This window comes from Chenopodium quinoa, unplaced genomic scaffold (assembly GCF_001683475.1).
Source record: "Chenopodium quinoa cultivar QQ74 unplaced genomic scaffold, ASM168347v1, whole genome shotgun sequence".
NCBI classification, from domain to species: Eukaryota; Viridiplantae; Streptophyta; class Magnoliopsida; order Caryophyllales; family Amaranthaceae; genus Chenopodium; species Chenopodium quinoa.
In genome coordinates, this window is record NW_018744790.1 from 1,339,475 (window position 1) to 1,402,687 (window position 63,213).

General features: G+C 37.4%; 1 protein-coding gene and 1 long non-coding RNA gene across 2 annotated transcripts; both read left to right on the top strand.

Moving 5' to 3' along the window:
- The first annotated feature begins 31,165 nt into the window (after positions 1–31,165).
- LOC110703869 lies at positions 31,166–33,255 on the top strand. The gene is made up of 2 exons (XM_021881647.1): positions 31,166–31,356; positions 32,156–33,255. Exons 1-2 carry the CDS (start codon positions 31,221–31,223, stop codon positions 33,253–33,255), a joined length of 1,236 nt encoding a protein of 411 aa, XP_021737339.1. The 5' UTR covers positions 31,166–31,220.
- A 1,707-nt stretch (positions 33,256–34,962) lies between these two features.
- Positions 34,963–35,716, top strand: LOC110703841. Its single transcript, XR_002507784.1, has 2 exons — positions 34,963–35,265; positions 35,362–35,716. It is a non-coding gene; the product is annotated as an uncharacterized LOC110703841 (long non-coding RNA).
- The last annotated feature ends 27,497 nt before the right edge of the window (positions 35,717–63,213 follow it).

Sequence of the window (63,213 nt, forward strand, 5' to 3'; positions counted from 1 at the left end):
GAATAATGATTTATGGATTCTTTCAACTGATGGAGGAATGGTGTATTTATAGGAGATGAGAACTCCTTGAGTGGACTTAGTAGGTCTGGGCCTAGCCCATTTTATAACTTAAAAGTCTTCTAACGTGGTCCGTTTAATTTATTTTATAACCCGAATCTCGACCCTTTTATTTGACTTGGAAGTCACTTGTACTTTTTTTTTTTTTTTTAAAGTACTAGGTTTGGTTTATGGGAATTCTTGAGCCCCAAGGTTAGACTCCTAGTTGCACTGGGTTTGATATCCTATAAGATAATTGTCAACCGAAACCTATAAAAATAAGGAATTCGACCCCTTTATATTTCTTCATCACGGTGGACATACTTTTGATGAACAAGATAACCGATTTCCCCTGCATCCGCTGTTATTTGTTCTTCTTGAACTTGCAGCCGCAACGGTAAACCTCACCTCACTTGAACTTCCTTTGCCGAGTCAATTCATGCTAATATTATTTCATCATTACTCAATTATTGCAACTTTTGAATTTGATTGCAGTCTTTAAGAAATCTTCACTAACATTCTCGTAATTAAATATCAATTGAATCTGGAGTATTGTTGCTGCGAAAGGAATTCGATAATTTGGAGTATTGTTGCAGCAGACCCTCGTGAACAACAATAGGTAATTAATACATAATTTCTCTTTTTTTTTTTTTTTTTTTTTTTTTTTTTTTTTATAATCTTAATCATATTAAGACATTTCCCATCTGATCTCTTTGCTTTGTCAATTTGCAGCCTTTAATTGAAGTCAATTTTGTATTCGTTAAATCCCCAATTTTGATTGCCATAGTGGATATTAGCAGAGTTGATAATTTGTGTGTTACAACACATCAACCGTCAATAATAATAGGTAATTAATACCTAACTTTGCTTTTCTTGTTTTAATTAATCAACTCCCGTCAATACGGATCAACCATGAATGATACACCATTATTTTGCAGCTATATAGGGTAACAATTTGGAGCTTTCTGACTTTGCATTAATTGGATTTTCAAGAAACCAAACACACTCACGTCAGTAAGTTTGCTTGCTTTAGGTTTTTTAATTGCAACTTTATCTGGTATATTGAGTTTATGACGTTGCCGAAGATCCGAGTAGCAATCATTACAATGTGATGCGCCACTTTGTATATTATGATCATCAATCTTGACTTCTTGATATACTAATTATACTCTGCCACTAAATACTAGACGACCTGTTGCAATTTGATCCGATTATCCTAGTGCAGCAGTTTTCATTCAATACTTCATAGTACTCAAATGATTTATGTTTATGTTGTGCTACTTTATTTCATGATTTGTATGGTGTTGCACGTACATATCATACAATTTATTTTTTTTAATTTTAATTTTAATTTTTTTTTTTTGGTATGTGTATATGTATATGTATATGTGTTTGTTCTTTATAGCGTTTGTGCATATGATAGATTTACAAGGTAGCCATACGTTGTCGCCCATGTCGCGATGAGTCAGGACCCTTTGTTATGAACCCATCGGGGATGTCAATTCATGTATGCTAATCGTTATGAACTTGACATCTTAAGACTGGCCGGATAACTTGAAGATTTGAAGTCGCCCTTGTCGCGATGAGTCAGGACCCTTTGTTATGAACTCATCGGAGGCGTCAAGTCATGTATGCCAGTCGTTATGATCTTGACGTCTTTAAGACAGGTCTGATAACTTGAAGATTTGAAGTCGCCCTTGTCGTGATGAGTCAGGACCCTTTGTTATGAACTCATCGGGGGCGTCAAGTCATGTATGCCAGTCGTTATGATCTTGACGTCTTTAAGACATGTCTGATAACTTGAAGATTTGAGTCGCCCATGTCGCGATGGGTCAGGACCTTTTGTTATGAACCCATCGGAGATGTCAAGTCATGTATGTCAATCGTTATGAACTTGACATCTTAAGACTGGCCTACTCGAAATTCCAATACGAGATTGCCTTCATGACATACTCATTATACATGTGCCATGCCAAACACTCTAACGTTTTTTTTTTAGTCTATGATCATGGACAAGGTGCACGTAGTGGAATTCAATGAAGGTTCTCGATCCTATCTTTCTCTTGTCGACCAAGAGGGTGACAACCCCAAGACTGGTACGCGTCTACGAATTCGACAATCGTTGCAGCGGCCTAATGGCATGCAAACAAGTATTTGTAAGCAAAATTTCCACAGTGAAATGTCTGTTGAGATTGCTAATGTCTCCGACACCACAAAGGTTTACAAGCTCCAAGACACCCTTCAGAGTCCCATTATTGAAGGGTCCGTGAGATGGGGATCCGTTGTTCTAAAGATGTATGGTGAATCATGCTTCAATCTAGGCTATAGAGAGTGGACTGAGGACGTTCTCTGTTGCTCGAGGGAAAATCTGAAATCTGCATCAATCTACAATGCTGTCTATGCCTCACTTTACTCCTATGACAAAAATTCGCATCTTTTACGAGCATTTTGTGAGAGTTGGTGCCCTACCACAAACACAATCCATACAATGGCAGGAGAGTGGTCCATTTCACTGTGGGATTTGCACAGACTTGGTGGCTTACCCATTTATGGGAAAATTTATGATGAGACTGTCCCTCATTTTGCAACCCTAACAGCAACAAATGAGGACAACAAACGGTACATTTCGAAGGCTTGTGAGCATTTGTTTGTTTCTTATCATTGCCTTTTCAAAGAATCGGGCTCAAGGAAGGAGGTTCTAGCCAAAGAATGGATTAGATTTTGGTACCAGAAGAAAATTCGCTATGCTGCACCGCCAAAGAGGACAAGATATCTCTCGACTCCTCCATATTCTACACATGACCCTGATGGTACGTTACCAGACATACCTACAGCGTGGAAAAATGAAGAATTATTCATGTTTGAGCGTTTAGGCCTTCCCGACAACAATAGAAGGGGAATAGCTTATACTGCTACTTTCTTGTCTTGTTGGTTATGCGTATTTGTACTTCCACAATGTGATAGTAGATCAATAAGACCCGCGACGTTTGAGATCACAACCTTGATGGCTTGTGGTAAACCATTCAGCTTGGCAGTTCCTGAACTGGGAAGCATTTATCATGGTCTGAACAACATTTCGAGGTCTCCCAAACCTTCTTATTCTGGCTCATTCTTCCCGGCCCATTACTTGTATAGTTGGCTCGCATACTATTTCGGAACTCATCACAATCTGGATTTAGCTCTCCCAGGCCCTTTAATGACTGTATTCTCGGGTTCTCAAAGTTCAAAGCTTTAAGGATAAAGAAGCACGAGATCTGATACATGAAGGGACCACAATGAGGGTTGGGTGTACCGTGCCGAATAAGAACAAGAACATCGCTTTGTTTGATGATGGGAAGCTTGATATTCCACATTTTGGCTACCTCATCTCCCTTCGCTCTAGCTACATTCCTGTACGCTCCGGTGACAAATTTTTCATAGAGCCTTACAATCCTCATCGATTTGGTAGACAATTTGGGTTTTGTCAAGATGTTCCCGGTATGCTTACGCGTGCCATAGATGATCGTCAATCTGTAGGCTATTATGAAGCTCTTCGGCATTGGGACTTGATTTTGTTTTGTGGCTGTCAATCCTGAGTGTTGACTCCTTGTCTTTCCCTGAATTGGCGTGACCTTGTACCTCGGCCTTTTCGGTCTTGGTGGTCTAAAGTGATAGTTAATGACCTTAGAGACAAGGTTGATGTTCTTTGCGCAAGTATTGAAACTGATCCCAATAAGTCTAGGAAGAGCCAGGAACATGTTGGTGACACAAGTGCTCCTCGACCGAAGACCAATGCTGGTGGTAAAAGGAGTCATGAGCCTCTGTCCAGACAAGGCAACTCTAAATCGATGACGGCTAGAGATGTCAGCCAAGGAGGAAGCTCTAGTGACGGAGAATCTGACGTCAACTACAAGCATAAACGTAGGAGTAAGAGGCGATCAGACGTTGTTGATGAAGAGGACATCACTTTAAACGATGCGGACTCCTTTGGCGATCTTCAAGATTTTCCTATTGTTCCTACTAACATACAACTTGTAAGTATACGACACTTGTTTTTTTTGAATTGATTTTTTTTTAGGATGACCAAGACTTCGAGAGTGTCGCCGCTGACTTCTTAGAGGTTGAAGCTATTTTACCTGCACTGAGACCAATAGCTGGCAAGGGGAAAGCAATAAGGATCGCCACGAATAAAGTTCGTGACAATTCTCCCAGTTTACCGAGGAGGGAAATACAGTCTCCTACTCAAAGCCTAAAGTCAGTAGATGGTCCTCATTCTCTTGAGCTTGCCTCCAAGTGCTTTAGAGGTTCGACAGTCAGTGGTGATGACCGTACAGCTTCATCTCAACGTGTTTGCACTCCTACTGTGTCTGCAAACACATTTCGACCAGGCCCCTTCTCTAGTTCTATTTTTGCTGATGCAATAAAACACATAGGTGCTCAATACTTGGCAATGTTGCAAGCGTCACCTTATTCGGAGGTACCCAAAAGGTTTGAAGAAGCGTCTATGGTGTATCGAGGTATACAAAACCTTAAGGGTGACCAGGCTCCGCTGAAGCGTAAAGTTGAGGCTTATGTTTGTTCAGTCAAATCCTACCTTGCTTTGGAGGAGGCTGCATCAAAACGACAAAGATCTGAACAAGTAACAAGAGACATACTTGCTCAATCTGAGTTTCTCAAGCAAGCGGAGTCCAACCTTGCTAATGAGCAGAAAAGGAAAGAGCAATTGAAGGAACAAGATGCCTTAGTCACAAAAAGAGTAGAAGACCTTGAAGCTGAATTGACGAAAGCTTGCGAAGAGAAGAATCGTCTAACAGATGAATTGGTGGCTAGCAAAGGATATATCACATAAATTGAAGAACAAATGAACGTTGCGAAGCAGATTTTGGACAATTTACATGCAACTCCTGTTCTGAGAGTGCTGATGAGATAGTCCAATTGGGGCAACAGAAAGTTCAACTTCAAGAGCTTCAGTCAATGCTCAAACCTTCTGAGTGGATGGATTGAGAATAGACTACCCCCTTTTTTTTATGGTTTAGCAGTTGAACAACACTATTTTTTTTTGACACTTTTTTTCATTTTGCTCTTGACATTTTATTTTATTCATTCTATCATATGGAATTATTTCATTATTATTTCTCCGTACACAGTTTATACTCTTGCGGGCCAGGAGTAGGGATTTTTTTTTTTTTTTTTTTATGTGGCTGCACTTGATTTTTTTTTTCAAGCTGCCTACATACTTGCTAAATAAACAGGTTATCTTGCAAGATCAATCCAACGTAGTTCAAACAATGCTTCATTTTTTTTTTGTTAAGTCGTTTATCCTCTTACTTAGGAGTTTAAACAGCTTTCTCTTCATGAATAGTAGCGCTTTAAAAACTTGCCATTAATTGGACCTACGCGCAATCCCTCAACATCAACAATTTTGTATGCTCCATTAGTGTAGACTTCTCGTACCACATAAGGACCATCCCATTTTGATGTGAACTTATTTCTAGTTTTGCGCGAAGTAATGATAGGCCTTCTCACTTGAAAAGAACCATGTCTCCCACTTGAAAAGAACGAGGTCGAACCTTTTTGTTGAATGCACGTGTTATGCGAGCTTGATAGCATTGCAATTTCTGTTGAGCTTGTAATCTTTTCTCATCAAGTGCTTCAAGCTCAGCCAATCGAAGCTTGTCATTTTCATCACTAGTTAAATCCTCTTGAATGTCAATTCTTAGTGATGGAATTTGAACTTCTAAGGGTAGGAAAACCTCAACATCATACACCAATGAATATGGGGTAGATTGTGTTGCATTCTTGTATGTCGTCCTATATGCTTAAAGTGCTTCCCCTATCTTTTCATGCCAGTCACGCTTAGACTTTGCAACGACCTTGCTTAGCAAATTACAAAGCGTTTTATTAAATGCTTCAGCTAGACCATTTGCAGGAGCATTGTACATGGATGACTTATGTTGCGTGAACTTGAACTTTTGGCAAAGGCTATCCATCAAGTTGTTGACGAATGGTTTTCCATTGTCAGTGACAATTCTTTGAGGAATTCCATACCTATAAATGATATGGGTGCGAATGAAATCGACAACATTTTCTTTTTTCACCTCACGAAGGGGAATAGCTTCAGCCCACTTAGAAAAGTAATCAGTGGTAGCCAGTATATAAGCGTGACCACCAGATGACTTTGGTGTGATCGGACCAACCACGTCAAGACCCCATCCTTCGAATGGCCATGATGTCACAGTTAGATGTAGTGGTTCTGGAGGTTGGTGAATGAAGTTTGCATGAAATTGACATGCTTCACACTTTTTAACAAACTCCATGCAATCTTGAACCATTGAGGGCCAATAATACCCCCCTCTTTTGATACGATCATGAAGCTTAGGACCAGATTGATGAGCTCCACAAATCCCTGAATGAAATTCCTCTATTGTTTTGGCTGCCTCTTCATCTTCTAGACATCTCGACCATAGCTTGTCAAAAGATCGTCTATAAAGAGTCCCTTTGAAGAGAATAAAATGAGAGGCTCGACAGCGGATTTCTATTCGATGTCGTGAATCATTAGGCAGCTTTTGGTGATCCAAATAGTTGATGATTGGTTGACGCCAATCTTCTTTGTCAATTTGGCAGACAGTGATCATGTCAACCTCCTCGACCTCGTCATCTTCAACTTCATATTCTTCAGGTGCAACTACCCAACGATTGCAAATAGGCACAGACATGATTTCCTCTGCCCCCAGTGCCAAAGTGGCTGCGAGACCAGCAAGCGCGTCAGCCATTTTGTTGACACTCCTTGGAACATAGCTTAGCTTGACAATGTCAAACTTGTTGAGCAATCTTGATGCATGTTTGTGATAAGGAATTAAATCCTCTTTCTTGACTTCATATTCGCATAAAAGTTTACTTATGACGAGTTGCGAATCTCCATAAACATCAAGATCTTGAATTCCCATTTCAACCGCCATTTAAAGACCCATAATAAGAGCTTGGTACTCAGCCACGTTGTTTGAGCACAACTGAGTTAGCACAAATGGGTAAGGTAAAACATGCTTTTCTGGAGACACAAAGACTAGCCATGCTCCTGCGCCGTATTGACGAGCAACCCCGTCAAAATAAATTTCCCATGGTGGTAGTATTTCAATGTTAAACACATCTTCTCCAGGCAAATCAACGGACATCTCCCATCCAGGTGGTACTGGATGGTCGGCAAAGAAATCAGCGATGGCTTGTCCTTTGACAGACTTTTGTGGTACGAACATTATATCGTACTGTTTGTTGTGTACAACCCATTTAGCTAGTCTTCCTGACAACACTGGTCTTAAGAGGATGTACTTGATTGGGTCGGCTTTTAAGACGACATGGACTGTATGAGCTTGCATGTAATGCTTCAACTTTTGAATGGCAAAAATTAACGCAAGACAAATTTTTTCAATTGGTGAATAATTCAGCTCAGCACCAACCAACGTTCGAATCAAGTAATAAAGAGCTATATCCTTGCGATCTTCAATTTTTTGAGCACACATTGCCCCCAATGATCTTTCTTGAGCAGTTATGTAAAGGATTAGTGGTTTTCCTTTAACTGGTGCCCCCAAAACCGGCGGAGAGGACAAATACTTCTTTATATTGTCGAACGCTTTTTGACATGACTCATCCCATTTGAATGGAGCATCCTTTTTCATGAGATGACTAAATGGTTGACATCTGCTTGCAAGATTGGAGATGAACCTCCGAATATATGCAAGGCGCCCTTGGAGACCGCGAAGTTCTTTGAGATTTCGTGGTACAAGCATTTCTTGAATTGCCTTAATTTTGGTTTGGTCAATTTCAATTCCCCTATGTTTAACGATAAAACCTAAAATTTTTCCTGAGGTAACACCGAACGCACATTTGAGAGGATTCATTTTCAATTGACATTTGTGTAGTCTTTCAAAGATTTTGCAAAGGTCACCTAGGTGATCCTCCCTCGTTTTAGACTTAACCACTATATCGTCCACGTAGCACTCCACAATTTTGTGCATCTTATCTTCGAAGATCTTTTGCATTGCACGTTGATACGTGGCCCCAACATTTTTTAAACCGAACGGCATAACTTTGTAGCAAAATATCCCTTTTGGGGTGCGAAATGTCGTGGCTTCTTGATCTTCAAACGCCATGTGAATTTGATTGTATCCAGCTGTGCAATCCATGAATGACAATGCTTCATGTCTAGTAGTGGCATAGATCATGATTTCTGTGACTTAAAGTAGGAAGTCATCCTTGGGACATGCTTCATTCAAATCGCGGAAGTCCACACAAACTCGCAGTTGCCCATTTTTCTTCCTCACAGGGACAATGTTTGCTATCCATGTAGGGTATTTGACTTCACGAATGAACCCTGCATCGATGAGTTTGTTTACCTCAGATTCAATTTCCGGGATCAACTCTGGCCTGAATCGCCTTTGTGATTGCTTCTTTAGACTCACACCTTTTTTAGTTGGTAATCGATGGACGACGACTTTCGGGTTAAGACCTGACATTTCTTTGTAACTCCATGCAAAGACATCTTTGTACTCAGAGAGTATGTAATTTGATGTACTCTTGTTCTTCCGCTTGGGTAAGAAGAGCACTAATGTATATAGGGCGTCGGTCTTCAAGAGTGCCAAGGTTTAACTCTTTTAACTCATCTACTGTTGCTTGCTCCCCATCTTCAAGTGTCTTGGGAGCTTCATCAGTTTCTATTTCCTCGTCGGGATTTGGCACCTCTTCAGCCATCACATGGTTCGTGGAAACAATCTCCTTATGTTCCTTTATATCATGGTCTGACGACTCATTTTGGTTAGTGAAAACCACAGTGCGAACTCTTGCCTTTAAAGGTTGTTTCTCAATGATATCTATGTCTTGCTTTCTTTTCATGCGAGAGGGAACAACACTTTTCGACTCATCATTTTTCATGACATTGTCTTCCCTTTTCTTTATGCAACTAAAAGGTGACTGTCTTTGTTCTTTGCTAGAGGCATTTGTCATGCCTACGCGGTTAAAGACAAATAATTTTTGTCTTAAAGGTTGCGAACTTGAAGTTTCTTTCACCCTATGGTCACATTCTCCAAGCCTATCGAACACTGAGACATGTTCCTCATAGTAGATGGTTGAAGTCGATCAAATACAGAAATTCTTGGTGTGGGAACATCTTTCTCACCTTCACTTTCCTTGAGTTTTTCGGCAGTAATGTGTTGTGAGGAAGAAGCGTCTACTTTGCGCCATACACCAATTTTGATTGGTTTGGGGCGCTGAAACCCTAGACCTGCCTTGGATTCTTGATAACTAGAGCCATAGTCAAGCAGTTTCTTCTGAGTATCATTAAGTCCGTTGGGTTTAATGTCTATGACCTTACCCATAGGTGTTGGGTTTTCAAAGTCATATCCTGCCTTTGCCAATAACTTGTATGCATTTTGGCCGAACTTTGCTTTATTAAGCTCTTTTGCCTTAGATGACTCTGTTGATAACTTAGAAATTGGGCTTTGCACGCCTTTACCCAATGGTACAGTTGTTTTACTCTTCAAGTTTTGGAGAGTAGTGTCATCAATTGCCTTTGCTACCTTAGCATCAAGGTTAACCTCTCGACACACAAAAGGTGATTCTCCCTCCTTGCGACGTGATTTTGGGATGTATCGCAAAATAGGAGTTGACAACTTTGGCTTTTCTTTTATGACGAGCTGAGAGACACTCTTTTCGTCCACTTCTACCTTTTTTTTTGAGATTTTCCTCAACAGGAGATGTCTTTTTGTCATTTGAAACCAAAGCAATGCTCTCCTTAACTTCTCTTTTTCCTGTTGAAACGACTTGGGAAGGTAGTATCTCACTTGACGCTTCTTCTTCTTCAAAAAACTTGGCGTCATCAAAGTAAGAATCTGCTTTGCTAAAGGGTTTGACATCCCCATTTATCTTCTTTTTGCCTCCACGATAGTACGTAAGACATTGATGGAGGGTCGATGCTACCACACCATTCTCATGCAACCAAGGGCGTCGTAGCAACATTTTGTATGATGTCTTTGTGTCAATCACATGAAAGAGAGTTGATGACGTTAACTCTCCCATTGTGAGTTCTAGGCGTATTATGCCTATTACACGTTGACTGTCAAGGTTAAATCCTTGGATCACTATGCGACTGCTAGAGAGTTCATCCATCTTGATTCCTAATTCTATCATAGTGGATTTTGGCATGATGTTGACAGCAGATCCACCATCAACTAAAATGCGACTCACTTTTTGTTCACGGATGTACCCTGACACAAACAAGGGTCTATTGTGGGGTTTTGACCCCATCAACAAATCATCATCTATGAACGCCAAGGCTGCGTTACACGACACACATTTTGTGGCATCTTTCGCAGGTTCTCCAGCATTTTTCACCTTATCGGCATACAACTCTGGGTGTTGAAGTGCAAGAGATAACTGTTGACACATTTCTTTAGGCAAATGAAAAATTTGCCTCCATCCCATGCGTGAAGGAAGAGCATCCAAGACAGTAGATATTTTTGGATTTACTATCACCTCGGATTGTTGTACAACTGATTTTGTTGATGTATCATCATCAACTTGTTCCTCCTCACTTTTCACAAAGGAAACCATATTCGCCGTAACCACAGTAAAGTAGTCTTCCAGGAAATATTCCTCCAAAGTTACAGGAGACAACGACTCTTGCTCAAGCAAATCAATAAGGAGGACCTTTTGCTTGCTGGCTTTTTTTGCTTTCTTTTTACCCTTTGAATGCTAGGATTTCCTTTTCTTTTGTTGCTTTCTTTTGCGATGAAAAGGTTGAGGTTTAGGATTATGCACTTGTTTCCTTGGCCTTCTCCTAGTCACCAATGTCCACCCTTCGTCATCATCTTCATCTCGGGAGTTAACATGTGTTTGGTGTTCAGATAAGACTTCGTGTTGAATAGATTGACTCTCAACAAGTATGATCACAGGCTCCAAACTTCCAAATTGCAAAGTTTGAGCCTGAAATGATGGTTCAGTAGCTACCGAGGCATGATTTGATGTCACTGGCTCGTCGATATCTAGCTCGATTGTCCCATCCTTTGCCAATTGCATAATTTTCTCCTTAAGTGTTATACACTTTTCAATAGGATGACTAATCAACCTATGATACGGACAATAATTGGGGTCGGATGTCTTGTTCATCAGCTCAGGGCACTTTGACTCAGTCAACTCGATGGTTTTGTTTTCCAACAATTTGTCTAACATGCCAGACAAGTCAGAGTCTCGGAAAGAGTACTTCTTAGCTTGAAGCTCTTTCAAAGTGGGTTTATCTTTCTTGACAAATCTCGAAGATGAACCCTTACTTTCTTCTTTCTTTTTCCCTGAAATTTTGATGGGTGCAGAAGAAGTAGTCACAGATAATGTCTCCTTAGTTGAACTTTTGGAGGACTTGTCATTTTTATAATACTCCTTTTTTTCTTTCCTGGCTTCTGAAGCAAGCCCCTTTTTCTTCCTGTTGTAGGTGATCGAGAGTTCCATGTCATGAACTCTCGTCGCCAACTCTTGAAAATATCTTGGTTTGATACCCTTTAGGATGTAATGTAGTTCCCAACTCATCCCATTAATGCACATTTCTATGGCAGAAGTTTCAGTGAGTCGATCCTTACATTCCAAACTTAGAGCGCGCCAGCGGTTGATGTAATCAATGACTGGCTCTTCATCCCACTGCGTAGTTTGAGTTAGCTCAGTCATGCTAACAACACGCTCAGTGCTGAAGAATCGCCCCAAAAATTCCATTTCCATTTGATCCCAACTGTCAATAGACTCAGCCTCTAAGTTGTTGTACCAGTCAATAGCGGTTTCCTTAAGAGAACGAACGAATTGTTTAACAAGCAAGTCACCCTTGGTACCACCATTGCTGCACATCTCTATGAAGTGTGCAACATGTTGTTTTGGGTTACCCTTTCCATCAAAGAGTTGAAATTTTGGAGGTTGGTATCTGTAGGGAATATTTCAAGCGTTAACCCCTAGCTTGTACCACACTGTGATCATACACTAAAGTACGGTGGCGTCCAAAGGGAAAGGAGATAGAGCAAAAGAGTCGCCAACAAGTTGTTTTTAGGAACTTGTAAACCGTTCACGAGGTGAAGGTTACACCCCTTAACGATCCAAGAGATTGTCAACTCCAATAGGTCTGGAACCATGACTGGTAGTTCGGGGATGAAGGTACAAATCCAACCTAAAATAGATTGAACCTGCCCTAATAATAGGCCTCTACTTTATTCTGATCGAATTCATGTGCGCTTTCTGACTAACATGCAATCAATAGGTTTACCCTAAACCTGTTTATTTATGTTGGTTGAATATTAATGCACAAATAAATGTATTATTGGCGATCACTTGAATTGTAATCATATTAACCCTAAACAAGATTATTAATTATCTTATGAAGCGTGATTACAAGTAGCAATTCCCTTTAAACATGCAAAAAAGGCGTGATCAAGCAATAACAGTAAATATCAAGCAACATAATAACAATCATAATCATAATAACAATTATAATCATAATTAAAATAATAAAATTAATCATAATTAACATAATCATGTTAAAGCAAAATAATAGCAAAATCCTAGGCATGATACTAACAAGATTAATAACAAACCCTAGCATGTCACTAAACATTAAAAATCAAAGCTTTAGCCCTAACATGATACTAGTATGAATATATATTAGGAAGAACATAGGAAGCATCATACTTTTAATCATACTTAATATTAAAGTTACCCTAGACATGATTTCTACATCATAATATCAATAAATCAATTAAAGCACTTACTTGGATGCCTCATACCTCTTTCTAATAACAAAATACACGCGTTAGTAACTTCAAGGAAAATGATAAACAATTAAATTAAATAATTAAAAGAGAGATTTGGGACAAAACCCTCAGAAATTAAACCTTTCACGTCTAGGGCGAAGGCAACTTCGAACTTGGCTAGGTGTTTCTAAATCTAATGAATGTGGAATTTTGTATTTGAGAGAAGGCTAGTTTAGAAAAATGAGAGAGAGAGAGAGAGAGTAATCAAGAGAATCTTGATGAGAGTTGGTGAATGAAAACGGAGTTTTTAGGAGACTATTTATAGAGAAAATCAGCCAAAAAGATAAAACGTCAAAAACAGAGTTCTGACGCGAAAAAACAAGATTAGCGCCAAACGCTGACCTTAGCGCTAGGCGCTAAGGCTAGCACCAGGCGCCAAGCTTAGCGTCAGGCGCTACAGCTGGCGTTTGGCACTGGCTAAAAAATCGACGCGTTTTTTAAAAATCAGATAGAAATTGCCGTACAGGAGGATAAAATCGTATTTTCCTCAAAAACGTTCTTTTATTCTGATTAAAACTCTAAAAAGTCAACAAAAGTCAATTTATCAATGCTAATTGAATTAGGAATGAAAAGAATCTTCTAGAAGAATCTAGAAGACTAAAACCATTCCTAATTGCATTAGGAATGATAAATCCATATTGGGCCCTCCTCTAGATCATTGGGCCGCATTTAAGGCTCAAACTGGGCCCAGTTTAGTAAATTGGTCATAACTTCCTCAATATTCATCGGAATTGGGCTTATAATATTCGTTCGAAAGCTCTTTTCAAGCCCTATCCAACTACACTATTATTGGACCCATATCATGGACCAACCAAACTGGATTGGTTGTTTTCTTAAAACAGGTTTTCAAAAACAGAAAGAAGAGAAAAGAAATTAAAACTTTTCGCAACACTAAATTTTCCACGCTTTCACTTCATTCGATCATGATTCGACATGAAAGGTACTCATCACTGGGTTTGGTTTTGGGGAGACACAAATGGGTGTCTACAGAAGCCCCCACTTTGACTGAGTTTGGAGAAACGCAAGTTTCGAAAACAAAAGTCAAAGTATCGATAGGGACGGAGAATGATTCAGAACGTTCTGCGATTCTAAATCATTCTTGTAACGCCGATACCAGCAAACTAGCGTTAGTTAAACAAATAAAAGAGTTAAGAAACGCGTATCTTGTATAGTCGAGCACACGTCTCTGAAGGTAATCGATTTGCTGCTGCTTTACTGTTTTGATAACCTCTTGCAAGTCAGAGAATGCCATCCTGCTTGAAGACTGCTACGCTTGCAATTGCCTCCAATTTCCGCCTTGATAATCTTCCGCAGGGAACACTATCGAAGATTGCTTCGCTTGAAACGATCATCTTCCGCTTTATGACCATCCTCCACGTCTTAGGGAACACGATCGAAGACAACTTTGCTTGAAACTACCTTCAGTTGTTTGTGACAACTCTCCACAATCTAGGGAACGCCATCTTGCTGTTTCGATGTTCACTCGTCTCTGAACAAAGAGCTTCTTTTTTTTGGGTATGTTCATGCGCCTCTGAACAAAGAGCTTTCTTTTTTAATATGTCCACGCGTCTCTGAACAATAGAGCTTGAAAGGATTGTCCATGCGTCTCTGAACAAAAGAGCTTGAAAGGATTGTCCACGCGTCTCTGAACAAACGAGCTTGAAAGGATTGTCCACGCGTCTCTGAACAAAAGAGCTTGAATGTTTATTGCGATAATATTTCGAAGAAAACTTTTTAAGACCAACTCTTGTCGATCTTTAAAGCTCGCTTGAACTTTGCTTCTGCTATGCCAGTACGTCGGCGCTTTTGCTGCTTGTGAACCATTATGTCGGTGCCTCTGCTGTTTATGAACCAGTATGCCGGTGTTCTGCTGTTTATGAACCAGTATGTCGGTGTCTCTGCGATGAGCTAATATTTAGGCGCTTTAAGCTAAGTGAGACGATCTTTTGTCAGGTCGATCACCTATTGCGATTGTGATCAAGCTGACTACTTGAGCATGTCGAATTGCTTATAGGGGCTAACTGGCGTACCAAGGAACCCGAAATTGCTGAAAGAGGCCAGGTTGAAATATACTACTCTGAGTGGTTGAGATCTGTTGCCGTTGCAATGCCTATGGCGCCGCGATTTGGCTCTGTCGCTAGACGCTGGGATCTAGCGCCAGGCGCTGAAATCTGTTGTCAGACGCTACATGTTTTCGTCTGGCGCTAGAGTAGGGTCTTCCCTATTCTGCTCTTGGTGTCGCTAGAATGCACTTGTATTTATCTTTGACTATAGGACTTTGCTAATCTCTTTATTGTTTTAGGGTTGACCTAAGGTTTAATGTCGCTTGACTCATTGATTTGACATGACTCAAGGTATAAACTTGACTCGCTGTGATTGACTCGAGGATGACTCGACTCAAAGTGTTTAACACATGTGTTAGACTCAAATCAAGGTTATATGACACGACATGACTCAATGTGTACATGACTTGTGTGTGCATTGTAATGTGATCGTGCGACTCGAAAATGCAAAAAAGCAAAAAATTTCCGTCATTTTTGTGGAGGGTACCGACTTTCTCCTGAAAAAGAACGACGCGAAAAAAGAATCAAAGTTTTCGAATGCATGTGTGAATGAGCTTAATCAAATGTTGTTTGATACTATCTCTCAAGGTGCAAGGATTAATCCATTCTAGGCTATCTCAATGGTTGACCCAATGATGAAAGTATTTGGGTAACTTAGGCACGGAGGCTAAGCACTTCATACTTTGTGATGCAATGATGATTGATGTTGATATGACAAGGCATGCTTCAGCGTTGTATTAAGATTTCATGACAAAAGGTTCCTACGGGAAGTATATTTGGTCATGTATTTGTGATGTGTGTGAAATTGATTCTAAAGTTAGGTTGCAAGGGCTAAGTGTGTGGAAAGATATTATTTGTTAAAAGAGTCAAATGGTGGCGACTCTTAGGCTAGGTAAGCTAATGATGTAGGCATCAAGCCCCCAAGTCTAGCTCTACATGGATAGGGATGAGCATAGGAGATCCCTTGATATGATCATGATGTAAGTGTGTGAATTTGAATATGAATGCATTTTTATTACGGCCGCACCTCGATGTGGGGTTGCCTACGTATCCGTTAGGAATCAGGCCGAACGTAGCTCTAGCTGTACCTCGCACAAGTGTGTGTATACCTCAAAAAGGTCTTTTTAAGGGTTGTAACGTGGTTAGTCTAAAGGTTATAGAAGAAGGGGATAAAGGCTCAAGACCCTCGATAAGCTCCCAAGGTGTGCAACCTTGCTTTTGAATCTTTACATTTTAATGCTTGAGGCTTGCTTCTCTTTTTTAGCTCTCTTTTCTCCTTTTTTTTTGCTTTAGCATTTATTTTTATTTTTATAAGTGTGGGCAATCCCGATCATGCGGTCTATCACTCACTTGGAATTCATGTTTCTCAGGCACGGTACCGAGCACTCGATAAGAGACGCAATCTGAGACGTGTTCATATCAAAGATATTTTCATATCAAAGACATTGGAACACTTGCCCTTTTGTACACTTTTGTTTATTTTCTATTGCTTTTTTTTTTATTTATTTTGATCTTTTGAAATCACTCAAGCTTTTTAAAATTGCATAAGTTGCACACTGTCCCATCCTAAGGTTAGGTAGATGTAGGTTGAAAACTGAAAGGTCTATCGTTAGACGAGGCTCAAAGTGGTTTATGAATAAAGGATTGTATATTTAAAGGGTGAAATGTGATATGGTGTGGCTACAAGAGGTGCCTCAAATCATTGGTATACCTTGTGCTTAGTTCGACATGGATTTTTATTATTTTTTATTTTTTTTATTTTTTTTTTATTTTTTATGCAATGCAATGTGATGATCATATGCAAAAAAATAAATAATTCATTTTATTAAAAGGGGAAAAAGAAAGAATCTACAAAATTAATCTAAGGGGAATAAAAAGGTGCCTATGCTAGACTTATTGGGGAAAGGGTAAATAAAAAAGAAAAAGAAAGAGGTCATAAAATCTCGTCGTTGAAGCTCGCCTCTGTCTTGTGTTGTTTGCTTCATCATCACCCAGTCTTCTCGTTAGCTAGAGGCAATGGGATCTTATTTGCTTCTATGAGATCTTGAATGAGATTTTGAAACCTGTAGCATTCATCAGTAGTATGACAGCGTCCTCGATAGTACGTCTTGCAATAAGAGTTGGGATTCCATCTTGAAGATCGATTTTCTGGCATTGGATCCTCAGTAGGGCCAATAGGTTTGATTAACCCTCGGTCATAGAGACGATCGAAAGCAGCATCGTAGGTCATTCCAATGGGTGTGAACTCTCTCTCCTGGGTTTCTTTTTATATCCTTGATTATCCACAGCTAAGACACCGTTATGGTCAAAGGTACTAACATTGTTACTAGAGTGGGCATTTTCAGATGAAGAAGGATTGTCGTTCTTCTTTCCTTTCCAGCCACCGTCGCTACTATTGTTAGTAGCTTTTTGCTTTGCGAGGTCATCTTCGATTTCAATTCCGATGTCATAAATGGCTTTGAAAGTATTCAAATTATGTTGATATTTTAAATGCTTCGAATACTTCTCTTGGAGATTCTTGATAAACATCCTCACAAATTCTTTTTCGGAGAGCACCTCAATCATCTTAGCGGAAGTTTCCCTCCACTTATTAAAGAAAGAAGTAAAGCCTTCATTCTCTTTTTGTCTTAGAATCTCAAGTTGTACATAATCGGTTTCAACTTGAATATTGCACTTGTACCTATCAATGAAAGCGTCCACTATTGACTCCCAAGTAGAGGTTTTCTCTAACTCAAGGGAGAAGAAACATTGTTGGCAAACGGTTTCAAGAGATAGAGAAAATATAGAGGGAAACACTTTCTTATCAATACCCTTAATACTCATTATTGTTTCAAAAGCTCTTAGATGAAAGTAAGGGTTATCTGTTGCCTTGAATTTTGGGATGTCAGAGGCGTTGAACTTATGCGAAAGAAGTTCCTTGTCCAGCGAGACCCCTTGTGAACTAATGCCCTGAAATTTATAGTCACTAGATAGCTTGCTCAAGCTTTCTTGCATGAGGTTCATTTGTTGTTGCTTCACAGGGTCATCAATTTTGAGGGTTAAAGCCTTTAACACCTCAGTCACGTCAGTCAATTGACTCCTAAGTTCATTAACTTCCTCTTGAGTTGCCATTATCTTTTTAGCTTTCCTCTTTTGACGAATCGGTTTATCAAAAAGTTGAACTTGAATAAAGGTGTTGTCCTTGATTAATCGCCCTTCTCTCCTCGACCAAGTACTGTGGAAAAGGAATTTGGGGATATTCATTGTTAATTATTTGACTCAAACTCTATTAAACATGCAATGGATGGAGGAAGTGAAGAAAGATGATGTAGATGGAGGGATATGAAGAATTAGGAATGGAATGTACCCCCAACTCAAATGACGGGAAAAACCGATTCATGCATGAACCTAAGACATGGTCATGGTGTGAAAAGAGTATGTACAAAGTGTGTGCTAAGACTAGTGAGTGTAGGTGACATGTTAAGACTCGTGTCATGACCATGTGGCTAGACTATGTGACTAGACTCAAGCAAAGACTAAGTTAAGACCTCGCGTATATGCATTAAACTGGACAGACTGTGGTATTTTAGTCATAACTTTTGATCTGTGACTCTGATTTGGATGAAACCAACGCCAAATTTAAGATACAACTCGGGGCTACAGATCCATAGGTTGAACGACTCGTAGTTCTCCCTAGAACTCCGGCTATGACCAAAACAAGTTGACGCTTGTGCAGTATACGGGAATAAAAATCCGGGTTGACTTAAAGGAACTATGACTCGATTTTAGGTATATTTTTTAACTCAAATTAATTAATTAAGCAAAGTCCTTTAGTCATTAATTATTTTATTAAGACTTATTTACAAACACAAGTCAAACCAAACGGTTAGCTTAGTCACATAATAAGTATGCACAAGTAAGAGAAGCACAAGTAGTCTAGTAGTCACAACATGATGCAATGAGTTTGCAACCTAACCATGGCTCTAGTTCTCTAAAGTTTGGGATATGGCTTAGTCAAATAGGGTCCATGGTTAATTGTCCGGATGCACCGCGTGGAAGCCTAACCGTGAAGGGTTGGCGCGAGTGGATGGGACACCGCGAGTTTATAAAAACTCGCTTCCATGGTTTGGTGAATTCAACATTCTTTGATGTACCTTTTGTTGCTCAGAGCGTTCAATCAGGTAGATAGAGCATGAATTCCCAGGGGGTTATGTCCATATGTAAAACACATATGGGTTTTAGAAAAGTGAGAAAAACTCAATCAGGAAGTAGGATCGAGCAAACAGTGCTAAAAACTGGTCAAAATTAGAACGCATATTTCTGGCTCGGTATTGGAAGAACTTGGCACCAGCAAACAGAGTCCAGCGCCACCTTTTGGCTTTAGCGCCTGGCGACAGAGCTGTCGTCTGGCGCTAACGTCAAAATGTTAGCGCTAGTCTTTGTTCGCTGACGCTAGTTCCTACATGCCTCATCAGCTTTCTGTGCTCGATAAAATTTTCCAGTTTCGCGCAGCATTATTTCGATCCTAGTTGTGAAAGATATTCCTCAAATTTTCTACGTGTAAAAATCCTGTGTTTTAACTCATTACGGATGGTCTTTCCAATGAGATCTTTTTTATGCATATGACAATAATGTTAATCAAAATTACGCACATGAAATATTTAGAACTTTTCGAGTCTCATCCACTCATTCTAAATCATTTCCGAAATAAATTTCAGGAATTAAAATAGAAATCCTCCCCAGTGGAGTCGCCAAAAACTGTAAAGAATATTTCATTTTTTAACCCCTAGCTTGAACCCCACTGTGATCATACACTAAAGTACGGTGGCGTCCAAAGGGAAGAAGATAGAGCAAAAGAGTCGCCAACAAGTTTTTTTTAGGAACTTGTAAACCGTTCACGAGGTGAAGGTTACACCCCTTAACGATCCAAGAGATCGTCAACTCTAATAGGTCTGGAACCATGACTGGTAGTTCAGGGATGTAGGTACAAATCCAACCTAAAAGAGATTGAACCTGCCCTAATAATAGGCCTCTACTTTATTCTGATCGTATTCATGTGCGCTTTCTGACTAACATGCAATCAATAGGTTTACCCTAAACCTGTTTATTTATGTTGGTTGAATATTAATGCACAAATAAATCTATTATTGGCGATCACTTAAATTATAATCATATTAACCCTAAACAAGATTATTAATTATCTTATGAAGCATGATTACAAGTAGCAATTCCCTTTAAACATGCAAAAAAGGCGTGATCAAGCAATAACACTAAATATCAAGCAACATAATAACAATCATAATCATAATAACAATTATAATCATAATTAAAATAATAAAATTAATCATAATTAACATAATCATGTTAAAGCAAAATAATAGCAAAATCCTAGGCATGATACTAACAAGATTAATAACAAACCCTAGCATGTCACTAAACATTAAAAATCAAAGCTTTAACCCTAACATGATACTAGTATGAATATATATTAGGAAGAACATAGGAAGCATCATACTTTTAATCATACTTAATATTAAAGTTACCCTAGACATGATTTCTACATCATAATATCAATAAATCAATTAAAGCACTTACTTGGATGCCTCATACCTCTTTCTAATAACAAAATACACGCGTTAGTAACTTCAAGGAAAATGATAAACAATTAAATTAAATAATTAAAAGAGAGATTTGGGACAAACCCTCAGAAATTAAACCTTTCACGTCTAGGGCGAAGGCAACTTCGAACTTGGCTAGGTGTTTCTAAATCTAATGAATGTGGAATTTTGTATTTGAGAGAAGGCTAGTTTAGAAAAATGAGAGAGAGAGAGAGAGAGAGTAATCAAGAGAATCTTGATGAGAGTTGGTGAATGAAAACGGAGTTTTTAGGAGACTATTTATAGAGAAAATCAGCCAAAAAGATAAAACGTCAAAAACAGAGTTCCAACGCGAAAAACCAGATTAGCGCCAAACGCTGACCTTAGCGCCAGGCGCTACAGCTGGCGTTTGGCATTGACTAAGAAATCGACGCGTTTTCTTAATATCAGATAGAAATTGCTGTACAGGAGGATAAAATCGTATTTTCCTCAAAAAAGTTCTTTTATTCTGATTAAAACTCTAAAAAGTAAAAAAAAAAAGTCAATTTATCAATGCTAATTGAATTAGGAATGAAAAGAACCTTCTAGAAGAATCTAGAAGACTAAATGACAGGGTAAAGTCGTATTCCCTAATAAAAAATAATACCTAAGTCCTCTAACTAAAGCAGATAGGGAAGTAGGGTCGAACTCCACGGGGAAACAAGTCTTTCTATTCCTAATTAACTAATATAATCTAGATTATGACGTAACCAATATTTATATTTGAATAATGAACTAAACTACGAAGATTGAGAATAGAGAGAAAACAATATATAAAAGGATCTAGGGGATAGGTTCACCAATAAATAATACTCCAGGGTAGAATATAATAATCATTCATCAATGCATACATTAATAAGATTATAAAGGGCTTTCGTTACGTATTATAATCACACAATTAATTCATCGGTATTAAATCTCATCTTTTGAATCTCGACCTAACCATTTATAAATTAACCTGCCTATTGAAACTAGACCTAAACATCAATTCTCATCTGTCGAATCTCGAATCAATATTGTTAGACTCATGCATAAAAGATCTGCGCAAATCTAGTCACAAAGCATTAAATCAATCAATAGGAAATTAATCTAGCATTGACAATTAACAACAATAAATTACCCCTTCATATTATTTATGGATCCCCACAAATCCTAGAAAGAAAACTACTCACACATAATAGAAACTAAACTAATCAAAGCAATAAAGCAAGACATGATTAAAGGAATAAAATAAATAACTAAGATTAAGAGAAGAGAAATCGTTACCAAACAAATCTGGAATTAAGAGTAGATTAAGAACAAAGGTTTAAGAGAAAGAAAATATAAGAGAACAATTAAGAGAGTAAAGAAAGAGTAAGAAGGGAGAGGAGAGAGAGCTAAAATCGTATTACGGAGGAGTATTTATACTCCGTACAAAATCCTAAACTAAAACAAATTAAAACGACGCTAATCGTCTCCTAAGAAATACACCGCCCGATCGGGCGCGTCACCGGGCGACCACCTTAGCTTCTCCCGCCCGGCCGGGCGCGTCTCCGGGCGCCAGCCTCTTTGGCCGGGCGGCTCACTTGGGCCACTATTTGGACTACGATTGGGCCCCAATTCTTCGGGCCAATCTGGGTTTCCTCTTCCGGTCTTGAATACTCGGTCCAAATGCCCCGGTATCACCTATACCGAGCCCTTAATCACCGGTTCGATGGCTCTAACTGGCCCTGGGCTATAAAATCTGGTCGTGCTTCTCCAATGTTCGTGATTGCTCCAAAAATATACCGGGAAAATACTTCATTTGATCATGATTCGACATGAAAGGTACTCATCACTGGGTTTGGTTTTGGGGAGACACAAATGGGTGTCTACAGTATCCAAATGGTATTTTCGGCTCATCTATCCTCCTAGTGTAAGGCTTCACATAACGTCGACTATTCCCCCTCCAAGTTGGCTCTTGATAGCATTGACTATCATAGCTTGAACTTGTTCATCAGTGATTAAATTTTGTGCCCTATTTGGCTTTAATTCCGCCGATTTAGTGCTACCATCTGAGCTGTCATCGCTTTCAGTCTCACTCGTTTTTTTCTCAAGTTTCTTTGTCAAAGCAGCAATTTGTTCATTTTGCTGTTTGATTTGAGCATCTTTTTCCTCTCCATCTTTGTTTAGTTGTTCAAGGGTACTGCTCATTTCAGCCAGTTGTTGTTCGAACGTCTTAGTGTGCGTCACCATAACAGCAACAAAAGTAGGTTCGGGTGAACTCACACTAAACTCATTCTCATGTCCTTCATAAGAGTGATCGAAGGATGAGTTTGTATGGATGACAGGCTCTAATGAACCAAACACAAGACTCTCATGTGGTTCATGAGTGGAGGACGTGAGAGACCTCACAGAAGTAGTAAGACAAGCGTGACTTTTTCGTGCTTTGGTTGGGATTGACGCGGAACGCAAGCTTCTTGCGGCGGAGTCAACAGCAGCTTGCTTCATTCCTCTAGTAATGATGCCCTCATCAGTTTGGCTGTTAAGAATTTCAGCCAACTCAGCAACCCTTTGTTGAGCTGTAGTAGAGATCCTTTTGACGACAGGGGTCTTTGAGGCCATTTCAAGTTTTTTTTTGAACGCGCGGAAACAGAGATGAGAGACAGAGATAGTCTCACCGAGCGTGCCAAAAATTTGTTTACACAAATTTCGAGTCTAAATAAATATAGACGGGAAATAAAGTAACAAATGAATTTATATTAATATATGAATTTTGGGTACAATATATGTATAAAAGTTTATAATAAAATAAACTAAGTCCTCTGATTCTGTTCCGCAGCTTGACGATGACACGTGTGTGACACCTGTAAGTCGACGTTTAATGACGTCGACTTGAGTTTGAATGCAGGGTGACGTTTGATGATGTCAACCTATATTTAAGGGTTTTGTTTGAATACACCTGAACGAGGGCTTTAAAGCTTAGTCCCGCTCAAATGTGTTTGAGTGTATCTGAACAAGTCGGCACGAGTTTGATATGCTTGTTGACTTACTTCAGAGAGAATTCCGTTTGAGTTTTATTAGCTCTTGGAATAATGATTTCTGGATCCCTTCAACTGATGGAGGAATGGTGTATTTATAGGAGATGAGAACTCCTTGAGTGGACTTAGTAGGTCTGGGTCTGGCCCATTTTATGACTTAAAAGTCTTCTAACCTAGTCCGTTTAATTTATTTTATAACCCGAATTGTATTTAATTAATTCAGATTATATATTTAGGTGGGCCAAAATTAATTAAAATGGATCATTCATATGATTTTAACCCAAATTAATTTATTTAATTTAATGTATGACACTCATAAAATTTCCGTGTCTACAGACACCCTTACCCTTTGGGGAACTATACATTTTGTTTTTCCCTTTTAATTAGGATTTTAGTTTTAATTTGGCAGAAATGATGGTAAACATGTCAGTAAAGATGAAGCAGATGAAGATGTTGATGTTGAACTTGGAAATAATGGAGAAAATGGTGGTGTCAGTGAGGGTGGAGGGTAGAATTTGTTATATTACACTCGGGTGCACCATACACCCAACTAACCAAAGGTTAGTTTTTGTTCTTCATTTGATGATTACATGAAAAATAATTATCAAAATGAGAACAAAAATGCTCATGGGTGTACGGTACACCCAGGTGTATATAACAACCTCTCGATCTAGGGAGGAGATCGAATGAAGAAGTAGAAAGGAACAACTTAATATTGTTGCTAAATACGTTCATCGGGGTGCTTTGGAGCCTTTGGTTGACAAGGAATGGGAGGGTTTTTAACAATGAGAGAGGCTATTTGGCAGACTTATTCAAGTACTACACCATTGCAATGTAGAATTTATCTATCTACAAAGAGTGGAGGACAGAACCTCACTAATATCAGAGGAGATAGGGGATAATGGTGCACCGTCGGGGTTTGTTAGGGTCAACATTGGCAGTGAAGATGACTGTTTCTCTGACCCTAGGGATGACAGACTAGAGGTGAATGTAATGGTGGATGGCTCTTGGCATAAGAATACGGGGAATGCTGGCATGGGATGGGCTTACTCCTTTGACCAGACAAGCTTTTTGAAAGGTGGAGGCACCTTTGGCAAAGTGTTTTCATCTCTTCATGCGGAAGTTCTAGTATGTATAAAAGCAATCCAATGGGCGAAAATGAAAGGGCACCAAAGACTAATTGTTTTTATAGATTCGCTAGCTCTTATACACTTGATTCAACAACCGTGGAGAAGGAAAATTAGGATTCTTTGGACGATTCAAGATTTGATTCAATTAGGGAAGCAGCTGAGGAACTGTGTCATTTGGAAAATGGGAAGGGAACAAATCACACAAGCACATGAGATTGCTAATATGTGTAGGGTTAATTTACATAGCTTTTTGCACTAGTTCTTTGTTTAGTTGTTGTTGTAAAAAAAAATAATAATAAAAAAATTCACCATTTAACCACTTAAGAAACGAAACTGTTGATCTAAAAGATCAATAGGGGCACGACCGGATCTACAATATGATTGTTACTCCTTAGTCTTTATGAGTATAGTTGATTGAATTGAAAAAAAAAATGGTAAGACTTGTCTCACTTAGACGATAAATAGTGGTATTCCCTCGAGTAATTGACATACTCAACATTTGCTCACATGGTGATGCACTAATTTGACATTGTTTTTATATATATAATTTAATATTAATGAAAACTATAATAAAAAATTATATTAATACTATCTATCTAGCAACATATTTTGTGACAATGTTTTCGGAAAATCTGTTAAAAAAAATTATTAAAACAACTATTTTGTCCCAAAAACACCTTTTAAAAAATTCTTGGCAATATGAAACATGTTTGTAATTTTTTTTTGTTGAAGTCAACCAAACCTAATTTTTAGTCGTTGACTGACCATTTTCCGGCGTTGACCCCCTCATGTACATGTACCGTGCTCTTTTATTTAGTATTCCCCCCTTTCTTCTAATTCCCTCCTTAATACCTGTAATTTAAACCCCCCCCCCTCTCTCTCTTTTTTCGAACCTGGCCACTATCAAAGTTCATTCAATTTGAAGAAGGTAGCTGCTTTTGTTGCAATTAAAGGCTTTTTCAATTAATTTTGACCAAGGTAATTGCTTTAGTTATACTTAATTTATCACTCTTTTATGTTTACAAAAGTTTTCAAAAAAAAATTAGGGTTTGTTGCCCCCTTTTTAAAATTTGTGTTATTGACAAAGCCAACTATGGTTTGGGGCAATAATTACAATGACTTATCTAAATGTGCATTTCCTTAGAAGGACTTTAATTCAGACATGACAATATCTTAACAAGTACCCAAAATGAAATGAGTTCAAGCAATTATCAACAACATCCTTTTAATAAATAAACCAAAAGAACCTAATCAATTGTTTTACAACAACACATAGAGCATGTTCTCATTAATTGAAATGAGCTGAACTAAGCTGAACTGAATTGTTTATGAGAGAAGGAAATTAAGAACTGAACTGAATTGAACTGAAATTAAGCTGAAGAGAACAGACCCATAGTTGCTGACTAAGTTTGAAAATAGAGAGATAGAATGGCTTAAATTAGAGGGGGTTAAGGAGGGAATTAGTAAAAAAGAGGGTGAGCATAGTAAAAAAAAAGGGCACATGACATGCACATAATGGGTCAATGCCGGAAAGTGAGATTTGACTGTCTTCAACAAAAACAAATTTACAAATAGGTTTCATATCGCCGATAATTTTTTAAAAGGTTATTTTGGACAAAAAAGTTGTTTTAAAAGAGGTTTTTTTTCGGACAAATTAAAGTTATTAATAAATGAATAGTAACAAAAGTCCAACGTCTCATTTATTTTGGGACGAAGGGAGTACTTCGTACGAGTCACTCCACTCCATTAGATATTTGTACTAAAATACTTCATTTTTCAAAAGATTAATGCACTTAGAAACGAAACAAGAAATGAGGGTCGGCTCAACTGTCAGGTGGTGAATTGATCGAACTTCATAGACTGCAGTAACAAATAAAGAAATGCCCTTCATGCTCCTAATATAATTTACAAGGGTAATGGTTCATTTTTTAAGAGTAAAGATAAGTTGAGGTAAATGAATTTTAATGCCAAAATTAAAGTTGCACTTAGGTTGCCAAAGTGTTGCTCAAGTTTCAAAGTTGTAGTTAAAGCACTTAAGTTGGCTTAAAATCACTACTATAAGCTAGCACAATAAGCTCTTTTTCAATTCAACTAGTGTGTGGCTGTGGTGACAAGCTAAGGTTGCTAATTTGTACTTCATTAATTTGTAATATTTTCGACTGTTTGTATAGCTAGCGTGTGGTTTGGGTGTTACCTCGAGTGTTTAGTGCAAAATTAATTGTGTCAATTATTTTGGAATAAAAGAAGTAATTTATTATTTCATACAAAATTTAGCAAATATTATGCGTTTGTCGTTGGGTGTCTTGCTTTTGTTATGGTTATTGAGTCGTCGTTATCAATTACTTTTTCAGGCATTGAGATTGAATAAGAAAATAAAAATAATCTAAGCATGTATGAGTGAAGCACAAACCCTAATACCTTATATCTCCTCAGAAAAAGAAAGGATTTTTTTACGGGACGAAGAATAATTTCATAAATGTCAAACGCTAATAATATAAATCAACCTTACCCCTATTTACTTGGAAAAAAAAAGTTACTGTACAATATTTCGTACGAAATGCTCCGTATTAAATTTACATTGGTTAACCAATTGGTCTATGGTGCAGTAATAAATGAGACTACACTTATAAAGAGTGTCGCGTGATCGATCTCCCTCACAACAACAATAGGGAGGGGATTGGAACCTAACTATCCAAAACCGATCCCAAACCTGAATAATCCCAAAAGATGAATCGAGTGAAACATCAAAAAAAAAAAAAATTACCTTGGTTAAAAAAAAGATCAAGACAAATTGACAAACCCTATATTCTAAGAGTTTAAAAACTACTCCCTCCGCCGCCGAAAGAACAGCTCTTTTGGGATGATTTTGCGGGTATTAATAAAGTTAAATAAAAAGAAGTAAAGCATATTGGAAAGATAAATTTACATGGGGTTTACAAAAAGTAGAGAGAGATAGTAATAAAAGTATATTGAAAAATAAAATTTTATATGGGGAAACTAATTTTGCACAAATATTATTGCAAATTGGTGGGTATTTTAGGGTCTGTTCTCGTTGACTGAACTTTGAGTTGAATTGAACTGAGCTGAAGTGAAGTGAACTGAACTGAGTTGAAATGAGTATTTTATAAGAGAAGGAAATTAGGAGTGAGATGTGGAAAATCTGTAAGCTTTGGTTGTGAGTAATCACTAAGCTTCTTTGGAGCCGTCATCTCTGATTCGGGATCTGATGATACCTCTGAATCGCTAGAACCAGTTGGAGGATTGCGGTGATTATTATCACCAGAGTCCGCCAGAATTTGCTTGTAAAGGTTCTTCTGTCTATGAAAGGATCGTTCGATCTCAGGATCGAATGGGATGTACCCTGATCTGGAACACCTGGGCATAAACAAAAAAACTAAAAGCAAATATGAGATTTGCCTCAAAGAACTAACGTTCTCTAAGACAAAAAGAAATAACCTAGACTACAAAAATAATCAGAAATAAAAATAAAACCGTTTCCCCGGCAACGGCGCCAAATTTTGACAGGGTAAAGTCGTATCTATCCCCTAATCAAAAGTAATTCCTAAATACTCTAACTAATATAGATAGGGAAGTAGGGTCGAATCCACAGAGAAATGAGTCTAACTATTCCTAATTAACTAATATAATCTAGATTATGAGGTAACCAATATATATATTTGAATATGAAACTAAACTACGAAGATTAAGAATAAGGAGAAAATAATATATAAAAGGATCTAGGGCATAGGTTCACCAATAAATAATATTCCAGGGTAGAATATAATAATAATCATTCATCAATGCATACATTAATCAGATTATAAAGGGCTTTCGCTACGTATTACAATCACACAATTAATTTACCGGTATTAAATCTCATCTTTCGAATCTCGACTTAACCATTTATAAATTAACCTGCCTATTGAAACTAGACCTAAACATTAATTCCCATCTGTCGAATCTCAAATCAATATTGTTAAACTCATGCATAAAAGATCTGCGCAAATCTAGTCACAGAGCATTAAATCAATCAATAGGAAATTAATCTAGCATTGATAATTAACAACAATAAATTACCCCTTCATATTATTTATGGATCCCCATAAACCCGAGAAATAGAACTACTCACTCATAATAAAAACTAAACTAATCAAAGCAATAAAACAAAACATGATCAAAAGAATAAAATAAACAACTAAGATTAAGGGAAGAGAAATCGTTACCAAAATAAATCTAGAATTAAGAATCAAATAATGAACAAAATATAGGAGAGAGAAACTAATCTAAATGTTAAGTAGAGAGAAAAAATCTAAGAAATAATTAAGAAAGAGTAAAAGAAGGTAAAGAAAAGTACTAAACTCGTTTTACGTAGAAGTATTTATACTCCGCAAGAATCCTAAACTAAAACAAACTTAAACGACAAAATTAACTCCTAATAATAACACGCGCCCGATCAGGCGAGGCACCGCCCGATCGGGCGCGCCTTTTTCCTCTCAAGGTTGAATCTCGCGCCCGTTCGGGCGCGTCTTCGGGCGCCGACCTTTGCTTCCCTCGCCCGGGCGGGCGCCAGCCTTTTTGGTTGGGCGGCTCTCTTGGGCCACTAATTGGACTACGATTGGGCTCCAATTCTTCGAGCCAATCTAGGTTTCCTCTTCGGGTCTTGAATACTCGATCCAAATGCCCCGGTATCACATATACCGGGCCCTTAATCACCGGTTCGATGACTCTAACCGGCACTGAGCTATAGAATCTGGTCGTACTTCTCCAATGCTCGTGATTGCTCCATAATATCTCGGGAAAATGCTCCAAAAGTGCAAATCCCTGCAAAAGTCAACCAAATCTACGAAAACACTAGAAAACACCAATTAGTAACAAAAGTGGCTCTAAAGAGCCAAAAACACTACTAATTATGACCAAGGGACGGGGGTAAAATAGTATATAAAATAGATACATCACTGAATTAAAGTGAGCTGAATTAAACTGAATTGAATTTCAGCGTATGAGAACAGACCTTAATGCTAATGGTTCATTCTTTATGGGACTAAAATTAGACTAAAAGAGCGGTTCTTTCGGGGACGGAGGGAGCAATTAACTACTAGAAATCTATAAAAGTTCTTGACAAGATCATAAGGTTCAAATCCCCCTATTCTTATTCGTAATTTTTACTCGTATTGCCTTAGCGGTCTAGCAGAAAAAACAGTTAACAATGGAATAAAATCTATAGGAGTCAATTGTAGGTCAGGTCAATTCAATAACTTCAGAAAAAGTGAGAAGATCAACTCAAATTTATTTACTTTGAAGTATTAATTAAAGACCTTGTCAAAAATCTTGCTTAGGAAGACGAAAGAATGACTAGATGCACCGATCGATGATCAAAAAGCATGCAAAGCAACATATTGAACTAATTGAAGAAATAAGAAGGCAAATGTTACGAGAAGCTGTTAAGAATCTCTCTGCTGCTCTATACTCAAAAGATGTTCATTTCTTGATGGAGCTTATTCAGGTTTATTTCTTGTTACTTTTATTTTTTGTTACATTTTATTACTTGTGTTATATACTTAGATGCTACTATCTCCATTGGACAATGATGTAATTATTTAGAATTTTTTTGTGAGACAAATTTGGTCAAAGTCGGAACATCATCGTGGAACGAAGGGAGTAGAGTTTATAACGAGTCCTGGTTTCTGACCCTCCGGCGTTATAATTTTTCTTGTTTTATAGTTATGTCTCAAAAGTAAAAATCAAAATAGGAAGAACTATTGTAGACTAAGGAAGTTATTTTTTGTAATTTTTCATAATCGGGTCGAATTTTAGTTCTTAAACAAGATTGTAAGTGGTTTACAATGGTAGTTAACTTGAAATGAGCCGTTTCTTGTGAATTTACATTCTTTTTGGTAGCCGTTCTATTTTGAACATTTGAATAAGTGTATCTGTGTATGACTATAAGCCTATGATCTTATGTTAGATTTATTAGAGTAATTTAGTGAGTAGTGTATAATCTTCACCTTTTATTATTCATGCTTTTAAATGTTGAATTAAAAGTGAATGAGGAAGTATAATTTAAGGAGTACTCCTTTTATAATGTTTTGTCTCACCTATTAAAAGTACACTAGTAGTGTTAGGCTAAGACTTTATTCTCATAGCTCGAAATAAGTTAATCTGCTCTTAATATATAAAGATCTAGTCTGTTGGTATAGTATGACAATTTATAAGAAAATATCATGTTAGATATTATCATATTCGTCTTAATGTGTTTTTATCAATGTCTAATTTTCTAATTTTCTTTTTTTAGTATGTAAATTGATGTTCTTTGATGATTTGTTTCGAATTTTTCTTGTTTGGCTTGATTAACAAGATTAAACGATTCAATTCTGATAGTCTTGCAAGGTAAAGAAAACATAACTTAATTAAGATAAGCTTAAGTGGTAAAATGTGAATTAAAGATTGAAAGTGGGTTAAGCGAGAAAAATAACTAGTAATAGAAAGATTAGTTATTGTGAAAGTACATGATTGATATGAATACTAGCACTTTTGTGTAAATAATGCAGCATTTTTTTCCTCATATATGGAGCTGGAGTTTGATGATATGTTGTATTATATTAGCTTGTTTTATGCTCTGGTTTTCTTAGTGTACTTTGTTTGCTTTTGTCGGTACTTCTACCAAGGCTGGCAAACGCAAAATGGTTATATTGGAGAAAAAGGTTAGTCTATTCAAACTTGCGGATTGTAATGTGCCCCCAATATATTGTAATGCCCCCATTATATTTTGGATCATTCTTAATCATTCTGGCTGTAAATGTAAAATGTAGCTGTGATTGCATAATTTTTCATATGTTTATTTGATTTTTTTTATTTTATTGTAGCCTCAAAATATTTTCATCTTAAAACTAAAGCAAGCTATACCATCAATATTATGTCTGCATCGAGTGCCTCCAAATAAATGAGGCCCTAATAGCCCTTTTGGTGTACATGACTGTAATTGCTAAGGGCTCATATGTAACTTTGTAAATTATGTCGCATAGAAAAGTCCATGGTAATGCTTTTCCTCCTCATAGTATGCGAGTTTCTTTTAATTTACCAAGAGAAGTACATACTCTGGAATACAATTGCATCAACATGAACATTACTTGCAAATTTCTCTTTTACCAAGTCATTATTATTTCCATTGTTTCTTATAGCTTACCAAACACTATTTCTGCTCGTATTGAAACAATTACAAGCGCAATTAGCCTACTGTATTTTTTTTTCCTTTTTTGTGTGGATTTCTATTGAGCAATCACAGAGTATTGGTACAGAAATAGTGTATACTGTCTAAGGCCTTTTTTCTAATTTTGTAAGGCTTACCGTAACTATGTAATCCACAAATATTTGTACTTGTTGACACCTTTCTGCCACATTAATATCAGAAGCTGAACAAAACTGATCATGTTTAAATGTTCTTTACATCATTATCAAGGCCCTTATCACTAATGAAATCAATTTTGTGGTTTTTTGTCTCAGGAATTGGGTTCAAAAGCGTGTTTCTACTGACAGCTCATCCCTATATCTTTAGTAATGGCTATCAAATTCGTTTCAGTGAAGCACCATGTCCTCAATGTGATGTAGCCTACATAGTACCTGAGTGGGTTGAATATCCCTCAGTGGCTGATATCCAGCAAGTGTATGGCAGTAATAGAGCCCTTCCGACTACTACACTGATACTGCCTTTGAAGGGTGATAAAGTGAAAGCTGTGAAGGAGCAGCTTTCAAGTCTCCATCCTGAGTTACTCTTGTTTCTCTCAAAAATCAAGCGTCTTTCAGTGAAAGAGCACAGTGAAGATCCAAAACTTAACACCATACGAGCTGTTTCCATTTCTACTGAAAGGGATTTTAAGTCAAAGAAGGATATTGATGCTGAGTCATATACAGTTCATTTGATGGCAGAAGAGGAAGGTAGTCCTAGCAGCGAAGGTGAATGTGGCTACTATATGTGGAGGCAGGAGTTTCGTGTCAAGGATGAAAACAAGGTTGAAAAGAGGAAGGAACTCGAGGAGTGGTCTATTACATTAGCCTTTCCATTTGGCAAGCGTCTAAATAGAGGAATGATATCTCCTGGAATCTATGCATATCTTCCGACTGAGACAGTTACAAATTTGCCTTTCATAATTCAGGCAGATTTCCTTCTTCCATCATCTCGTGAGACTATTTTGTGGGATGACATATGGAACCAAGGGATTCTAGACTGCATTCCTTCTGCTTTTGTCAATGCATTTGTTGCTCTTGTCAAGACGAGGGAAGATGCGCCTACCTCTTCTCTGGCATCCATGTTTGCTTTCTTGCCAGTTAAAGAAGCGTGTCACCCAAAGTTAGATGCAGTCAGGAATTCAATCAAAGAGAGACTGCTTCTGGAAAATATTATTCCATCTGAGTCGCATTCTGACCAGAAGATTTTCCATAAACCTCAAGAAGTTGCCCGGTTGAACCAATCTTTCTGGCAGATATTGTTGAAGGCAAAGCAGAAAGGGATGAAATTGCACTATCTATCATCTCTAGGAAAGCAATATTGCATTCTTCTTTTGATGAAGACAGGTACAACGATGCGCTTAGCTTCCTTGGTGTGAAGCCTGTTGACAAAGAGTGGTACCCAAAGTGCATCCAGAGTTGTAATCTTGTCGTGGGAGTTGGGGTGGACATTTATATAGAGTTGCTTAGATTTCTTGCGCGGAATTGGGCATCTAATTTATATTTTGCTAACACCGATATGAGAGGCATACCCTTACTGAAGTATGTAGGTGCTTCAGGGGATATATCTCTTCTTAGCATAAATGAAGCAGCTAGTCAGGCAAGTGGTCTATGTTTGTGTCGATCCCAGGATGCACGATATATTTCATGGATGATAGACTGGAGCGAAGAATTCAAATTTGAGTCAGGACTACGATTCTTACCTGAGAAATTGCAAATTGCCATCTTAAGTGTGGATGATGTACTGCGCTGGTTAAAGGACTATTTGAATGTCATTACTTTTCGCATGGATGAGTTTGCACTCAAGCTTCGCAACTCACTTGGAAACAATTGCAGAATGGTATATGCTTTTGCACATTTTCTACATCACTCATTTTCCAAAGGATTTTTGGGTGAGCTAGAGTTGCGACATTTAAGTGCTGCAATGCCACTTGTGAACAGTTCTGGAGGTGTATCTGTGCATTCTGCGTGATATGCTGGTTATTTTGCTCCAGAGAAGGAGCTGATGAAGTTCCTCATAAAGTATTTTGGTGCTTCTGATATTCCTGATGTAAGTCCTCCAGATGCTGCCTTTCCTACTGTATATGGGCCATTGACAAAAGAAAATGTTTTCTTGCTTTTGAATGCCTGATAACAGTGATAAGTTTCTGAATTGCATTTAGAGTGGAAGCTGGTTGGTAACAATGAGCGGTCATCCTGTTTACAAACCTCCTAATCAATCATTTTTTTCGAGTTTATCATGGGGGAGTCTGTTGCAGAATGGCTCCGAAATGGTTGATATTCCCTTGGTTGATCAGCACTTCTATAACTACAAGTTGAATGAGTATCAGGAGGAGCTAAAAGCAATAGGGGTGATGTTCGATTATGGTCAAGCATGTAAATTCATCGGGAATCATCTCATGGCTCTGGCTACTGGTTCTAATCTGACTAGAACCAAGGTTATTGCGCTGCTTAAATTTATACAATATCTGAGAGAAAATGTTGTTAGTGGATGTGATTGTCAACGCCATAAAAAATGTGAGATGGGTAAAGACCTCGTGTGGTGAAAGATCCCCGGTTAAATTTTCAAATGATTTTGGGTTTACCACATGCTTTTTAAATTCTAAGTTATGGATGACTAATTTTGTGGTTTTATTTGTATATCATTTGACTGATTTATTGATATCAATCTTGAGTGCAGGGATATTTTGGTAGGTTCACAGGAAATAGTTATGGCGTCAATCATTCTTCATTTTCTTTTGTTGCATTTGATTAATATTAGCTCAGTCTTTTTAGTGATTGAGCTTTCTCTGCCTTTTATTAAGAAGTTTTTTACCAAAATTCTGGATAGCAAGCAACTCAGGTATTGGCAGCCTTGGTGCTACTGCTTTGTGTGAGAGCATAGTAACTCACTTTACTGTGGTAGGGGCTGGAATGGAATACAGGCTTGGTCTGAAGGGTGTAGTTTGAGGGTTCTATGTGGAAATGGGGAGGCAGCAACAGTGTGCTTTTTGTCGCTTTTATGTCTGATCCTTCACACCTGTTCATGAGCCCGAGTAACCGACGAGGCAGTGCTTGCAGGTAGCATGCATGTTTCTGCTAGGTCTGTTCCCCATAGGTCTATCGCAGATTAAGTGTATAAGCTGTTAAAGGCAGCTAGAATAATAGAATTAAGTATTTTGAATTTAAAGTATCAGCTTTTGCATATGCCTTCATCATCATTTAGATATCTTAAATATTTGTCCGCAAGTTAACACATTTGTTCTTTTTTGTTTGCTTATCTATGTAACTGATATATCTGCAGGTTAATTATTTGGTGGTTACAAATATCTCTTAATATGGGTGACATTCAGAATGATCCTCTTTCAGAAGAGGAAACTACTTGTAGGTTTCTTTTGTATGAACTTCAGGTATATATATGAACTTCACGTAAAATACAAGCTAATTGTTTATCGTGTTATCATATGTGATTAGCTCTATTTTTTTTATTCTACTGTTTTATGCAGATAATTTTGGGATGAAGTGAGCAAGCCTGAAATATTAGGGCCAAGATGTTACTTGTAGGAGTGGAGCACGTGCTTAAAGGCGCCAAGAAGACAAGGATACAACCAGATGAAGCATGTGTGAGATGGTGATAGTGTTATAGGTTGAGGTTATGGGATTTAATTTCATTTGTAGTACGAGTAGTATTTAATTTATATTTTTAAACGGTAGAAATGGGTAGAATTAGATACGTAAATGATGAAGTAATGCAAGAGCATATAAGTGAATATATGAGCATAATGTGTACTTGTTTTCAACTTCAATATGTGTATTGTGATTTTAGTAGAGAAATTATATCTTTGTTCTTGAGGCTAGGTATCAAGTTGGTGCTTTTTTTTTTTTAATTTATTTATTTTGAGAAAAAGAGGTTAATATCAAGTTGATTAATAATACATTTAATACAAAAGAAAAAAATAAAAAATAAATAAACACAAATTTATAAGGTATAATGAGATAGTTTGCGTAGAAATTCAAGTTGATTGTAGTAGTTAGTAGAAATTATATCTTTGTATACCTATTTGATTTAAAATCAACTAAGTTTTAAGATTTACAAGGCATTGAGATACTTTATGTAGAAATTCAAATTGATTAGTTAAAAGATGCATTGTATTAAGGGACGGAGGGAGTAATATATTTTTTTAAGAATCTTTAAATTATAGAAAATTCTAGATAACTTCACTTATAACAATTGTTTTTCATACATATTTCCCCATAAACACTTATAAATTCATGTATCCTTGCTATTACAAAACCCGAACACAACCACGAATATCACAACAACCGAACACAACCACGAATTTACTTATCTTGCCGTCGGGGGAGCACGCGCGTTTGCGCGTGCTCCAACGACTAGTATGATAAAAAAAAGAATCGGAGTTTCAAAAAGAATAAAACACTACGTTGTCGCCAACAACATGACATGTCGCCAGGCGTATCTTCCGGCGCTGCAAGACAGTTTTTTGCGGATTTTGTTTTAATCATATCTTTTGATCCAGAAATTCAAATAAGTCATATAATATGTCGTTGGAAAGCTCTTGAAGTCTACTTTCCAATCCAATTAGAATCAAATTAAAATCTTTTGTAGATAAACATATATGGCCGACATAGTGGAAGGGTGTCAGTTTTGGATAAAGTTTCATATTCCATTCATATATTTTTCGTGATAGCTCGGAATTAATATTATAATATCATTGGAAATATAATTTCAAGATCTATCAAACCATATAAAATTTGGATAAATATTATGAGGCGCAAAAATAATATTTGAATATATTCCATTTCGTACAAAACAAGGATTCTTAAAAGGAATAATATTATTCAATTTCAAACTCTTTGAAACATAATTGTCAATCCTAACTCCATTAGGATTTAAGAGAACCTTCTAGAATATTATAGAAGACTATAATCAATCCTAATAGCTTTAGGAATGATAATTAATAATAGGCCCTCCTCTAGATCATTGGACAGCATATAAAAATCAAACCGGGCCCAGTTTAGTATTTTGGCCATAACTTTCTCATTATTCATCGGAATTGGGCTTATAATATATCGTTGGAAAGTTCTTTTCAAACCCTATCCAAATACACTATTATTGGACCCTTATCATGGACCAAACTAAACTGGAATTCACTTTTTCATAAATAAGATAAGAAAAGAAATATTTTCAAAAACAGAAAGAAGAGATATTTTAATAAAAACATCCTCAACACTAGACTTTTCACACTTTCGCTATGTTCGATAATCAAATGACATGAAAGGTATTCATCACTGGGTTTGGTTTTTGGGAGACACATTTGGGTGTCTACAACTGCCTAGATTCAATTAGACTAGGTTCCAAGAGAAGGTGAGAGACAAGTTTTACCCTAGCCTCTTATAGAAGCAGAAGGCTGAGGATTTCTCAAACCTCATAATGGAGGAAATGTCAGTGACTGAATATTATACCAAGTTTATTGAGTTGTCTCGTTATCTGAAGAGTCCGTCTGTACGGAGAAGGCAAAGACTAGGAAGTTTGAGAGTGGTTTGACTACTGATTTACAACTTAAGTTATGTGGACAAGTGTTTGAAACCTTGGATGAAGTATATGGTATAGATGCACACTTGTATGCCTTGGAGGTGATAAAAAATAAGGAACTGGCTAATGTATAAGTGAAAGAAAAGAGGAAAGAGGTGGGATAGAATTCTGGGAACTAACATGGTAACCAGAACAACTTCAAGAAGCAGAAATACCACCATAACAACAGTAACTTCCACAACAACAACAACAATTCCCAAGGTAACAATTGTCAAGGAGGACGTAACTTCAATGGAGGGTCTAGGAACAATAACCAAGGAAATAACATAAATGAGAGGCGTTATTTTTGCAAGAGGTGCAAAAATAATCATCTGGAAAGGGACTGTGATGGAAATCGGGTTGTTTGTCGTGCTTGTAACAAGTTAGGGCATAAAGAATATGAGTGTTTCTCCAAAGGTTCTAATGGGAATAAGCAAAACAATAATTCAGAAGGGACCCAAAGGAACTTTTAGGGGAACAACAGTAAATTCAGTGGGAATAAAGGGAGCGCAGCAGAATGGAGCAAAGAACAACAATAATAGCAGCAATGGGAACAATCAACAGAAAAGTGGAGCTGCAGGAAAACTAAATGTATTGAGTAGGCATGAGGCTGATTCCACGAAGGATGTCACCACTGGTACTTTTTCTATTCTCTCTATTCCTGTTAAAGTTTTATTTGGTTCTGGTGTAACTTTTTCTTTCATTTCGAAAAGAATTGTTTCAAAACTTAAAGACTGTTTGAAAACAGTAGAAGTATTAGAATTACCAATGTAGACACCCAAATGTGTCTCCCCAAAACCAAACCCAGTGATGAATACCTTTCACGTCATTTGATTATTGAACAAAGTGAAAGTGTGGAAAGTCTAATGATGAGGATGGTTTTTTTTATTAAAATATTTCTCTTTTTGTTTGAAAAAATATTTCTTTTCTTACTCTATTTTATGAAAAATATCCAGTCCAATTTGGTTTGGTCGATGATAAGGGTCCAATAATTGTGTAGTTTGATTGGGCTCGAAAAGAGCTTTCCAATGATATATTGTAAGCCCAATTCCGATGTATTATGAGAAAGTTATGTATTAAATTAAATTAGGCCCAATGATCTAGAGGATGACCTATTAATTATTATTCCTAAAGCGATTAGGATTGATTTTAGGAAAAATTGTGGAAAATAATACAACCTTTGGCCCGTTCTTTTTTAATAATATAACCTTTTGATTAATTCTTAATAATATAACCTTTTGGGGGTGTCAATTTTAAACAAGAAAAAAAACTTGTAACCTTTAAAACCGATTACCCATGACACGTGTCATCAGGTAATTGGTCTAAATATTTAATTAAATTTTTTATTTAAATAATTAATTTTAGATTTAAAAAAAAAGAGAGAAAAAAGGCAACCACCTCTTCCACCATTCCACCACGGCAGCCCCACCCTTCCCTGGAGAACAAAAACCACCCTAATCCGAGCAACCACTACGCCACCTCCTCTCCCCTCCCCCTTCTCACGTTGACTCTGCCTCGTCGCACCGCTCCTCCTTTCTCTCTCCTCCATTGCACTCTACTCTCACTCTTCCATTGAAGCACCTTCTGAGCTTCGTCTCCTCCATTGAAGCACCTTCTGAGCTTTCTACCCTCCATTGAACCAGCAACATCACTCCTCCGCCGCCGACCGACCCAATTACCCCCTTACCCCAACCGACCTAATTACCCCCTTTCCCCCTGTCGATTTCCCCTTTCCCAACCACCACCAAAACGCGAACGACACAATGATGGGATTTTTTTTCGATATAGGGGAAGTGGAGGGGGGCGGTTTTTGAGCAACGAAAGGGGAGAGAGGTGGTTATCGGGATCTGGGAAAGTGAATGGGTGATTTTTGTGGTGTTTCGGGGGGTTTTGTGGTGGCGGCTGCGTGGATTAGGGTGGTTGTTGTGGTGGTTGGGAAGGAAAGGGGGTTAAGGGGGTGGTCTGCGTCGGGGTTAAGGGGGAAGTGGTCTGCGTGCCGACGGTGAGGATGTGGCTGGGTGGTTTAGGGTTAAAGGGGAAGGTCGGGGTTAGGGGGGGGAGAGGAGGTGGCTGGGTGGTGGTGGTTGGGTGGTTTGGGTTTTTTTTTAATTCTTTAATAATAATAATTATTTAATTTATTAATTATATTGAAAAACCAATACAACAATGACACGTGTCACAGTTACCTTCAAAAACAGGTTACCAACAGGTAATGTCTTATTTAAAATTGACACCCCCCAAAGGTTATTATTAAGAATTAATAAAAAGGTTTTATTATTAAAAAAGAACGGGCCAAAGGTTGTATTATTTTCCGCAATTTTTCCTTGATTTTAATCTTCTAGGAATATCTAGAAGGTTCTCGTTAATTCTAATAAGATTAGGATTGACAATTATATTTTTAAAAGATGTTTTATTTTGAATAAAATATATTAAATCTGATTTTAAATATGATTGGACGCATGATTACCTGTAACTGGTTCTAAAGGTAATTACGCATGTAAAAGCGCGTTGACTTTTGGACCAGCGTGAGACGACAGAGTCGTCGCCAGGCGCTAACCTTCGTCGCCATTGAGCTACGTTCGGCCTGATTCCTAACGGATACGTAGGCAACCTCACATTGAGGTGCGGCCACATTCATATTCATATCTATGCATGATCAAGTCAAAGAATATCCAATGCTTATCTCTATATCCCTACCCATTTAGAGCTAGACTTGGGGGCTTGAACCCACATCACATTAGCTTACCCAGCCTAAAGAGTCATCATCTTTGACTCTTCACACATATATTTCCATCACCATAACCTTTGCAGCCTCACCTTAGTATCAATTTTAGACACTTCTTTCACACATACATATCCATATCATCTTTCCCTTAGGAACCCTTTATCATGAAATCTTGTTTCCCTATCGCGCATGTTTCATCATCTTTCAAGACAACATTCATCAGAAGAAACGTTGTATACTTGCTTAGCTTCTTGACCTGAGCAATGTTCATTGTTTCATGCATCGCATAATGTGCTGAGTAATATTTCTATATCAATAATTTGTAATAATACAAAGCATATCGTTCTTAGCTCCTTGACCTAAGCAACATTCATAATCACTTCATCTATATACGTGCTTAGCTTCCAGACCTAAGTGACGTTCAAGATCGCTTCTTTACACCATATATGATGCTTAGCTCCATGACTTAAGTTCATTCATCTATCGAGTCACATGATGTAATTGTCCTTAGCCTCCTGGCCTAAGAACATGCATCATGCATACATTATTTTCAAGACAAGCAATTTAATCCATACGATTCATTTCGTCTTGCTCAAGGAGGAAGTTCAAAACTTCTTCCCTTTTTCATTATTTTATTTTGGGGAAGTTCAAAAACTTTTTCAAAATTTTTATCGAGGGAAGTTCGAAAATAAAATTTCATTTTTCACGTCTTTCTTTTTCGGGATAAATTTGTTACCCTCCACTCATCTCATGACAAAATTGATGGAAAATCTCATGACAAAAATGATGGAAAATTTTGGCTTTTGCATTTTCGGTTGCTTGTGTCTGCACACACACACTCAAACTATACACACACAATCACAAGTCATACTCATGTCATGTCATGTCGTGTCAAGTCAAACTTGGTCAAGTCAGCTGGTCAAGTCAATCATAGTCTATATGAGTCCCTTGGCAAATTTTATTTTGCAGGTCTCAATTACAGCCCACGTCCGGGAACAAGCGGACCATCTACAGCCCACGTCAGGGGACAAGCGGACTTGTTACAGCCCATGTCCGGGGACAAGCGGGCCATTTACAACCAGCCCATGTCCGGGGACAAGCGGACCATTTACAGCCCACGTCCGGGGACAAGCGTACCATCTACAACCCACGTCCGGGGACAAGCGGACCATCTACAGCCCACGTCCGGGGACAAGCGGACCACTTACAGCCCACGTTCGGGGACAAGCGAACCATCTACAGCCCACGTTCGGGGACAAGCGAACCAAATACAGCCCACTGTAGGGAATATTTCAAGCGTTAATCCCAAGCTTGAACCCCACTGTGATCATACACTAAAGTACGGTGGCGTCCAAAGGGGAAGAAGATAGAGCAAAAGAGTCGCCAGCAAGTTTTAGGAACTTGTAAACCGTTCACGAGGTGAAGTTATACCCCTTAACGATCCAAGAGATCGTCAACTCCATAAGGTCTTGAACCAAATAGGGTTCGGGGATGAAGGTACAAATCCAACCTAAAAGAGATTGAACTTGCCCTAATAATAGGCCTTTACTTTATTCTGATCGTATTCATGTGCGCTTTCTGACTAATATGCAATCAATAGGATTAACCCTAAACCTGTTTATCTATGTTGGTTAAATATTAATGCACAAATAAATCTATTATTGGTGATCACTTGAATTATAATCAAATTAACCCTAAACAAGATTATTAATTATCTTATTAAGCGTGATTACAAGTACAACTTCCCTTTTAACATGCATAAAAGGTGTGATCAAGCAATAACAATAAATATAATCAAGCAACATATTAATAATAATAACAATAATTATAATCATAATAACAATCATTATAATATTCAAAACAATAATCATAATTATAATAATCATGTTAAAGCATAATAATAGCAAGATCCTAGGCATGGTACTAACAAGATTAATAACAAACCCTAGCATGTCACTAAGCAATATAAATCAAAGCTTTAACCCTAACATGATACTAACAATCATAAGTATCAGGAAGAAAAAAAAGGCATCATACTTTTAATCACACTTGATATTAAAGTTACCCTAGACATGATACTAGGAATTTATTGTTGTCACCCTAAACATCAAATTAAGGAAAACATCCTAACATGATACTAGGAATTAAAATAACAATCTAAGCATGATTTCTACATCATAATATCAATTAAACCATTAAAGTACTTACTTTGATGCCTCGTACCTCTTTCTAATAACAAAATACACGCGTTAGTAACTTCAAGGAAAATAATAAAAAAAACAATTAAATTAAATAATTGAAAGAGAGATTTGGGACCAAACCCTCAGAAATTAAACCTTTCACGTCTAGGGCGAAGGCAACTTCGAATATGGCTAGGTGTATCTAGATCTAATGAATGCGGAATTTTTTATATTTGAGAGAAGCTAGTTTAGAAAAAGGAGAGGGAAAGAGTAATCAAGAAAATCTTGATGAGATTTGGTGAAAATAGAGAGAATGAAAACAAGAGAGAATGAGAGAGAATTGTAGGTTATAGATGAAAACAATTATGGAAATTGATGATTGTTGATTGTAGATGAGAATTGGTGAATGAAAACGGAGTTTTTACGACGTTATTTATAAAGAAAATCAGCGAAAAAGATAAAATATCAAAACAGAGCTCTGGCGCAGACAAAACCTGATTAGCGCCAACGCTGGCTATTGGCGGCAGACGCCAACACTAGCGCAACACTAAACTTTCCACACTTTCACTTCATTCGATTATGATTCGATGCGAAAGGTACTCATCACTGGGTTTGGTTTTGGGGAGACACAAATGGGTGTCTACAGAAGCCCCCACTTTGACTGAGTTTGGAGAAACGCAAGTTTCGAAAAACAAAAGTCAAAGTATCGATAGGGACGGAGAATGATTCAGAACGTTCTGCAATCCTAAACCACTCTTGTAACGTCGATACCTGCAAACTAGCGTTAGTCAAATAGATAAAAGAGTTAAGAAACGCGTATCTTGCACTGTCGAGCACACGTCTCTGAAGTAACCGATTTGTTGTCGCATTGCTGTTGTTTTGATGACCTCTTGCCAAGAGAATGCCATCCCGCTTGAAAACCGCTACGCTTGTAACTGCTTCCAATATTGAAGACTGCTTCACTTGAAACGATCCTCTTCCGCTTTGATAATACTCCACGTCGAAGGGAATACTATCGAAGATTGCTTCGCTTGAAACAATCCTCATCCGCATTGATAATATTCCACGTCCAAGGGAATACTATCGAAGACAACTTCGCTTGAAATTACCTTCAGTCATTTATGACAACTCTCCACAATCTAGGGAACGCCATCTTGTTGTTTCGATGTTCACTCGTCTCTGAACAAAGAACTTCTTTTTTTTTATATGTTCTTTTGATATGTTCACGCGCCTCTGAACAAAGAGCTTCTTTTTTTTGGATATGTCCACGCGTCTCTTTTTTTTATATGAACTTCTGAATGATGTGTCCACGCGTCTCTGAACAAAGAGCTTGATAATAGGATTCCCATGCGTCTCTGAGAAAAAAGAGCTTGAAAGAAATTTCCACGCGTCTCTGAACAATCGAACTTTGATAATATGCCCACGCGTCTCTAGAGCAAAAGAGCTTGAATGATATGCCCACGCTTCTCTGAGCAAAAGATCTTGAAAGGATTGTCCACGCGTCTCTGAACAAAAGAGCTTTGAAAGGATTGTCCACACGTCTCTGAACAATAGAGCTTGAAAGGATTATCCACGCGTCTCTGAACAAAGAGCTTCGATGTTTGAATGTTTGTTGTGATAATATTCCGAAGAAATATTTCCGAAGACCAACGCTTGTCGATCTCTAAAACTCGCTTGAACTTTGCTTCCGCTAAAACCAGTACGTCAGTGTCTCCATGATGAGCCAATTCTTAGGCGCTTTAAGCTAAGTGAGACAATCTTTCATTAGGTCGATCACTTATTGTAATCAAACCGACTACTTAATCATGTCAAATTGCTTATAGGGGCTAACTGGCTTACCAAGGAACCCGAAATTGTTGTACGAGATCGAAATCACCTTTCTGAGAGGCTTCGAGCTCTGTCGCTGCTGAAATATCTCTGGCGCCAAGAATTGACTCTGTCGCCAGACGCTGAGATCTAGCGCCAAGCGTTGAAAGCTATTTCCATACGCTAGATGTTGTCGTCTGGCGCTGGAGTAGGGTCTTCCCTATTCTGCTGCACCTGTATTTATTTTCGACTATAGAACTTTGCTAATATCTTTAATTGTCTTAGGGTTGGCCTAAGGTCTTTAATGTCGCTTGAGTCATTGACTTGACACGACTCAAGGTATAAACTTGACTCTCTGTGATTGACTCGAGGTTGACTCGACTTGAAGTGAAATGACACGTGTGACTCATGACCCGTGTGTGCATAGTGTTGACTCAATGTGACTCAAAAATGCAAAAAAAAAGCAAAAAAAATTCGCCAATTTTGTGGAGGGTACCGACCTTCTCCCGAAAAAGAAAGACGCGAAAAAGAATTGAAGTTTTTGAAGGTGCATGTTGAATGAGCTTAGTCAAATGTTGTTTGATACTATCTCTCAAGGTGCAAGGATTAACCCATCCTAGGCTATCTCAATGGTTGACTCAATGCTGAAAGTAATTAGGTAACTTAGGCACGAAGGCTAAGCACTTCATACTTCGATATGCAATGATGATTATGAGTGATGTTGGGCATTTTAACATGACAAGGCATGCTTCAGTTTTATGTTAAGATTCCATGATAAAGGGTTCCTAATGGAAGGGATATTTGGTCATGTATCTGTGATGTGTGTGAAAGTGATTCTAAAGTTAGGCCGCAAGGGCTAAGTGTGTGGAAAGATATTATATGTTAAAAGAGTCAAATGGTGGTGACTCTTGGGCTAGGTAAGCTAATGATATAGGGATCAAGCCCCAAGTCTAGCTCTACATGGATAGGGATGAGCATTGGAGATCCCTTGATATGATCATGGTGTAAGTGTGTGAATATGAATATGAATGCATTTTTATTATGGCCGCACCTCGATGTGAGGTTGCCTACGTATCCGTTAGGAATCAGGTCGAACGTAGCTCTAGCCGAACCTCACACAAGTGTGTGTATATACCTCAAAAAGGTCTTTTTAAGGGTTTGTAACGTGGTTAGGCTAAAGGTTATAGAAGAAGGAGATAAAGGCTCAAGACCCTAGATAAGCCCCCAAGGTGTGCAACTTTGCTATTGAATCTTTATATTTTTATGCTTGAGTTTCTACTCTTTTTTAGCTCTTTTTTCTGCTTTAGCATTTATTTTATTTTCATAAGTGTGGGCAATCCCGATCATGCGGTCTATCACTCACTTGGCATTAATGTTTCTCAGGCACGGTACCGAGAACTCGATAAGAGACGCAATCTGAGACGTGTTCTTATCAAATATATTTTCATATCAAAGACATTGGAACACTTACCCTTTTTGTACACTTTTATTTATTATTTTTTATTTTGATCCTTTGAAATCACTCAAGCTTTTGAGATTGCATAAGTTACACATCATCTCATCCCAAGGTTAGGTGGATGTGGGTTGAAAAAAGAAAGGTTTATCGTTATACGAGGCTCAAAGTGGTTTACCAAAAAAGGATTGTAAATTAGAAAGGTGAAAGGTAATATGATGTGGCTACAAGGGGTGCCTTAAATCATCAGTATACCTTGTGCTTAATTTGACATGGATTTTCTTTTTTGATGCAATGCAATGCGATGATCATATGCAAGGAAATAAATGCTCGTTTTATTAAACAAAGGGAAAAGAAAGAATCTACAAAATTAATCTAAGGGAAAAGAAAAGGTGCATATGCTAGAATTATTGGGGAAAGGGTAAATAGAGAAAAAGAAAAAAAAAATGTCATGAAATCTCGTCGTTGAAGCTCGCCTCTGGTCTTGTGTTGTTCGCTTTATCATCACTCGCTCTTCTTGTTAACTAGAGGCATGGGAAGCTTGTTATTATCAATCAAATGTTGGATAGCCTCCTTTAGCTTCCAACAGCTCTCAGTGGCATGACCCCTACCTTGATGGTACTTGCAGCGCACATTTGGATTCCAACTAGGCACTCACTTCTCAAGCGGGGGATCTTGAAGAGGTCCAATAGGAGTAATGATTCCCTTGGCATGGAGTCGATCGAAAGCATCATCGTAGCTAATTCCAATAGGGGTAAAATCCCTTTTTTGTTGCTTTCTAAATCCTAAGATCTCATTAAGGTCGAAAGTACCAACACTGTTGCTAGAGTAGGTGTTTTCGGAAGGAGAAGGATAGTTTTTCTTCTTCCCTTTACAGCCACTGTTGTTATTGTTACTGATGTCGGCCTTCTTGTCGCGCGGAGGAACATGAAGGAGATTTGAATCAATGAAGTCTTGAACACGATCCTTGAGGGCGAGACACTTTTCAGTAGTGTGACCGCGACCTTTATGGTATTGACAATAGGAATTCGGATCCCATTGGGAAAACGTTTTTTAGGTTGGAAGTCTTGACTGGGACTAATGGGGTGAATATGACCTTGATCATGTAGACTGTCAAAAGCTTCATTATAAGTCGTTCCTATTGGTGTGTATTCTTCAATGGTCCATTTTTCTCGTGGCTTAGGAGCATTGAGTTCTTCATTTAACCCTTGGCGAGAATTTTGTTCGATGACCATCACCCGATTTGCCAATCCTTCTACCACATTCAAGAGCATGGCAATGACATCTTGCAATTTCGAACGTCCTCTTTTAGACTTGACGAGTCTTCCCTGGTATTATCTAAGAAAAGACTTTCATCCTCCTCAATCATGGCGACTTCATCGAGAGAGGTTATATAAGTTGTCTCGATCATGGGCTCTCCTACAGGTGTGATAAGAAGTGATGGATCGAAGGATGTTTGATCATCTTCGATGGCTATAATCTCGGAAGTTCCATTGTTATCGATCAGATCTTGAATAGATTCTTTGAGTTTCCAACACTCCTCAATGTCGTGACCCTTTCCTTGGTGATATTTGCAGTGCCTATTAGGGTCCCACTTGGGTGGCCTGGCTTCTGGAACTGGATCTTTGATGGGCCCTATGGGCATGACTAGTCCTTTGTGATGTAGCTTCTCGAAAGTTGTTTCATAACTCATAGCAAGTGGAGTGAACACCCTTTTTGACCTTTGAATTCGTGATTTAGAGGCGTTCGTAGCATGTACTTCATTAATGGGAGAAGAAGAAGAAGGATGGTCGTTCTTCTTTCCTCTCGCACTATTATCTTTCAGAAGGTCATCTTCAATGTCAATGCCTATATTATAGACAACCTTGAAAGTATTCAAATTATGTTGGTACTTTAAGTGCCTTAAATACTTCCCTTGGAGATTCTTGATAAACATCCTCACAGATTCCTTTTCAGTGGGGATTTTGACCATATTAGCAGAAGTTTCCCTCTATTTGTTGAAGAAAGACGTGGACCCTTCGTTTTCTTTTTGTTTTAACATCTCGAGTTGTCTGTGGTCTTTTTCGTCTTGGATGTTGCACTTATATCTATCTATGAAAACGTTTGCTATGGACTCCCAAGAAGAGGTTTTCTCTTTGTCAAGGGAAAAGAACCATTGCTGGCAAACGGTCTCGAGAGATAGTGGGAACAGAGAGGGGAAAACCTTCTTATCGCTACCCTTAATGCTCATTATAGTTTCAAAAGCTCTTAGATGAAAGTAAGGGTTATCTGTTGCCTTGAATTTAGGGATGTCAGAGGCGTTGAACTTATGCGGAAGAAGTTCCTTGTCCAGCGAGACCCCTTGTGAACTCATGCCCTGAAATTTATAGTCACGAGATATCTTTCTCAAACTTTCTTGCATGAGGTTCATTTGTTGTTGCTTCACAGGGTCATCAATTTTGAGGGTTAAAGCCTTTAACATCTCAGTCACGTCATTCAATTGATTCTTAAGTTCATTGACCTCTTCTTGACTTGCCATTATCTTTTTAGCCTTCCTCTTTTGACGAATTGGTTTATCAAAAAGTGAAACTTGAATAAAGAGGTTGTCCTTGATTAATCGCCCTTCTCTCCTCGACCAAGTACTGTGGAAAAGGAATTTGTGGATATCTATTGTTAATTATTTGACTCAAACTTTATTCAACATGCAATGGATGAAGGAAGTGAAGAAAGATTGGAATAGAATGTGAAGATAAATGATGTAGATGGAGGGATATGAAGAATTAGGAATAGGATGTACCCCCCAACTCAAATGACGGAAAAAACCGACTCATGCATGAACCTAAGACATGGTCATGGTGGCATATACTAAAAGTGTGTGCTAAGACTAGTGAGTGCAGGTGATATGTTAAGACTCGTGTCATGACCATGTGGCTAGACTATGTGACTAGACTCAATTAATGACTCGGCAAGGTGTTATTGACAACGAAAATTAACCGAATTAATTAGCAAACTGGTTAATTAGACACTAGGTGATGACTCAACCAATAATCCGAACTGTCGGCAAAACGAGGGGACTGGCGTCGCACTGTGTAGTGTAGCGCCAGACGACAGAGCTGTCGCCAGGCGCCACACTCCACAGAATGGCGCTACAGTCCAGAATTTGGCGCCAATGCTGGAGCTTCAATCTGGGACTGTTTTCGGTGTTATTAATCAACAAGGGTATGCCTAAAGTCGTACTAGGTCAATTCTGATTAAAATATTAGACTTTATTGACTCTAATTAATTAATTAATTAATTAGGAAAAGTTCTTTAGTCATTAATTTATTAAATCTCAACACAATTCAAACAAAACGGTTAAGAAATCATAGTATATGCACAACAAATGATGCACAATTAGTCAAGTAGGCACAATATGATGCAATGAGTTTGCAACCTAACCATGGCTCTAGTTCTCTAAAGTTCGGGATATGGTTTAGTCAATAAAGGATCCATGTTCAATTGTCCGGATGCGCCGCACGGAAGCCTAACCGTGAAGGGTTGACGCGAGTGCATGGGATACCGCGAGTTTTAGAAAAACTCGCTTCCATGGTTTGGTGAATTCAACATTCTCTGATGTACCCTTTGTTGCTCAGAGCGTTCAATCAGGTAGATGGAGCATGAATTCCCAGAGGGTTATGTCCATATGTAGAACACATATGGGTTTCAGAAAAGTGAGAAAAAATTCAATCAGGAAGTAGGATCGAGCAAACAATACGAAAAACTGGTCGAAATTAGAATGCATATTTCTGGCTCGGTATTGGAAGAATTTGGCGCCAGCAAACAGAGCTTGGCGCCAGGTTTTAGCTGTAGCGCCTGGCGACAAGCCTGTTGTCTGGCGCTACAGTTAAATGTCTGGCGCCAATGCTCTGGTCGCTGACGCTAATTCCTACATGCCTCAGCAGCTTTCTGTGCTCGATAAAATTTTCCAGTTTCGCGCAATGTTATTTCGGTCCTAGTTGTGAAAGATATTTCTCAAATTTCCTACGTGTAAAATCCTATGTTTTAACACATTACGGATGGTCTTTCCAATGAGATCTTTTTTTTTATGCATATGACAATAATGTTAATCAAAATTACGCACATGAAATACTTAGAACGTTTCGAGTCTCATCCCCTCATTCTAAATCATTGCCGAAACAAATTCTGGGATTAAAATAGAAATCGTCCTTAGTGGAGTCGCCAAAAACTGTAGGGAATATTTCAAGCGTTAATCCCTAGCTTAAATCCCAATGTGATCATACACTAAAGTACGGTGGCGTCCAAAGGGGAAGAAGATAGAGCAAAAGAGTCGCCAACAAGTTTTAGGAACTTGTAAACCGTTCACGGGGTGAAGGTTACACCCCTTAACGATCCAAGAGATTGTCAACTCCATAAGGTCTTGAACCAAATAGGGTTCGGGGATGAAGGTACAAATCCAACCTAAAAGAGATTGAAACTGCCCTAATAATAGGCCTCTACTTTATTCTGATCGTATTCATGTGTGCTTTCTGACTAACATGCAATCAATAGGATTAACCCTAAACCTGTTTATCTATGTTGGTTAAATATTAATGCACAAATAAATCTATTATTGGCGATCACTTGAATTATAATCAAATTAACCCTAAACAAGATTATTAATTATCTTATTAAGCGTGATTACAAGTACAACTTCCCTTTAAACATGCATAAAATGTGTGATCAAGCAATAACAATAAATATAATCAAGCAACATATTAATAATAATAACAATAATTATAATCATAATAACAATCATGATAATAATCAAAACAATAATCATCATAATAATAATTATAATAATCATAATCATAATAATCATGTTAAAGCATAATAATAGCAAGATCCTAGGCATGGTACTAACAAGATTAATAACAAACCCTAGCATGTCACTAAGCAATATAAATCAAAGCTTTAACCCTAACATGATACTAACAATCATAAGTATCAGGAAGAACATAAAAGGCATCATACTTTTAATCACACTTGATATTAAAGTTACCCTAGACATGATACTAGGAATTTATTGTTGTCACCCTAAACATCAAATTAAGGAAAACATCCTAACATGATACTAGGAATTAAAATAACAACCTAAGCATGATTTCTACATCATAATATCAATTAAACCATTAAAGTACTTACTTTGATGCCTCGTGCCTCTTTCTAATAACAAAATACACGCGTTAGTAACTTCAAGGAAAATAATAAACAAAACAATTAAATTAAATAATTAAAAAAGAGATTTGGGACCAAACCCTCAGAAATTAAACCTTTCACGTCTAGGGCGAAGGCAACTTCGAATATGGCTAGGTGTATCTAGATCTAATGAATGCGGAATTTTTTATATTTGAGAGAAGCTAGTTTAGAAAAAGGAGAAAGAGAGAGAGTAATCAAGAAAATCTTGATGAGAGTTGGTGAAAATAGAGAGAATGAAAATAAGAGAGAATGAGAGAGAATTGTAGGTTGTAGATGAAAACTGGTTATGGAAATTGATTATTGTTGATTGTAGATGAGAATTGGTGAATGAAAACGGGAGTTTTTACGACGTTATTTATAAAGAAAATCAGCCAAAAAGATAAAATATCAAAACAGAGTTCTGGCCCAGACAAAACCTGATTAGCGCCAACGCTGGCTATTGGCGCCAGACGCCAATGCTAGCGCCAGGCGCTACAACTGGCGTTTGGCGCTGATTTAGAAAATCACGCGTTTTCTTATAATCAGATAAAAATTTTACTACAGGAGGATAAAATCTTATTTTCCTTAAAAATGCTCTTTGATTTTAATTAAAACTCTGAAAAGTCAACAAAAGTCAATTTATCAATGCTAATTGAATTAGGAATGAAAAGAACCTTCTAGAAGAATCTAGAAGACTAAAACCATTCCTAATTGCATTAGGAATGATAAATCATATTAGGCCCTCCCTTAGATAATTGGGCCGCATATAAGGCTCAAATCGGGCCCAGTTCAGTAAATTGGCCATAACTTCCTCAATATTCATCGGAATTGAGCTTATAATATATCGTTGGAAAGATCTTGTCAAGCCCCATCCAACTACACTATTATTGGACCCATATCATGGACCATCCAAACTGGATTGGCTGTTTTCTTAAAATAAGTTTCAAAAAAAGAGAGAAGAGAAAAGAAATTAAAATTATCCGCAACACTAAAGTTTCCACACTTTCTCTTCATTCGATTATGATTCGACGCGAAAGGTACTTATTACTGGGTTTGGTTTTGGGGAGACACACATGGGTGTCTACACCCACGTTCGGGGACAATCGAACCACCATCATTTCACAGCGCAAGGTTCTCGATACACAGAGACTTGCAATCTCATCATCTGTCGACTTTCCTCAAGCATGGAGTATTATCCGGTGGATTTCTTCAAGCATAGAAAACCGCCAAATTCATATATCGGCTTTCCTCAAGCATGGAAAGTATCATCTGGTAGATTTCTTCAGGCTTAGAAAGTTACCAAATTCATTAGTCGGCTTTCCTCAGGCATGGAAAGCGTTTCAACAAACGTCATCCGGTGGATTCCTTCAAACATGGGAAGCTTCCAAACTCATTTGTCACCGATACACTTGTGCCAGATACGTATTCTATCCTTTTACTCTTTTATCTGTGGAATTAACATTTTTCTGCAGGTATCGACATATACAGAGTGGTTTAGGATCGCCGAACGTCTTAAATCATTCTTCGTCCCTATCAACTACTTTGACTATCGTTTTCGAAACTGACGTTTCTACAAACTCAGTCAAAGTGGGGGCTTATGTAGACACCTAAAAATGTATCCCCAAAACCAAACCCGATGATGAACAACCTTTCACTGCCATTATTGGTTGGGTTCAGTATTTAATCCCGAGAAAGCTTAAAAAATTGTGTTTAATTAAATTCATTTTTTTTTAATAGTCCATGGATCAGTCTTGATGTTTGATCAAAGCATAGATTTTTTAAATTTCAGCCCAAACCTTTTTTATTTCATTGTTTTATTATTTATTTTGGCCAAAACCTTTTATTTGTTTTATTTACTTATTTTCTTATTTTAGCCCAAATAATAATAAATCAGAAATGGCCCGAAATTACCCATCGGCACTTAAACTGCTGAACGAAATTAAAAAATGAATTTAGACGGAAAAACAGACAAAAACTTCCCGCTTCACGGCAATAGTCCACCGTGTCACGGGAAACTTTCCCGTCTGACGGTGGGGTTCCCCTTGACACGGGACACCTGCTGTGACACGGGGGTTTTCGTGTCCTTTCCGCGTAAACCCTTAACGCGTTTTAATTTCTCTCCCGTTCAGCGTATATCTTCCGCGTCACACAAGAGTACACCGTGACACGGGAATGTTTCCCGTCTGACGGTGGGATTTCCCGTGTCACGGTAAACTTTGCCGTGACGCGGTATACTTTTGTAGGGTTTTTATCATTTTAGGGTTCCGTGTGTTCCCTCAGCACATTTTTTCTATAAATACCCCCTCATTTCTAATGTACGGGGCATCAATTAATTCTCTATTTTTTTTCTCTCTTCTATGCTCTAGCCTAAACACTAGCCTACCCTTATTCTTTCAAAATTCCTTCTTCAAGCACTCCCAGGAGTCCATACTTTACTCATGGTTCTGTCCTTAAGCCAAGGCGTGAAAGGTAGAACTGTTTGAGGGTTTGGCCCCAAATCAATTCTATTTAATTTAATTTAATTATTGTTATATTATTATTTCCTTGAAGTTACTAACTCGTTTATTATTTTATAGTTGCAAGTAAACAGAATCAAAGTAAGAATTATTTTCCTTTTATTTCTATTATTTTTCTAACGATTTTATATTGTTGGAATTATGGTTAAATTGCTTTCAATATTAATGTTTATTCTATTATTATTTATGATCACCATATTGCATGTTTAAAGAGAATATGTAATTGAAAATCACGTCTTATAAGATAATTTGGACAACCGGTTTAGGTTCCTTTTTAATCTTGTTGTTTAATTCAAGTGATCACAAATATTTTAGAATTATGTGTTGCATTAATATTTAACCAATTTAGCCAAATAATAGTTTGGAGCAAATTGAATATTTTGTTTGTATGCCTTTGAGATCGCAGGAATCAATTTTCACTATAAGAATCGAGTAGAGGCCAATACGGGCGAATGTGACTCCATGACTCACTTCGTATCATCATCCCCGATCCTCCTTTCGTGGTTCCGAACCATATGGAGTTAGTAATCTCATGGATTATGAATGGGGTGTAACCTTCACGGGTCAATCGTTGTTGCCTTTGTTGTCCCTTTATGGTGGTTGTCTTTTATGATCCGTGAACGGTTTACAAGTTCCTTAAAAACTTGTTGGCGGCTCCCTACTTTCCTTGTCCCTAATCGTATATGTCAATTCCCACTTCTTATGAGTGCCAAACATATTCACATATGCTTTTAACGTAGGCGCACTTCGAGCAACGCCTACAGTTAGTTTGCGCCCCGTGCCGTTTTCGAGTCTTCCTTTGGCTGATTATGCAAATCCTGTTTCACTATTTGTGTTTGTTGGGGTTTGGTGAGTCCGACTCACCACAGCAACAACCCCGACCCAAAGAACCACTCGCAATTAATAAAACCATAAAGCATAACGAATAAACATAAAAGGATAAAATCGGAATTTACCTTTGAAGTGTGCTTCGCCCTCAAAGTCGGGCTCTTACTTGAAAGCTTTAAGCTCCGAAAATAGGCGAGCCTCATACGGAAATCCACCCGCAAAAACTACTAGCGACTTTTAGGTCCGTTACCTTGAGGTTGGCGAGGTCCAACCAAAACCCGATTATTATATGAGTTTAAGAGTTTTTGTTAATGCAATGCTCTATTGAACTCCAACTCAAGCAAGGAATTCTCATGCCATGCTTTGGCTATTTATAAGGAAGGATAGCTTGTGAATTACACTCATCTTTCAATGTGGGAATTTTCACAAAAAGATCCCACATGGAAATATTGATGAATTCAATCCTTAGTTAAATAAACCAAGGAACAAGTAACAAGTGTCACATGGTTAGGTGAGAACCGCTTTCCCACTTGGTCCCCAAGGTATTTCACATGCAATGTGAAATAACCATGTGTCACCCAACCTTGAGCACCAAGTTGGGTTCGGTTGGGCCATTTTATTTTGGCCCGTGTCCATGACCCATCGTCCCGGGTCCACGGCCCTTGCCACATGTGTCGCCACAGTGGCGCTGTAACACCCCCAAATCTCCCTCTATGGAAATACCAGTATAATACGTATAATTATATCGTAGAGATAGACTTGGGCGTATTACCGCCGCGTGATTACGCAAGGCTACTCAAAATACTTAACTCAATAACAAAACTTGCAGCGGAAACTCAACTTTCTTTTATTAATACTTATAAAAAAAAGTAACATTGTTATGAGTGCTCAAAAATAAAGAAAAGACAACATTCCTAAAATAGTGAAGCAAATCCTTGGACTCCCTTATGCTCATTCATGACTCCACCTGAAAATAGTCAACACTGCTTACCATTACGGTAAACAGGGCGAACCAAAACAAATAAGAAATACGGATTAGCAAAATATGCTAAGTACGATAAGTGCAAGATAGTGGAAACTCAATTTATTTGCAAACATGATTTTAAAACCAATTCCAATAATCAATCCAATAAATTCAAAACTCATTATTCCAAAACTGATTCCAATGATTCAATATTCAAAATAATAGTTAATAAAACCAATTCCTTTATTAAGAACCAATTCCTTTTAATCCAATTCCTCACCCAAGTGTGCATACCCCCAAGCTAGTATCCTTATATTACAAGGTTATTCTTGAGAAAAGACCCGGTGATACAAAGTCTAAGGCTTTATCAATAAACGAAATCCGCATGGTGGGATTACTAACATGCTTATAAAGCATTAATAATAATAATTCAATGGTTCAATAAATTCTTTTAATATCCAATAGTTCCCAATATTATTTAAACACGATAAGTAATCCAAACCATTCAAAACATGATTTAAAAATCAATCATTCAAATTAATACCTTCAAACATAATTTATTTCAAAATGGATTTAATTCAATCACCAATCAAATCATATAAAACATGTTATTCAAACCAATTACTTTCAAAGGTATCTAGCCACCTAAACGTACCTTGATCCTTGCTAGAAAAACCACACAAAAAGAACCTCAAGAACCTTGATTGAACACACCCTACAAATAAATATAACCTTAATCAATATAAGGTTAACAAATAATCATAAATAATTAAATTAAAACCTCCCAACTATATGTACATGAACCTTTCAACATAAACATTATTTAAAATCTGACTTTATATAATTAAAACTACTCATAATAATTATTTATAAATCCCCCATAATAATAATAATAATAATAATAATAATAATAATAATAATAATAATAATAATAATAATAATAATAATAATAATAATAATAATAATAATAATAATAGTTGAATAAGAGAAGAGAATCAGAAAAGATAAGAAACTAATAAAAAGAGAAGAATTGGATTTGCGTTGGAAAGAATAGGCAGAACTTGCAGAGGCTATAACTCCTTCGATATAACTCCGAATTGGGTCATTATTGAGCCTAACCTCAAGGATTTTTCGAGATGAACAATATTCTGTGAAACGTTAATGCCCCAAAACTGATCAGAAGTGTCCGAAAATTGGCTTCAAAGATAAACGGGATGATTTGTGTAAAAAGAGGAGAAGAAAAGTAGAGAATTGGTGTGAATAAGTGGGAAGAATTAAGGGTCTATTTAAAGTGTAGAGGGTGTAGAAAGGATAGAGATTAAGGTGGAATGAGATTAGAATAAGAACATGATAAGTTTAAGTTTGTTAAATGAATTTGAGTAACATTTGGTCTAGATTAGTAGGTTGGTTAAAAGATAAGAAAAATTAAATGGATACACATATGGTTGGGAAAAGGAAAATAGGAACAAAATCAGATAGAGAATTAGAGTTTAAGTTAAATAATTATTAACAAACTAAGGTGATAAAATCACTCTTAAAAACATGATAACTCACATTCACAATTTTATTTTATTTTTTATTTTATTTTTTTATGAATAAAAATGAAAATCATAATAAAATAATTGAATAAATAAATATTTTAGATAATATCAAAATTAGTTAAATACATAATGTATATTAGATATTTCTCTTGAAATAGTTAGTATAATAAAGTATGGACCGATCTTAAAAAAGATAATTAAACCTATATTATTAATTTAGAAATCCGAAAATAATTAATTATTCAAATGATTAAATACTTATATTTGACGCCAAAATCCAAATATTATTTTGGCTCCAAATAATGATTTTACTAAAATACCTTTTTTATAAAATAATTCTTAATTAATTAATTAGAAAATACGTATGAAAACATGGGGTATTAAGGCGCGCTGCCACCATGGCGCGCTGCCACGTGGCACGCTGCCTACGTGGCACGCTACCACTTGGTGGCTGCTACTTGGCGGCGCGCCATGGTGGCTGCCACGTGTGCTGCCACATGGCGTTTTGCCATGTGTGCTGCCACTTGGCACGCTCCTATTGGGCGCGCTTTCCTAGCCTCTCGAGTGGCTAGGATTTTACTTGTTACTTGAAGCAATTTTCCGTCTCGTCAAATCCTAAATTTTGGCTCGACATTTGAGATTCTCCGACGCTCAGTTTCAACGCTCCAAACTCGAATTACCGACGTCTAAATATTTAATACTCGGGCGACGAATTAATTTCTTCCGAATTAATTCGTCGGTTCGTTTACTGCTAAGGGTGTGACCCGAAGGGTTCATTCAAGATCAAGCTGTAATATTAATTATGCATTAATATTACTGATCGGAAGCGGCCTCCACCTAGGCATTCCGATCACTTGACCTTACTAAATATATTAGCTTTCTAATAATTCTGAACCCACTAACGGAATAGTACACTTGTTCGAAGGACACCATTCCTTTCAATCTCCCACTTGTCCTTCCGGACAAGTGCACATTTAGTGTACAACCTTTTTCCTATGTCGCTTAATGTCTCTTCATGAACTATAAGGTAAGATTATTTTGTCATCCTTATTACGTCCAGAAGTGTTTCTCCATTCCGAGTCCGGCTGTCAATAAAAAGATGATTTCTAAAATCCATTCGAGCACGGTCATGCATTTTCACAGTCTCCCTCTACGAGAGGCCATGTATACAACAAAGACATCTTCCCTATTTTAGTAGGGGGACATTCCCAGTCTTGTAATGTAGCTCCTTTTACTGAGAGGACCTAGCCGCCCGAGTGTTGTCGTTATAATCCCTTATTACGGTAGACTTTGACAACATCAAAGCGCACTAGTACTCAAACAAGAGAACTCACAATACTCATGGTCGAGGAAATAGGTTCTGATAGCTATAATGAGAAGTATACTTATGACGATTTTTAATCTCTTAAAGTATTCTCATAGGTCGATCTAGTATGGTTCTAAACCAATACCTGTGCAAATGATTTATGACATTCATGTCCTCGTAGCACAAGAAACGGTGCTATAAATCAGACTACACACTAATCTTAATTGGTCATTAATCCTCCATCGTTTAAATGACCTCAATTAGGGATAATTTTCGATTATAATATTCAACGTTTACTTAATAAGTGTTTCCTTACCAAGACTGTGATACCCTATTTTAAATATTCCAAGTATTGAATGGACTCATTATTTAATTCTAAACCACAATTAAATAGCAAACGGATTGATAAAATTGCATGAAATTTTAAATTACTCCAAAGCCTGAATGGTTCATCTTATGATAAATGTTTTTTTTCGAATGTTTTAAGAGTATCACTCTTTATAAAACATTATAGAAATCACATCCATATATAATATGCTTGATTTCTTTCATGCAATTGTGAATGTTGTCGTTCACTCATTGCATAGGTTTAGTTATAAATACTTTGCTAATCTTAGCATCTTCATTACTGATCACTTTCATAATAAGATGATAAAATTTGAGAGTATCATGGATTATATGTGATTTAGGATTTATTGTCCAAGTGATGGCTCCCACTCACTTTCATGATAGAGACCTTCAACTTGACGACCTACAATCATTAACATTCAGCAACGAACTTTCCATATAACATCTTCTTTATTATCGCCATTAAGGCAACAATACTCTCAACATATATTTTAGTAGACTTCCTGATGATACTTTGCTTGGGTTTCATTCCAAACGGCTTACAATGATTTGGGATACCCTAATCACTTGTAATCATGGAAATTTTACTTAAATTCCTGCACATTACACATGGATCCACGTCCATGTTACCATTCTCAAGCCACAACTTATTGTTAGCTCGTGATTATAAACGGCTTCCTTGTTAAGGATCTAATCCTTGTTAAGGTTTGTTCTTGCAACATCAATTCTCAAATAGTATAGTATTTGTTTCCACAAGTCAAGAACTCATCCTGTTACTTATCCTAGTACATTGGATGTTCTTGGCCATAACTAACGATCTATTACATAGATTTAGGTTTATTGGTACTACATTCATACTTCAGATGCTCTAAGCAAGTAACTCGTGCGACGATTTCATATCACAGCGTACATAATGGATTAAATTGCAGAGTAATTCTCAATCTTATTCCATCAATTTATCATTTTAGCTAAACAGTTTGTTGTGTGATATGGTTGAAAGTCTCTATTAGAGTCTTTCATGTTTGACTTATTATTTAGCCTAGCTTATACTTAGTTCAAACATTTACTTAGTTTTATACATACGGGTCGAAAGTCTTTCAAAGTCCTTCAATTCCTGTTTAACACGGTAAACTCCTTTACACGTTCAAACATTTTATTAAGTCCATATAATAGAACTTAATACCCAATACGTACTAAGTATTGTCTTTTGCTTGGTCCATTGTCGAACATACTTTCAAATCTAAGCATTTAGCATTTGATAATTATTTCACAATAGAGTTCGTAAACATCTCGTTGGACCTTTACTTTTGCTCCCACTAAACTTCTTATTCATGAGAATTTCTATGTTTCTCCATAAGTTAATCCTCTTATTAAATTTATGAGAAAACACGTTCCAATTCCTATATGCAATGCTTCCTTTAATCCCATGACAGATTCCTTGAGCTTGCTTTCAAATCTAGCATCATTTAGATTTTCAAAACCCTTAGACTATTCCATAGTCACTTCCGAAATCCTATTTTGGGAAGGCGGTTTTGGTATCTATTTTGCCATATTTCATATGAGAAATTTTGCTAAAATAATCACGAAAAGACTTTAGCATTCCGATTGGTGAATAGGTTTTTATTAAAATCAACTCCGTGGATTTAATTGTATCATTTTCATCCAATCTAGCTATGTATGCATATACATTTTCACATTTGTTAGTTTTCTCCTTGAAAACTTATTTGCAATCGATGGATCTTTCACCCTTTATGCAAATTAATCAAGTTTCAAACATGATTTTCAAACATGGAGTCTATCTCGGTTTTTTATGGCCTCTAACCATTATTTGGAATTTGGATTTGTTGTAGCTATCTTACAAGACATTATTCCCTTACTATCTAATAGTAAATAGTATGCTTGTAAGTCTTAGGTTTATTTCTAACTTAATAGAAAATTTATAGGATTCAACCCAAGCCTTTGGTGAATTCTATACCTATACGAGGTTATTGCATCAAACACTGAGTTTCAAAGCGCTTTCAAAGCCATTTGATATTCTTGATCTTACTCCAACTTTTCAAAAGTTTTGTGAGAAATGAATTCTCTTTTAAGGCACTTGTAAAGTCCTTTCGAGTATTCTTGATCAAGTATTCTCACGAAGCCCTTTTAAGGTCTTCCGAGATTCTCAGTTCTAGTTTGTTGCTAAGCTCGATGGTCATTGAGTTCATTTTCCTCCCACTTGTCGTTTTGGAAACGTGTTACTTTCCAGAAAGACACCACTTAGAGAAACAAACACTATGTTCTCAATTAGATTGTGGAGGTAATGCCCATGGTCTCACTTGAATGCTTACAAAGAGACATGTATATTGTCTTTGGGTAAAAGTTCGTTGTGATGAAACAAACAGTTAGCTCCCACTTGAGCTATCTTAGCCTTTAATGATCCGTTTGGAAAACCGTCACCTCCATGGTCTTCCTTGGCCCAAAATATGGTGGACCCCCAAATTTGAGCCTATTTGGAGCCCATTAGCCCGTCCAAATGGCCCATTATTGCGTTACTGTCAAGTCGGTGTTCACTAGAAATACAAGCAAGGTGCAATATAAAGCTCTTTAGGGGGAAGTGCTTACCTGAGCACCAAGGCAAGCCCCCTAGCCCTGATTGTTGCCTTGCTGCCTAGTGACCCTCTTGACGCCCATCCTTGGTGTGGGAGATGACCCGTGACATTCGAGCCATTCAGCTTCCAATCAACCACCTAGCTCTTGCTAAGCTGGTGAGCTCCCACTGAGTCACTTAGCTCCCACTGAGCCAATGAACTCCCACTGTGGCTAAGAGTTTTAGACATATACTTGAAAAGACAATTAGAAGATAATTCTATCCATAACTGAATATGACGTCCTTTCTTAGCTTCGACATTTTGTTTGGTGTAACATTAGTCCTTCGTGCAAATCTTAAGAACTTTATAGGAAGGGATGTGATCCATCATTGTTCGAGTCATTATAAAAATGGCATCGAGGTCTCCGTGAAGACACACTATGTTCTTTGTGGAGTTATTTATGAAAATTTCAATTTCATAACTTTGTGATGGTCACACTTGGCTCAATCAAACATCGCTCGATCTAATCTAGACGTTTTGATATCTTGCCAAGTCGATTCTGTACTTCACCGAACTCTTGAACTATTCAAGGTCAAGTTTGTTCACATTTTATGAATATAGCCATATTCTTTCAAATTCTTTGTGAGACGTTGAAGTAAATGAATCCTCTTTAGCTTTCGGAGTCAATTGTCTATACCAAGAACAATAGCTCTTTACTTTGTCGGTTTCAACAAGTAAGACTTGCTTGTCTTAGAACGATTACGATCGATCAACTATCAAGAGCCTATCTAATAAAGCCTTGAGTACGTTCTTGTTGATGTGACATTGCTAAAGATGTTCGGAACGCAATTCATGCCCATGAATTTGAGCTTTTGCTAGTTTATCATGTTAAGATAATGGTTGTTCATAATCAAGCATTCTTGACTCATGGTTTAGATAACCATGTCATTCAAATAAATTTGCAACTATTGCTCATTGCTTTGAATGTGAGTCTTTCCGTGTGTAAACGGATCAATTGCTGATTATGGAACACAATAACCATTTATTTGTTCCAGCCTTAGCTTAAAGGACTTTAAACAAAGCATATGTCCTTACAACTGATGTAGCACCACTTGCTTCATTCTTAGCTTTTAAGTCGATAACTTCGCTTATCTTCAATAGTTTGAGGTCACTTTCAAAGTGGAACACTCAAGCAGTATCCGATACTTGTGAGGATAACGAATTTCTAAGTTAACTACAATAATATGAACTCATGGGTTGAAATGGAATCTTATTCCTTTTCTTCGTTCCTCGTTTCCTATATTTCTTATCATACTTTATCTCATAATCTTTTAAGAACCATTTCTTTAAGAGTCTTTGACTTTTATACTTTGTTAGGCATAATTAAGCATCTAATGCGCCGTAAAACAAAGTTCCATCTTTTTCCTTTAATTCACGCTTGAATTACTACATCAATGAGTCCTACTCATCTATGTATTAAGCGAAAAGATATGTTGGTTGTCAATATTGACAATTTGAGTTTGCAACTCAATAATTCATGTTTTATCAAAACTACCTAGTATTTTGAATACATGATGTCCAACTGTCCTTTCGGACTTTGTTATAAAAGTCATTTATGAGAATTGTATTTTAGAAATGCTTTACTTTTCTTTGAGAAACATTCTCAAAGATTTCCTTTACCAATCATGGAAAGCAATACAGTTTGATTTGGAATTCTACAAATATAAGTGCAAAGTATAACCATTTATCAAGTAAATAACATAATAAGTTTGAAAATTAAAAGGTATTCATGCAAATCTCCAATCTTATTAAACGTCTTATCCAAGCATTAAAATTGTCCCTATTTGGCGAGAATAAATCGATTCCAAGATCCAAAGAAACAAAGAGTGGTTAAGCATGCTTTGGCTTGTCTTAACACTCAATCTCCTAAGGTAAGCAACACTTTACTAATGGCTCCAAGCCACTCTTGGTTGAATAAATTGTCGCATCTTATGCTCTCTCAACAATTTATTCACTTTGCCACGACATGTTAGGACTCCATAACTCATATTGTTGAGTACAACCAAAACCAACTTGCATACCCGGTATGCCTTACGTTCCTTGGAGAGGTAGTGATGCCTCACTTTGGCATAGCCCACCACTACCCTCGTTCGGTTGGTAAGTGTTGTTTTGGAATGGCAAGTTTTACTCAATATTTAGGGACCTAGGGTTTCTATGTTGGTTGATTTAAGTGAACTTAATTAATCATCACAGCATTCGATATCCTAAACATGAATCTAACATATAATTCATATACATAAACACATATATATATTGAAAAACATAAATAGAGATG

Bases quoted from the DNA above. Each gene is read 5' to 3' on its own strand.
- LOC110703869 (XM_021881647.1), top strand. From the start codon at position 31,221: ATGGAGCTGGAGTTTGATGATATGTTGTATTATATTAGCTTGTTTTAT. The intron at 31,357-32,155 runs GTTAGTCTATTC...TTTTTGTCTCAG, and splicing joins TGGTTATATTGGAGAAAAAG to GAATTGGGTTCAAAAGCGTG.